Genomic DNA, 72,089 nt, shown 5'->3' with positions numbered 1-72,089 from the left:
ACTTATAGTAATTAATACGAGGTACTTAATTAATTAATTATTAATGCTAATCGATCTGACTAACTGAACTCCTTCCTACACAATGCATTTCTTGTAAGGACTTCAGCCTTTAGGCAGGCGGATGTTATGTTGCGAAGAGTACCATCAAACTTTAAAATGTGAAATGGATATGTCGTTTTAAGAGCACTTTTGCAGGTAAAAGGCGTGTTTTTACGATATATTTTTGACCAGAGAAGACGAAGATAACGGCAAGCAACACGATGTCAACTCAACACAGTAAGCAAGCAACGGGTTTTTCCGTCGGCTTGTGAAGATGATGAAAAAGTAGAAGACACCCGATCTTAAATTATAATATTTTGAAAAAAATGAAATGCAATGGCTCGGCGTACTCTTCTAAAGCGGTGTTTAATCTTAATAGAGCATAAGCACACAATTTTTTTGCAGAGGAGATTCTTGAGGAAATATTATATATAATATATGCATGTATTATGAACATTATTATTAATAATAACATTAATAACAAATGGAAATACACCTAATATCTATGATGTATATAATTACGCTTGGTTATTATTTATAGTCTTTATGATATAATTTGTGAAATAACAAACTAATTCAATTAAAAGAATATATTAACCTATGCGTCAACGAAAACGTTTACACGGAAAACGCATTTCAGACTATTGTACCAGCTACTACCTATAAACATCTATGGCTATAGGCAATATAATATTAGTATAAATATAACACCAGATGGTTTTTTATACGCAGATATGTGTTTTTATAATACGTATCTTATAGTAAAATTGTTGTTTTATCACAATGTATGTTATATATATCAGCTATAGGTATGTGCGCACGTAATTTAATGTAATTATTATTCACTAAACGGCGTCCGAACGAATATTACACGATCAAATGCAAAATTATCGGGTTTTAATCAATATGCAATAAATATCAAGAGTGTATTGTTTTTTCTTCAGGGGGGTGTTCAAAACTCTTCGAAATAATTTATTCATTTACAAGAAATTCAATAAAAATACAATAATATATTGAAAGGCAAAAGTGTTCACAATGAATAAAAATATTACTGCTAAAAAACATAATTTATTTTATTAGTTTTATTATTATTCTAACGATTTAAGCACCTGCTAACTTAAAGAAAACATTTTAGTCGGCATTATAAAGTGAATTCGACGATGTTCTTTGGGTCTTGAACAATCTAGTATACAAAAAAAAAAACTTGAATATAACAATTTATGTATGGCGTGCATACAAAAATATAATAAAAAAAAATCTAGCTGATGTTCGTTTAGGTTATAGGACACTTTAAGTATCTACCATTATTTATTATACGATGCGCATCCGTCAACAACAAATTAAAAACCATTTTCAGGTGCCGGTACGAAAAAAACAAATAAAAAAATAAAAAAATAATGTTTACCACATAATATCATGATCGTTGTTGTAAAATGTACACTCAAAGTGTGTACACATGTGATAAACAATATATTAGTATAAGAATACGCCATAGGTAGGTACGTATTTTGTGTGTTTAGCCATTCGAGATTTACATTCGGGGCCACTGCAGTGAGGTCTACACTCTGAGTGCTTTGTTATATAAATATGGGGCGATTCGCCAAGCATGCTTACTCCCAATTTATTTTAATTCTGATTTTTGAGATTTTTAATCATCTTAAAACTTAAAAGACCATATTATAAAGTTTTCAAAGATTGTTTGTATTATTTATTAGAAGTGACCTGTGGTACCTTGTGAATTGTGATACCTCTGTTTTTCAAACGAGAACCTCTTTTTTTACTGTATACTATTTAATTGATAGTTTTTTGAAAATGTTGATATACCAAATTAAAAATTTGAACAAAGTTTCTCAGTGGTTAAAATTTTTATACTAAGGATAAAAATCCTTAAAAATAGTTTTACTAAAGTATAAAATAGAATGTATAATATTGGATCTAGTTTTTATTATATTTGGAAAAATTAAAAATGTTAATAGATTAATATTAAATAATACAATTTCAAATTATATTGTCCAATATCATTATTATGAACCTATAATTATTTTTAGTATACAAAGCTAAATAATTCAAAAACTATTCGTTATAATTTTGATTTTTATAGGTTAATATTTTCAGAAAAATTATTTAAAAAAAAACTTGTAAAATACTTCAAAAATTTAAAAATGCGATCTTTAAGTAATAAGTACATATATTTAAAAATTCCAAAAATTGGATTACTCGAGGATTATTGAAGAAATAATTGTGATACGATCATGTTTGATAAAGTCACTCAATAGTTTAAACATATATCATCAATTTAACTTATGATTTTTTTTTCCATTGCAACTACTTACAAAAATAGTAAAAGTTATTATGACACAACTCTCTGTATTACATTATGTTATTCGTCCAACGGCTTAAACTTTTTAATCATCATAGACGATGGCGTATACATTTATGGTAGAAATCAATAATATTATACATTGTATAATAATATCGTTCATTAATTGAAAAGTTATTAACACTATAATTTATGGAATGCAGTGTGAATATTTTAGTATAGTTTTCTCGATGTAATAATATACAAACAATATTCTCCAAATGCCTCTTTAATAAACCACATGGCTTACAAAAAAATTAATATAACGTTCGGAATTTTTTTTAACTTTTTGAAAATATTTTAATAACTGTTAGGTACTAATAATCCGATTAATTAGCGCACTGCTTAATTCGACTACAGATGCGTTGTAGTCATTTTTTTCAAAATACACATAAAACATTGTTTTTCTTTATACTAAAAATGTTGAATTTTTTCTCATGTAGACAATTATTGCAATTATGCGATGTACTCTCGCTCGTGGTGAATAAATATTATAATATTGTGCGCAAAAGTTTTCAAAATCGATACATTTTCTTGACCACAGTGGTGGTCGTGTAGACTGTGTATCAGATTTTTGAGCGATAGGGATATTATTACTAAGGTAAACGATTAAAATGCAAAAAATAGTCGTTGACGGGTGCAAATGCGTGCGCGAAACACTGTATAATATACTATAATATACTATTATTTTATAATATGATATAGGTGTATGTGACTTTAGTATAGAATTGGGGTCAATAATCTGTTTGCAAATTATATTGTAATAGTATAATACATACATGTATACATGTATATTACGCTGCAGACGCACGTACATGTGACAAGCGTTGTCGAATTTTCGTTTTTTTTTTTCTATTCGTCATAATATAATCATCATTATTACTACACACTATTGTCACGCTGCGAGGGGTTTTTGGTTTTTAGGATAGACCGTGTGTGTGTGCGCTGTGAAGTTTTTAATACTCGATACAGTCACCATACAGTGGTTTTTCATTCGTATTCGATACACGGCACATGTTCGCTTGACAACAAATAGACGAACGATATTGGAAAACGCGTTCGTTGTTCATAGGTAATGTAAGACCCCTGATTACTATTGCACACCAAAGGCTTTACGATAGAGGAGCTCATCTGGTGGAATTATTTATCTTTTAGACGTTTATCTCTGAATAAATAATTTCATCACTGTATTGTATTTACACAAACCTTCTATATAGCGCAATTTTTTTCCTATAGATATAATATATTAAGATACTTACCTCAATTCATTGTTTTTAAAACTACATTATAATAATTAATGTATGCATAATTTGTAGTCATTACAAAGCTACATTTTTATCTGAAAAGTACAAATTGTTTATTTATTTGAAGGATTATAATGTAGATTTTCACAATAATTTTATTTGGAATATATTCCTGTCTAGTTATTAGAATTGTGTTCATATTTCATAATATTATAAAGGATTGTTCTACATACCTGCATAACATCACAGATGTACTATTAACTTGGGACTCAGAAACAATGAAAAAAAAAATTGAAATTTCATACTCATACCCTTTAAGAGAAATTTTGTATTTTTGTTTAATAACCAGTTATTCAATATTGATTTTTAAAATAGTTGCATATACATTTTATCCTAAATTATTTTACATGTAGGCAAAAATAAATATAATTATAAAAATAATCGACAAAAGTATATTAGTAATACAAATATTTTATACAATTCATAAAATGATTATGATTATTATTTATTATACATTTTTAACGGTTTCTCCAATATATGCATGTTCATTTATTTAATATTATACTATAAATTAATAATAATACCTATATAGTTTATATAGTATTATTATTTACTTTAAATTATTGATATTATTATATATTTATGTCAAAGAAAATATTTTTATACACCTAACAAGAATAATTAGATATAAAATATTATAGCTTTTATGATCTAATAATTATTTACATTGATGTTTATTAAATTCCATACATTTTACGCCTTAAACGATTATAAATTGTAACATAAAGCTAGAAAATTCCGTATAACATTTAACGATTGTTTTGTACAATTTCAAAATATTTAAATGATATTCATATGTTAATACAATTTTATAATGACCTACTTTGGGAAAACAGAATGGAAGAAACTGAATTTTATTAAGAGGGTTAAAGACACTGTCAGTCAGTATATAAACCAATCTTATTGTATCATTCCCGAAATAATTTCAAGTAAATATTAAATAATTAGTACTAGTTTGAAGTAAAGTATAGACAATTTGCACTGGTCAACGGTTAATACAGACTTAAAAAAAAATTGGGACGATATATTATTGTGATAGGAAAACAGTTAAAAATAAATTTGTTTTTAAAAATGTATAAATGAATTAATATTTGTTATTAATATTCACATATTATATTATATATGTACATTATTGTAAGTAACTAACTCAATGTTAATTTTTGAAAATGATTTTAAATGAGTAAAGTACCATAATATAGTCAAAATTGGATTTATTATTGGCTTACGTTCGTTTGGCCAATAGTTACTTTTTCTATGTGTTCGAAGGGTATAAAATATATTTTGAAGTTTTAAACTTCCGTTTCCCGTTGCTTCGTCTTTTTATTATTATTATTTTTTTTTTACAAATAACTAGTGTAATTTACAATTTTGCAGGTACTGCTCGAGTTCGATAAACAGGAAATGATAATGGGTTTTCATCGAATTTTTTCGTCTTCCTAAACTCAAAACGTTAATATACAAATTTGTTTATTTGTTACACAATTTTTTATTCAAGTTTGTATAAAGATAGTTTTATACTATTTTTAGTCATTAGTTTGAATATTAGTGTTACTTCACTAATCGATTTTATTTTCTATTTTAGTACATCATTATTTAATAGTTTATTTTGTTCATTAGTTGTCATTGTTGTCAATAGTCATAGAATGTGATACATATTAAAAATCATTGCTTATCTATCACAATTTTTAATGTAGAATCATATGTACTGTCATTTATTTCAGTTAAACCTGCTGTTTGATTTTGTGCGGTATCCGTTAAGTTCTCATATTTAACGAATTGTGTTGAAGACCTTGATTGAAAACAAAAATATTAAATAGGTATAAAATAATTGTTGATGTATAAAAATGTTGTTTTTGTACTCATTAACGTAAGTAAAGTAAACTATTAATAAAACAATATATTTCACTACATACAGTCTGGTTTAGTCTATAATATAATATATAAACAAAAATGCAATGTTATGGTAAATTATTTTGTTTTTCATACCATCTATAGGCATATTATTACATGGTTAACTATTACAATATTTAGTGTAGGTATTCTATTCATGATAATAGGAGAAAAAATAATATCTTGGTATATAATATTATGTTGTGCTTTAAATTAATTTTCTTTATAACGTATCTTTTTGTAAATACAAAAACGTATATGCCATTTGTTTTAATAATAAAATGATTATGCTTTTTATCATCTCACAATTACTGAAACACAAAAAATAGTATAAAACCATAATATTAAAAAAATAACTCAAAATAAGAAACACTTATGTACTTATCTTATCTCACAGTGAGTTTTGTTCACAGAGCTGACTAGCTATAAGCTATAAATTTACCAGTCATTACAGTGGCTTCTCATTAGTAAACGAGTAAGCTTAATAGTATAATAATAACATAATATATTATAGTATTACACGTTTTCATCGATCTTCTGCAGTGATGTGCAGATATCGAGTTATATTTAACTTATCGCGATTTGTAGAATGGCCATCAAGTATTATGTTGTTTTGTTCTTATTATATAAATAAGTGAATAAATTTCACGTTTTATCCTAAGCATATCAATATTTTTTCACAATAATTACATTTAAACGAATAATCGTTGTTTATAATGAGATGAGTTTTGATTTTTCAAACGTAAATTAATCATTTTAATTTTAGTCACAGTATCTGATTATTTTCTATATAAAAAAATAAATAAATATAAAAAAAATATATCTGAAATATACAGTATATGATTATTTTATACTTTTAGATAAAAAGCTATAAATATTCATGTGTATGTCACAAATTTATAACTGGTGAAGTATATATTTTCAACGAAAATACGTTTACTAACAAGATTCTTTAAAAGTTTTTACATGCACAGACATTTTTTTTTAATTCTTCAACTTTTTTGTTATCTTTAAAGTTTTGTAAAGATTGCCTATATGTAACCCCTCTAAAATCGTGATTGTTGTATACTTCTAGCGAATTGAACATTATATTTATTTTTATTTTTATGTCTTTTTTTTAATTTTAAAATGAATAAGTTAATAATGATTTATAAAAGTATTTGTTGTAACTTCTATCATAATTAATCAAAATTATTTTATTTTATTTTTTAGTTATCTACTTTATTTACTAATAATAAACAATATGTTATGGAATTAGAATGAATTATTATTTTACAAGAGTATTAGTCTACAATTAATTAAGTAAATGTTAATAGAAATTTTTCATTGGATGTCCTTAAGACATACTGAATTAAACTCAAGTATTTATTGTTATAATTAAAAAATAGTCTGTAATAGAAATTAAAATAGAGTTTAATACTTATCAGTTGTTTTAGTTTGTAAAATATAAAATTAAATTAGGTACATAATAATCAATCATAATACACGTATTTAAAAATATAGTTTTATGCACAATACTATAATATTGTTGGATATTATACATTTTTAAATTCAAAATTCAAAATATTGATATATTAGGTATAAAATAGCTTAAGATGTATACAACATTTTTTTCTTAAATTTTAACACTAAGTAGTATGGCATTTATTGTACACAGAGCCATAGAGATAGTAAAAATAATCGAAAACATTTATCTATAATATTTTTATAATTAGTATTTAGTATATTTTTATATTATTTTATCAAATATGTGTTGTTGTTTTTTTTTATAATACTTTATTAACAGTTATTTACCACACGCAAGTACGAGTATAGTATGAACGTTATACTTTGATAATTTGATCAATTTGGTAGCATGATGTATTTTTATAATAAATATTATTAAAGTTATTAAAAAATGTAAAAATTAGTTTGTTGTAGTAACGTTTAAAGTCTTGGTAAATTAGATTGAACACTAAAATTGATAAGTTATACCTATTATAAAAATATAGTTCATCGATTAGAATTTTTCATCTAGAATCTAGGTATTTTAACGTTTTGTAAATTATTACATGATAACTAATAATTCATTTATTTTTCAGATTCAATAACAAGAGCATCAGAATTATTTGACAATTATATTGAATACATACCGGCTACTAAATAAATAATTATTTTTGGTGATATTAATTTGTTATCTATTTAATAATTTTATTAGAATATTATTTGCAAATTATATTTATTTATTTACATTATGTTATACAGTTCTTTCATTTTTTAGTTTTTAAATTCAAGCAATAACTATAAAAAATATACAGACGTTCTAATTATCCGAATGTTATTGGTCATATTTGACACTGTCTCCATATTAGACCATTAATTAAAAATATCTTTCGATTCCTTTGAAACCAAGCTGCAAAAACAACAGAATTAAAAAAATTGAACATTTTGAAAAATTTCATAATTATATTATAATATTTTATCTTTTAGTTTAATATCTACTTATGATTTATGTGGTTAAATAAGAGTTTTGAAATTATTCAGAAATAATCTCAAAATGTAGATTAAAATGTGACGAAATATGCTAATTAAAAAAAAAAAAATATTGAAATAAATGTATTTAAAATTCAAGAACACACCATTTTCATTTAGATTTACTTATAATTTTTTTTTTATATTTGTTATATTTTTTTATAGTTAATGTAGGTACTAGGTATTTAAAAATTGCTAATTAATTTAGTGAAATGGAATGCACAGAGCAACCCGTAGGGGTGACCATTCGTTAAATGGTATTTGAAAATTTTTTTAAAAATATTTACTAAGCACTTTTTTTAATATATTATATTTTAATACATTTATCTACATAATTTGTATTTATTTAAATGTGTAATAATTAAATGTAGTATAGTTAAATGTATATTATGAAATCATTAAATGAATGTGTTCTGTGATATAATCGTTTGTAATTTATAGCTTATGCTATTAAAACTTGGAACACATTAGGTTGTTTGAAAAGATATTCCTGGACGGATATAGGGGGCATTGCCAATTTACGTAAAAAAAAATTAATTCGTTTTGTGTATACCCCTTTGCGCCAAAAATAAAAAAGACACATTTTTTATGGCCGCCTTTTTGCGTCAAATTTACCTGTGTTATACAATTATTTTCATGATGATAACAGTGATAACAGTGATAAGTAATACGAATTTAAATAAAAACACCAATAAATGTGAATTTTTTTAGAATCGCTTCAATATGTAATCCAAAAAATTCATAAATTGAAATATTTCAAAAAACTTTAATAGCAATTTTATTGATAATTATAAAAATAAAAATGAATGTGTTATAAATATATATAAATAGTTGTATTTAACTGTAGCAAATATTAGGTGGTTTTGAAAACAAAATAAGTATGATTAATAATTATTACATGTTTAAAATTAAAATGCGTACTAATAATTGATTATTATTTCAAAAATTTATATCGTTGAATATTATTTAAAATTAATAGGTATATATTATTATTAATTATTATATTATTTGAAAAACAAAATGTGTTTGACAAAAAATAAACTTATTAATTTATTGTAATTTCTAAAAAATGTATGCTATTAACAGTATTAACTATTATAATAGTTTTTTATTTGAAAAAAAAAATTGTACAATTGATTATTTAAAAAAATAAATATGTATTATTAACAGTTATTTGTAAAAAAAAAATGCATTATAACTAATAATATTAGAATTTATTTTATATTTATAATTAATTAATTATTTTTATTATCATGCAAAACAATATTGGTAAATTTGACACGACTAGGCGGTTGGAACGAACGTATCTTTTTTATTTGGGGCTGATATATTTACCCATAACGAATTCATTTTATTTGGTGCAAATGGGTAATTCCCCAAATAAACTATGTCAAAGTTACTGTTAACTAAAAACAATTTCACAACAAATTCAATGTTTTTGAGATGTAGAATTACGAGATAATCTATAATACAACTATCGACTTTCTATTTGAAAATAATTTATTAAATTGGCGTTTCTTAGTATTATTGTTACAGTAGTTACATTTAATACATAAGTATAATAGTATAGTAAAATATCTTAATATAAGTATTGTTTATAAGTGATTTTCTACAATTTTTATTTTATTATAAGGATAATACGGGAAAAAATAAACTATAAAAATGTCAATTTTTTACTTTGTTAGCCTTTTAACCAGGGTTTAAATGTCAATTAATATCAATGGCACTCAATTATTACCGCAATGCATCTTTACACTTCTTTTTATGATAGTATTCTATTGTCGAATTTTTATTAAATTGAATCGTGATTCAATTATAAGTACCAACATATTCTTTTTATATTAATTAATTTTTAAGTAGAATTATTTTATTTTAAATGTACCTATACATAATATTTACATTAAGTATTACCAATAGATTTTATCGACGAGTAATAAGTAATGACAAATATTTTTATTTCATTATTTTTCAAAACATTAGTTTAAGTAAATGCCAATTGGAATTTGTTCAATTACTTATGCCAATATATTTTTCAATACCTAATTTCAACATTAGTAAACAATTTCATGCATTCGAAAAATTAGAAAAATATGTAAATTACTTAAATATATTGCGTGTTAAAAAGGAATTTTTCAATTTATAAGCATAATTTTAACTATTATATCATTATTTGATCTATGTAACTTTATCATGTACTCAGATTTAAAAGAAAAAATATCTTTTTTTCATAGGTAATTAGCTTGTTTAAAAAATGTTACTTAACTAGTGTATCTACTTAAAATAAATAACCATTTTTGTATAGTGGAGCAATGTTTACATGTTATTTATGGTATTAAGCAAATTAATGGAAATCACAGATTCTATTTGAATAGGTCAATGCGAAGGATTCTGTTGTGTGATGTTCTAATGGTGTTATAGTTCTCTGTTCGAATATTAATTTATGATATAGGTATTGGGTTTTGCCGATTTACAAATATTGATAACAATACAAATTTGCTTTTTAAAATATCATTATATAACTGCAAATGGATCTTGCAATCACGGTGTATCTCCACACTTAACTCGCACACTGACATTGTTGTTTGTTTTATTAGAAAGCGTTTGTAAAACTTTAACTTGTTACCTAGTTATTAGCTAATATAAACAAATGAGGATTGTCGGTTTAATTACAATTTTTTCCCGAAGTTTGAATTATTATGTTTAGGTATTTTTTTCTCTTCTATAGTTTATAATAATATATTTATAATCAAGTTTAAAATATAAATGAGTATATTTTAATTTTCTGAAGTAGAATTATCTGTTACATTTAAGCAGGTATTAAAAAAAAAACTTTTTCAATTTGAGATTTAAGAGTATACCGTTCATCTTGAGAAGAGCTGAAGTTTAGTAATAACTAAAATATTTCGAACATAAACTCAGAAAAAAATGTCATCTGGTTCCACTCGCTATCGATCTCTAAGTTTTAATAATATCAATTTAACGTTTTGCGTATTTACCTATCTATTACCATACCGTGAACACGAAAGGACGGTTGTACGCATATACCCAAAAACCGTGATAGATTGATATTGACAACTGATCATGGTGATCAATGGTTATATTTCTCGTAATTATATTATAATATAGATAGATTGTTAAGATTTCTGCAGGATTGTTTGATTTAGCTGAACAACCGTTACCCCGATTTATAGTAGAACATAAAACTATATGGTTCACTCGTATATAAACATGTTTAAGCATAATATTAATTATACGATTATAAATGATCTAACATTTTGTATTATTTTTTTTTATGCATGGTAAAATCATAATCGTAAATGTCGTTTATGAAAAATTGAAAAATTACGTGTGTGACGTTTACGCTTGAACTGTATCAAATGTGTTTTTGTAAGGGGTATGCTATATAAACTATTAAGTATATAATATATGTTGAAAAAACTGAAATGTACTGTTTTTAGTTGGTCAAGATATGATCATGGAATACACAATGAGAAACTTGTCTCTCCTCCACCAATTCAATAAAAATATTTATTTATTTATTTAAACACCCGTTTAAATAATACAGAATATAATATGTATTTTTAATAGAATGCAGTATATGGCATTATAAAGATGACTACATGTTCGATACTCATGAGTATAAATTACATAATAATTCAATATAAAAAGAAAATAACATAAATTAGACTTAATTCAGTATTACAGTTAATAATATGAATAATATGTATTATAGGTATTGTTTATTATATCACTATTTGCCTTAATAATACGAGGGGTATATATATAGTACGAGGATGTAGGCAGAAGCCTATTTACGATTTTGGAGCCCTAGGTGCAAAAATGTATTGGCACCATTTTTTCCCCTAAAAAAAATTGTCGGGGAGGGGGCTGATTAATTTTTACTCATCGGTGGCTTACCTAAAAAAAAAATAGTCATCAGATAAAATAAGCTTTGCTCAATAATATCTTATTTTTTCTTAATAATGTTTTTCTAGCACAGTGGCCCCTTACAATTTGGTGTACGGGAGCGATTGTTCCCCTTCGCGCCCACTTAAATACGCCCCTGGATGTAGGTATAAAGTATTATATTTTTATATAGGTAGATACGTACACTAGATGACTGTGTTTCGGCCTTGGCCCAGGACGAATCGAAATGCTGTTTCGTTTGCCGACGTGATCTGTCAATATTGATAGAAAAACGTATGTGTGGACTATGATGACGATGACTATGAGAAAATACGATGTTTGCTCATTTACGATCGGTGTATTACACGAATAACAAACAGCACGTCACACGATTTTAACGCACTCGAAATACGCCTGATAATAATATACATATAGGTATATTATTATTACATACAACGTAATAAACGATAAAGTATGTAGTGTGTGGTAGGTAACGCGTATGATTGTGTGTGAGGTCTGAAAACCAATGTGCTCAGTTGTAGGCATAGTTCATACTCGCAATAAAATTATGGTGTTGTGTCGGTAAGCGGATAGATGCGTATGCGATTAATGTATGTCGATTTTATACTGGCGTAAAGACCGCAGCCGTATCAAAAATAGTTTAATTATTCCGGCCTCTCCAAATGCGGAAACATAATTGTATCACAAGGGAACTGCATCCCGCGAGTCTCATGTCTTTTATACAAATTATATTTTTCATGTGAAAATTTAAAAAAGTTCCGAAAGTTGTGGTCAAACCGTTAATGTCTTATTCGTATATTAATATTATGCGCCTTAAAACATTATAATTCTCAAACTATTCGAATCCAAATGAAAACAAAAAATTCAATTTTCCACGTGGGAGCATTTGATGATACAGAGTAAAATATTCCGAAGACTATTGATATTAGCGTAAGATTGCGTTTTTATAACCATATTAAAAAAATATAAAAAATACAGTAAAAATATTAGGTCACCACTTTAAATTTTAATGTTTTTGTAATTTTTGATATTATGATATTATATTTTATCATAGTGGATACGATTTTGAACATAAGCAGTCAACGTATGTTTTAGACGCATAGTAAACTTAGTTTTAAATTGTAATTATATTATGTAATCGTATATTAGGTATAATTAATGAATCTTTTTAAACGGACATCGATTTTTTGGATTGTAACAAAATATTATACACTGCATTGACGAGAATATTTATGAACTTAACTTTATGCGTTGATAGACAATATCATACAAGTAAGGTACTCTATGATTTAATACATAATCAGTGGTAAGTGAAGGGTAGTATATACAGAGCTATATGGCGTTTACTAAATTCCCAAATTTATAATATTGTATTTAGGGTTAAAATAGAAGGGAATAGGAGGTAGACAATCGTACCATCCCTAGTTATATGGATAATCAACTATCTAGTTTGATAATCTAATTTATAAGTGACAACCCATAAATTCAATGAAAAATCCGAAAAGAAAATATAAATGTTTAATTTATCCCTTCTTTCTCCTGACTACTACACCTGAAAATTAATTACCAGTTTTAAAATGTTAGGTTTAAATAATGTATCATAGTACTTCAAAGTTTGATGTAAATAGTAAAATTTAATAAATAAATAACGAAAATAAGTATAAATACTACTCTGAATTTACATGAAAAGCTAGTTAGCAAATAATCACTGATCAGCTGATTATGCAAAATACAGCAGAGCTGAGTCAATTCCATAAAATCGAAAAGAAAAGAAACACAGTTTATGAAAAATACTGTAAAATATTATGTATTTATCGTTACATATTATATTGTTTTGGAAACAAAAACAAAAACTTTTTTATAAAAAAAAAGAAAAAATAATAAATTTCAAAACTTTTAACAAGATAATGGGATTTTAGTTGCTGTTTATTTTTAGTGGATTTGAATCGGTGATAGAAACTGGGGGACAAAGTCTCCATATCACATACAGTTAATAACTTAGCATATATTTACGACTACACCACTGTACAATGTGTAGACTGTATAGATACTAGATAGAATGTGTCCTATAAATATGTTTACCAAATTATCAAAATCATCAATGTTTTCAACTGAAGTTGAACTACGTGAATTATTGGCTCTAAATAATTATAAACACTTTGTATTCAACATCCATAAATAATAGTTTATGTATGAAAATTTATTACAATATACATTAATTAAATAATTGATCTGTTTTTAACAAGTGTAATTTGCACGATTTAAGATGTAATGTTTAGTAATTTACAAAATAAACATAATTACATATACAAAGATAAAGGAAGTCGTGACACCATCTCTTCTTTAACTTACGACGGAGTTTTCACGAAGTAGTTGAGGTGTGTAAATTTACATTTTTTTTTTTAAATGAATCTTGGTGGCTTTCAACTTGGATATTAAATCTGTTATATATATAAAAAAAAAAAAAGTTTTAGTGCTACTTTGTCAGTTGTTTTAATATGATGGAAACTAAAATATAGAAAATAAAAATAGGAGCATTAGCAATTTTGTAGAGTGAAATATTCAAATTGTAGGACATAATTGAATGTTCAAGTCTCAATCTTATGTTTTAAAATTTAGTTGTAGACCTTAAATTCAAATAGGGTTTTGAAATGATTTCTAAGTAATTATTTTTATTTTTAAGTTTGTACAATTTGTTAACAATATGTTTATTTATAGCACTTGTTAAAAATTAACTTATTATACATGCTGATTAATATAGTTTACAAATATCTTACCAATATAAGTTAATTAGTAATTTTTATGTACCTGTTTACCAATATTTAGAATTACCAGGGATCCACCGGTATAGTCAGTATGCTTGATGGGTCGTGATTGCAGTTCTGTTTTTATTGTAGTTGGCTCATAAAATTAACACGATAAAGCTGGCTGAACAAAAACAGCGGAACTGGCTCGAAAAGAAACAATTATAATGATGGGGGGAGGGGCTCTAATTCTGAATATTTATCTAAAAAATAAGAATTCTCACGATTTAAAGAAGATTTTATTTTAATTATTAAATTTGTATTTTCTATAGGTTAAATTGTTATTGTAAATAGAGTTTTTCTTTTTTAAAAATCCTTCACCTTATTTCTGAGCTTACATAAAAAATCGATATTTAAGGGTATTCAACTTTGGATAATTTGTACGTGATTTACCCAGTAAACTGGTTCTTAAATAATGAATTCCTCCAGTTTATATTTATATATTTATATGACGTACTAATGTACAATGTACGTGCGTATCAACACGTATACACGTTTGGTATATTTTTAGAGCCATCGTGTTGTTTATATTATTTCCAGTATAATTTACACACCAGTAATTAGTTGGTATAGGTAGAATTATGTTTTTTCTGCTATAATACTGTCCAATATGTTAATATAGTAATTATTATATAATTAAGTTTTTAATTTCAAAATGTTTGTTTATTTTAATTCAATAGTGATTTTATTAAGAAAAATTATTCGAAATAAGATAAAATAGAGAATATAATAAAAAAGATACAACTTATTTAAATCAATTTAAACTTGGGTATTAACTTAAATTTTAATATTACTAGTTCGTCATTACGTAGTATTATCAATTATGATGAATGGTTAACGCCATTTTAGATTTAAATAGCAAGATGATGACTATGTTAAAGAAAACATTAAATTTGCATTAATATAGGATACTTCTTAATTGATTTAAATAATCGTACGTTAAAGAAATTAAAAAATAAAATAAAATTAAAATTAAAATAAATGTATTATGAATGAAAAATGAGAGTAAGCTTGGAGTTCGGTGGAAAACTTAATGTAGGGAGAGAATCAACACACTTTGGAAATTTCAAGCAGCCTGGCATTATATTATAGTTAACATTTCTCGTAGCATAAATTCAAATTAAATAAAAATAAAATATTTTAATAATATAAAGTAAATATTCTTAAATTTTTTATCCAACATACTATACGTACTTACTAATCTCGTTGACATAATATAAAACTATAAACTTCATCTTTCAGTTTATACTTATTTGCATATACACGCTTAAGTTCAATTATTATATAATATGAGTTGATTAACGTTTTTAAAAATTACGAGTATATATATTATATGGTAATAACTAATAACTATAGACATAAATTATCCAAATACGAAGTTTATAGTTAATTGAAGATTGAACAATTATTTTTGATGTTCTACATCGATTTTTAATTAAAACTGAATTAATTAATGAAATATAGTTGACTTAAATTTCTTATACCTAATCATTTTAATAAATATTTTATCGATAAATATAGATCGAGTAAAAGTTTCACTTGTGTGATGACAATAATTATAGGCCTATACCATAGGGTTTATGCTATATTTTATGTTTATATGATTAATATTGATTTATTGTTTTTGATATCGATAGTCGACGACGTTTGATACACTGAAGTTTTGTTTTATGTACTGGCTGTATTTACTGTTAATTTTATAACCGGTTTTCCTCACGTAGTATAGACAGCATAGTAGTTAGGATTAAGGAATCCATTTGAAACATCGATGCGTGCTCTTCGGCACGTTAATACGATATTATATTTATAATATTTTTGTCATATATACACGAATAAAAAAGACCCCGCGGTGACGGGTTAGAATATGTTCTAATAATATTTAAATAATAATATTTTAATGTCAAAAAAACCAATATTGACGTTAAACTTTATCGGACTACGTAGGTAATTAATATTGAGTCATCAGTCGTGGTAAAAAAAAAAAAAATAAGAAAGAAAAACAGATCATCAAATTTTACCTAAACGCCGGAAATAAACAATTTCTCTTTGAAAAATTTAATACATCCATCGTTGCCTATATATGGTATTTAAGTGTTACCAAGTACCGTTATCAGTTTGAATATCGGTATTACATGATCTGAATTACAGAAGGATTTATTAAGAAACCATTACTGGAATTTATAAATTATAACCTTCTCTTGGAGCAACTTAAGTCTCAGGCTATTGTTGATGATAAACTGTCGTAGGCAATTGCATAAATACTTAAAAATTATATTTTTATTGAAGAGTTCACGCAAATAATGTGTGCCTGCAAATTCAAAGTTGACATCTTATTATTTTTTTTTTTTTTGTTTAATCGAAATTGCAGGTAAAATAATTCATGGTAATATTATATAAATTAATCATAAATAATATAATCAAATCGATATGATAACTTTTGTGAATATAATATTATAGTAACCTCAATTAGTTACCTTTATGGTCACGCCAATCCGACTATAAAGTTTAATGTTAAGCGCCTCGCAAATACCCGGGCAGGAATAGGTATTTAATACTTATTGCCTTTTCCGTTACAACACACATGGTATAAAAACATTGAGGGGGGCGGAAGTACTGTTAAGTGGTGATACATTTTAGATAAATAAATATTATATGTTATCTATAATTTTGAATTCGTTATATGAGTCTGGAAAAGAATATTGAGCTAATTTACTTTCAGCGTTCTATATTGTACATTAATGCGACAGTGCTTCTTAGTTCCTATATTCTTGTATAGTCGTATAGGAACTGTTCTGTGGAATGGGATCCTTATTGCTTACATAATGGGACAATACTTGTCCTACATACATTTTTATAATTCACTGAATTCACACTAAATATTTCTCTATCACTAGAGAATAATATTTTTGTATGTGAGAGGCTTATAGTTGATCGTTGACTGAGCGTAGATGTGTTTTAAGTGTTTAAATTATTTATTATCTAATAAAATGAAATAAACTACCTCACTATATCTTATTAATTTAAAAGTTCTCCAGTGTAATATCTATTTATAAGTTATTTTATACATTTTATATACTTAATGACACAAGACCATTTTTTATCTCTAGCAGTATTAAACATTGAAAAATATATTTATTTGAATGATATTTTAAATATATACTTCAAAAATAATATACATTTGTAATTATGGTTTTAAATAGACAAATCTCTTATTTTTCACTTAGATGATGGTAATTTTTTGGGGTACAGTCAATTAGTCGTGGTAAAATTGGTCATTTTAAAAATAATATGTAGGTATATGTATTTTATAAAAATTATATTTTATCGTAAATTTTCTTAAATGAACATGTAAAAATATGTATGAAAATATAAGTTATAAAAAATAATGTGTGTGAAAAGTATTATAAATTATGAGCTATCCTTAATATTAATGTACTATTATTAGATGATTTACATAATGTATTTATCCTCTCAACGATGTCATTATATTTCTTCCATTTTCTAGGGATTTCTGTTCCGGTACAATATTGGACCATTTTCAGATAGTTTAGCCTGACAGTTCAAGAGGTTAAATTTGTACACGCTGTTATTCAAATTATTATCGCAAAACGTATTATAATGATAATTGTCCATTTGTACCTATATATTATAACATTCTTAAACCAATATTCATGTTTTTTGACGAAAACATATTTCGACCAATTTTATACGACCAATTGACATAAACTCTAACTTTTTATTATATAATATACAGCGGGGCTTCAGTCCCCTCCAATATATTTGATTATTCTTTGCCCATGTCTACTAGAAAATATATTGAAGTTGAAAATTAAAGTATTTTTACTTTTCTAAAAGATAAAAGTAGATGAGTTATAACAGACATAAGAAAAATAGTTATTAAATCCTTACATAATTGTATAATTACTCCGCTCAGAATCTAAAAAGGCTAGATAAATGTTTGATAATAAAATTATCACTTACTATAATATAGACCCTTTTTTGTCATTTAACTTTTTAAATTATTATTATATAATGTTGTATATATTATAATTTGTTAATTTGAAGTCATAGTATAAATTTATTTTTCAAAAATCTATCATGCTCGTTTATATTGTTAAAATAAAATATATGTATTACTTAAACGTGTACAATTCACAATCATATATAGGTTATCCCATCAATGATAACTCGAATTACTCATGGTCACGTATTCACTAGGCAATACATCTATACTTATATTGCATATGATATATTAAATAGTTTGTATTTTAATAGTAATTTCGATAATTATCCAATAGCAGCAAGCATTATCATCAAAATGAAAAATAAAAACCTGTCAAGATTGACTTTTGGTAAATAAAAATGTTGTTATTAATAGCATACATTCTTTAGTTAGCCGATATTGTAATAAAAAAATATATTAACATCAAATTAATAACTTAAGTATTAATTTTTAAATTTATTTTTATTAGGTGATTATAATTAGTTTCATATATTTTACCACTAACACGGACAATGTTGTACAAAGTTGTATTTATAATTTCCATGTGATTATCTGTAAATATAAATGTGTGATAAAAAGTTAAAAATAGATAACATATTAAATTTAAAAAATGATGTATTCCATGTATTATTCTAACTAAATTTATTAAAGTGTAATAAAAATACGAAGAAAATAATTAGTCATCTTAATTCTGCATTTTTATTTCTATTTAGTTTTTTTTCTGCAACTGTTTAAATAGTCAGTTAATAACAAATCGGATACACTTTACATTGTACATTAATGTATATTTACTTTTTTACACCTAAGGTTGAATTTTAATCTTCAATATTATGTTCGCAGTTTAATGTCAACTATAAGTAACTATAATGAATAATATACAATATATTATATTGTAGACACGTTAATCGATTTGCCAAAACTTAACAGGAGAAAAAATACTGTTTGAATTAGAAAGTGTCTACAGTGTATGAGTGTTAATTTCTAGCTATTGAGTGTTAAAGCGTTAAGTTTCCTTAATATTACTTCCTTGAGTATAGAAGCTGGTAAAATATGAGAAGTATTTTATTTTTTTAAACGTTATAAACATTACTAAATTGTTTGTTTGTTTTTAATTTATCTTTGTTTTTGTTTTAAAATTTTAATGTTGAATTATTTTCTTAGTACATTGATATTTATGTTTAAAATATTGGATGAATAATTTATTTCGTATTCAAACGAAAGATGAATTATGTTACCTTCGAGGGTAAATGGAATTGAACTAAAGTGGTAATAATACGATAATGGTGGTCAATATTGATTTTATATTAGTAAAATATACTGTGATGGCAATGAAAAATTAAAAATAATTTGTTTACAACGTTATATATAATAACGTTATATTATATATATATGAACAATAACAATGAAATATAATTATTTATTAGAATTTTGAATTTTATAATTGTACCGATTTTTATTACTGTTAGCAGGCTGCTCAGGCTGCTGGATCGGAGTAATTGGTTACCTACTATTTATAGTTACGACAATGTCGTAGCTGCACGAAAGACTTATTCATGGACCTATAGAAATAGGTATCATATGGTACCAGATACCACCGATAAACCATATTGCTTATGAATGTATAGTTTATTGTTTTAATTATCAGAAAACAATTATTTTTGTATAAAAAAATGTAAATAGTTTTGTTCATAAGTAAAAAGCTTTTATATAGATATCAAATTAGTAAAACATATTAGTAAAATATTTATAGAGAGAAAGGAAGTAGATTTAAAAATAGCACATGAGCATATTATGTATTGTAAGTAACAGATGACCTCGCACTACCTTTATTTGTACCTTTTACTATTTAAAATTTTACATTAAAAATAATGTTATTATGTACATATTGATGGCTATTGAAGTGCAAACCAATTTAACTAGACCCATTCTTATAGTATTGTTTATTTAAGCATACTTTTCCAATATTTTTCTCTTCTTTACGTGGCTAAAATATATATACTTTTGAGATTTTGAAACTTTACAGTTTTTACACGCTGCAAAAATACCTTTTTTCTAAATAAATTAGGTAGTTTTTTTTTTGAGACTATTTTCACTGCTATTTAATTTTTTTTGTACATAATATTATATTGTTATTACATATAATTTTATCGTGAATTGAAAATAGCTGAAAAACATATAACACATCAAAAAAATAATAACTGCAATTTATCACAGTTATAATGATTTTTAATTTATGAAATAAACAAATGTATATATTACAAATGAATTAAAGAGGTAAATGATAAATATATTGGTATTTATAAGAACTTAAAGGGGTGGAATTACATTATAAAGTATAAATTCTTTTGCCTAAAGAAAAATAAGTATTGACAAATAATAAAACTTTTGCATTTCTATGAATTTGATTTTAGTTACTTATTTTGTTGTCATTTGGAAATAATACTTTAAATTAATAACACTTATTTTAACTAAGAACATATTATGCTGAAATTTTTAAATTTTTTTGTAGTTGATACATAATTTTGTTAAGGCGTAGTTGGCTTTTTGAACTTGTACAATTTGTATAATAAAATCTAAATATTTAATTTGATTTTTTTCCATTATATATTATTTTCATTTTCTAATTATATAAGTAATAAAATTGAAGTATCCTAAATTGTTGCTCGTAAATTAAATTTTTGCTTATAAACATTTTAAACCCACTTTAAAACCTTATAAACAGCAGCTAATTTATATTTGTTTTGGACTTGATGTTTTACTACAAGTTTGTTGTTATTCATTATAAGTAGTTAAATTTAAAATTTTTCTTAGGCGCACAACCATCGATAAAAAAAAAATAAAAAAACATATACCTACATAATTTATTCTTTAAATTGAGATTGTACTATAATAACTTTCAGTATTATTATATAATAAATTATTTGAATTGAAATTTTACCGAGTTATAACTGTTACATTGTTATATGTTTAGCTATATAACTAACTTTGTATTCGTATATAAATTATATCTGATAATTTGATGAAATATTATACTTGTAGTATTTTTTTTAAATATTTTTATACAACAAATTATTATACAAAATGTAATTGAAAAGTTACGAATTTATAATTATACAGAAATAGGGTTTGTGATTTTTACGATAGCTTATTTTAATTATTAGCATAAGTTAAGTTTACTTAAGTTATGCATTTATTGAAATTATTATTTAAAATCTAATCACCTACTTTTGAGTTATTGTTATTAACGTATTATACATCAAACATAAAATAGTGGAAACTATTCAAATATTGTTTTACGTATAACCATTAATACATAATAATATGTTCTAAACACATACATATTTATAATATTTTATTCAAATATTGAATGGAATATTATTCTTATAATGATAAAGAATAAATTAGAAACTTTTGATTTAAAATTTGATGTTATTATATCAATATTTAAAAAAATTATTAAATGCTTGATAATTGTGGAAAGTAGGAAGTTATTCTATTGAAAATAAGTTTATATTTCCATAGCTTTTTAATTGTCATTAAAATCTTAGAATTTGAAAATATGCATATTTTAGTAACTATAACTATTGAACATACTTGAAAATTCCATAAATCAATATTTGAATAAATGCATAATTTAAGGATCAAATTGGGATGAACATAATTAAATAAATAGTTATAAACTTTATAATATTAACAAATATTATACATAAATGGAAAAAAGAAGGGAATGTGGATATCGCTCTGCTGTATGGTAGGTGTTGAATGCGTCACTACAATGTATGTGTTAAATTTGAATTCAATGATATATCATTGCGTATATGAAGAATAATTCTGAGCGGAGACTATCTACTAGCCTATATCTCTAAGTATAAACGTTCATATTTTTTTCAATTTCTATTAATAGCAACTCATAAGAAATTTTGTTCTCAATTTTCAAATATTTTAATTTACTGAATTTTTTTTAGTGACAATTAGAAAAAAACACTAAAAAAACGTTGACAATTTCAATCACCAATAAAAAGCTAAAAAAAATAGTAGAATATTATAAATAGATTTAATAATAATAAATATTATTATAAATGGAATAATTGGATGTCTATTAAAAATTAATTTTTAGTTTTACCGTTATCATAGCGATGGTTGTAAATTTGTGACTGGTTGGAGTTAGATGAATGAGAGCTTAATTCGTTACCAAAATTTAATTGAAGTCATGGTTTTTATATGATTCTATAAGCGATGTATTCAGTTAGTCAGCACAGATTCTAAAGGCCATCCGTTTCATGTGGTGATCGATCAGTCTGTATAGAAAATAAAAACTCACTTAATTAAGAATATAATACTTTGTATGAGTATAATAATTCTACTTGAAATATTCTCGGTAAAATAACATCATTTTAGAATTGAAATGTATTTTATGACAATTAGAAAAAAAATCTCGAGGTTTAGGTACCTAAAAACCATATATTATATTGTGAGTATTTGAACAATTGCTCTCGAAAACGTCAAGGTCATTTTTCATTGTACCTACTGTTTGAAGTTAGACTTTCCGATGGAAGGTAATATAGTACAGACGAATCTATAATAATATAATTTAAAATATAACTATACAATATTATTTCAAGAACTTTTATTATTCTTGATTCAAAAGTATACGGAACCAGTTTGATGGATTCTGCTAACAATAAACTAATGCATGTTCACATTACATGTTTAGTAAATACCCAATAAAAAATCCGTATGCCATTAAAATGCTTTAAGTATAGTTTTATGACCATTTACGTAAACGACTTATTGGTTGAATTGAGTATTCGATCAACATTTTAATATGCATTGAAGTTACATTTTTAAAGTGCAAAATAAAACGAGAATTTTTACTTGTGCCGAAATTAAAAAAAATATTAATCATAAACTTGATATTTGTTGCCGTTACATGTATTATTATTATTAATTGGATAAATTTCATTAAATAGTAAACGCTTATACTTAAATAAGTATTTATAATTAGTTAAAAGTTTAAATAAGCAGATAAATGGACCAATATTTTGTTGGGTACCTTGTACTACTTCACTTCAATTATCAAAACATTAAATAAATATAACCAATCAATTTGGTACTCATTTGAAATTCAATTTTTGTACATAAAAATTCTTAGAACATATTTTATTTTAGAATAAATTATTAAAAATGTAATAAATTGTTAAGTTATTATAACTTAAAAATATAATGGTAAAAAATATGTTTTATTTGAAAAAAGTTACTTTATAATGATTTAAAATTATTATAAAAATAACATTTCTAAAAACGTTTTACTTTTCGAGATATGAGTATTTACTTTTAGAAAAATCATCCAATATAATATTTAAATTATTTTAAAAATATTTAGACTAATTTTAATTTATTTAACGAATTTATTCACATTAATTTACAATACGTTGAATCAAGATATATAATAGATAATAGATGATAATAGATTATATTATCTTAGATCGTAGTATTGATTTATAAGTCTAAATTTATATACACAATACACATGCATATTCTTCCACAATTCATCTAGAATAATTTTGATTATAAGTTTCAATGTTACCTTATATGTAGATTCTATAATTCATTTTTTTTGCATATTTAAATAAAAATGCATATTAATTGCATATTTCTGAATAGCTGCATAAATGTGGCATTTTTTACAATTATTATTCTATTTTTATTCATTAAAATAGCCATTTTTTACGTCTGTACAAATATCTAATAAAGTTTATCTTCACAACCAATATTAACTGGTTGGGGTACGTGGCTTTAAGCAGCGATTTACTATGAGAAATATTTAAATAGATAAAATGTGTTGATAAGGTTTTTGACTAAAACGAAGGAAAGTGTATTGAAAACTCACGTACCTATTTTATTTCATAATAAAGAGTTAAAAAATGATCTCTTTTTATTACAAAACACTTTCAGTGTTAAATAGACACAATAACAAAACTAGAGAAATTCGTATGTTACTTTAAGAGATAATTATATTGCTCATACAAAATATTAAAAATAAGTTCAAAAAAAAAAGGGTCATGGATAGATTTTGTTAGATCTGAATTATTTACAGATTTTTGTCAACAATTTTTAATAAAATTGGTTATTTTAATTTAAAATTATTGATGCTCATAATATTGACCGTCAGACCGTATGATAATATTATTAATTATAATAGATTCTATAACAAAGTTTAAAGTCCGTCATCATTAATGCCCTATTATTACAAGTAATTTTAACGTTATAAAATTCTAAATAGTTCCATAAATCTTATACTATAAACTATTAGTTCTCTACTCTGAATCTTTTTTTTTTATGCAGTAGTTTTTATTTTATGCAAATATGTGATAATTAATAATATTGCAAAATTGTACTGGGTTGATCCTTATAATATTTAATTTGGTTTCATGGATTTAATATAATTATTATTCAATTTTTGTATTTGCTCTCTTAGTCCCTTACAATTTTACGTTGAATAACTTTTTATTCTTCTATAATTGAATTAAATCTTTTGTAAGTACATTAATTACATTTTTGTAATTTTATTCAAAATTTTCTAAGTATATTTTTTGGAAATCTATGCTTCTTATTTTAGAATACATTTATTATTATTTTATTTTTTTTACTATAATTTATTTTACAGTTAGGAATACTACTTTCGTTGTATGGAGATAAATCCTTAAATCGTCATTGTTTATTAAATTTAAGCTTACATTACGGTCAGGCGTCGTCTAGTTAAGTTGTTGAATCATATTTTTTTTTGTTTAAGTGTTGTATGTAAATAATTTATTTTAATTTAAACCCTATAAACTTAATCGAGAGTGCAAACCATCATTATCATTGAATCTTTTAACGTATTGTAAAATAACAAGGATTATTATTAATGTATACACTGATTTTTTTTAAATATATTAAAAATAATATTCAAATTATTAATTGTTATAAACTATCTCGTCATTTAAATTTTTTATCACTTATTTATAGAAAATAAATAATAAATATAATTATTTAATATTAAACATTTAAACTTAAAATTTAATCAATTTATATCATTTTATTTTTTAAAAGTGTAACTTAAATATTTTCTTTCAATCCCATTAATAATTTTATCAGAAGCTATTTTAATGACCATGTAAATATTTATTATTGATAGACTATTAAGTTTGATTAGTTCGTTTGTAATCCTTAAATAGGTTTTAGATCGTAACACTAAAAATTAACGCTCTTCTGTGCCTGTAATGAAAAGTTATGGAAACTTAAAGTTTTTTAGAAGTGACCGGACACATTTCTATAATATTACATTAAAAAAAAAAAATCTGTTAGAGTTTTTATATAATATGCTATAGGAGAATATGTATAATCTATTTTTTCAGTCATAAATATTTTAAATATTTAATTGTAAACTTGCCTAGATTATTTTTTATGATATAGTTTTTATATCATCATAACCGTTAAAAGTTAATATATTTAGAGTGTAGATACTGACAAAACAAATCGTAACAGTACATTATTTGGGTAAAGATTAAATGACCACAAATTAGTATATATATATATATATCTTAAAATTGTAATTGACAACGTTTATTACTCTACTAATTACCATCATTATATTGTTTCTTACAAAAATATTTCCAATAATTTGAAATGATAAAAATATATTAATATTTTTACAACTGGAATGTAACATTTAATAACTACAACTTTATTATACCATTGTTACAAATTTAGATTATTTTATAACAATTACGATTTACTGGTTTTCGTTAAATTTTGTTAACAGGTAGGTAAACATAATAATTAATTATGATATCAACATTCTTATCATTCAACCAATTTTACTCAGATCGTCGATTTTAAACATTAAAAGCTATACAAGTAATTGCTATATTCCCTGTACATATATTATATAACTTTCGAAATAATAATAATTTATGTAGTAATAATATATGACTGTATAAGTGTTTTGAATTGTCTGTTTACATTTAGAATTAGGTCCTAGGTATTTGCTTGTTAAATAGCATTTCTTCTTCATCGAATATGACGTATTGTAGTGGGGCTGTGTTAACCACAACCAGCTAGCTCGCCGAAAATTAAATGAAAAACCACGTAGTTGCTGCAGGAGTCACCGACGAAGAGACTACGGTGATAGTCTACACACGTCATATTATATTTAATATTATTATCTTTTCAGCAATTTTTGCTTAGGTAAGTAACAAACACAAATATTGTTGAATTGTATATTATTACATATTAAAATATAATCTATTTATAATGCAATCATATTACTAAAATAATTTATATTTTTTTATTACAATTACTTTACGTTTGTGTCAATTGCAATTAATAATCAAAACGTGGGTTTTTAACACTTTAAACATATTCAAAATAAATTAGGCTTTATAATTTTTTATTTTATTGGAGAACGTTTTTGAGTTTTTACTCGCCAAATAGTCCATTTTGCTGTAATTCGTATATTTGTATATTCATATTTTTTTATACGCAACGTAAAGTTTTATTTATCAACAAAATGTTATTAGTAATTATTTTTTATTATTAATTTGAACATACATATTTTATTTAACATTAACTATTTTCATCCACGTCCATCGTTGGACAATTTAAAAAATAATAAATATTTGTTTGATGGTATATTTAGCATAAATAATTCTACAAGTACTAAAAAATACATTATTTTTAAAATTTTAGAACTATCTAATTTGATAAACAAATGTTTTTAAAAAGAATAAAATATAATAAGAAGGATGTATTAAATATATAGGGTTAATATGCATTAATATGCTTTTGTATCTTGTCTTTTACAAAATTAGTTACTTACGTTTAATAATTGGAAACGAAAAATGTATCTTTATAGTAAATTTAGAAGTAAGTAATATGATATCAATTCTATACTTTAGTAATTTTGACTTAGGCAAAAAAAAATTTTAAATCTATTAAAACTGTTATAAATTTATTTGAGAGTAATAATTCTGAGAATGATTTAACATCTTATCTACATTGAAAGTAATAGATTTTTTCACTCATTTTATTTTAAAACTAAAATATTGCTTTATTTTGACTTAATGAATATTGTTTTGGAAATTATTAGTGATTTAATTAAAAATGGTAATTGTATTGTACATTTAAATATATATTTACTATTTTATATTGTATGTTATAATATAAATCTTAGCACTAGTGCAGATTAAATAATCGTTTTCGTATAAAAAAAGAATACTTAATGAGTTTGATTTTTTTTGTTTTAGAATAAAATTCATCGCCAAAAACCTCCCTATACCTATTTGATTTATGGAAAATTTTCTACAAATAAATTAATTATTTATCACATTCAACTAGTTTTTTTTATAGTGTTAAATGACAGTCACTAATTGTTCTTATATCCAGTTTATTGGTGATATTTATATTAAACTGTGTATGAGCAAGTTACCGGTGTATGTAATATCATTCATTATACCATTTTAGATATTAATAATAATTTAAAATCCGTTTAAAAATATCTCGTCTACTTTAACTGATTAATAAATATAGGAATTTTGTCTCGTACGTGAAAATACCTTAGTATGAACGAGTAACTTGTAATATTATTGTTTTTTAGTACGCGTTTGCTCTGCTTAATGAATCAATCATATGCCAGAAACAATAAGTTTTAACCAGCAATATATTAAATGCTTATAAATGCTTATAATTTGTTTAATTATTGTCAGTGATAAAATTTGTATTAAAATATTAAAATAGGCGTGTACACAAAAAAAAATCTTGGTTTTAATGTTAATATTTTTTAAATTATAAAGAATATTTCAGATTAAAAAGGAATTTTAGATTTCTGATTATAGAACTCTGGTAATATTACCGCGAGATAAAAAAATAAAAAATAGTTTAATATTTCAGTGCAATATTTGTGTCATGTTGCAGTGTAATATTCAGTCAATAATAATCAACAGCAATCTAATTGAATAATGAATCATTTTTTTTTCTGTTTTCCTTGTCGAGCCGTTTACACAGGATCTTAGCAATTATTTTGCTGAGGTAGTAAGGAATTTATGTTAAAAAAAAAATTGCATTATTATTATTTATTTTTTCGGCTAACACACAATGTTGCGCAACAGATATAAAATTTAAATGTATTGAAACATTAAAAATCGTCTCGAGTATTGGCCAAGTACCCAAGTTGTTCGGTACCCGCAATATATAAGTAAATAATTATTGTTATTTAAAAAAAACTAAACAAACGCAACGATACGATTATAATATTATTATGACAGAAGGAAAAATTCAAAATTCCTTAAACGATACCACACATGCGCATATACTATATAGCTGATGATGAACGATGAACCTTTAAAATATTAACTTATGCGCGTCAATTCTAGTCCCGAGAAAGGACGGCGGTCGGATAGATCGGGCGTCGTATTTACAAACAAAAACTCGAAAAAAGCAAAAGTCAATAAAATTCGCAAAAACGATGAATTGTGCATTATACTCGTAAAATTATTATTGTTGCGAAATCCTAAATACCACCATTATAGCGCGTTACATTCGAATCCATATAAAAATAATATACATATAGACGTATGCGTTACGCTCAGCGTTCCCATTTGGTTTTCACGAAACGTACGCCGCTGTCGCTTTCACGTCTCGTGTCGGTCCATTCAGAAGAATTAATTTCACAAGCGTTAACAATTTGATTTTAACCGTCAGAAAAACTGAGTGATAAAAAAAAAAAAAATCAGTGTTCGAGTTTCGTCGTGTATAGTATATTATATGGTTATGTCAATATAATATAATATATTACTTCTATTATTATATATATATAATTTTATTACATAAGTATTGTACTGTATCGTATTGTGGAACAACCGTTATAATATTATAATTATATCGTAGTCTATGACGTCGCGCGTTAAAGAAAAGTGTTTCATAATGAATGAATATTGTTACATTATTTATTGCGTACTGTGTGTCCATTTTGTATTTCTCTTTTGAAGTGGCACTTTTTTTCGCATAATTTTTCTATTATGTAGAGGCATGCGCACGTAGTATGATGAAATAGCGAAAAACGAGAAAATACATATACGTCACAAGCAATATAATAAAATAATAAAAAATATGTTATATTTATTTTTTATTGTATCGTGCAATGGTCGAATTAAATATTATTTTTATTTTGTGTAGGGGAGTTTTTCACCATGGTCCAGATGGGCGCAGAGACGACGACTATAACCGAATACGATATATTACAAGAGGAAATAGACCAGTTGAAAAACGTCCAAAAGGAACAGAAGACGACCAGTTACGACGAAGAACAGTCACAGGTTCCTGTCAGTAAACAGGAAATCATATGGACAAACGTCGTGTTTATTACTTTGTTACACGTTGCGGCCGTCTATTGTTTTTTTAACTACTTATTTACAACGAAATATCAAACTTATTTCTGGGGTGAGTACGACCTATAGCTTAATATAATCGCATAAAATTAAATTGTGTAAAAAAAAAGTGTCGAACGGGAGACAACGAGTGAGAATGTCTGTACACTCGTTTCGCTTCACACTCGTTGTTATGATATTGAATTTGACAGCTGTGTGTCTTAGAAAGCCAATTCCGATCCGAGCTTGGTTAAAACTGAATTTTCCCGGGAAGGTTTTGATTTCTTCTACGTACACTTCTTTGAATGGATTTTTTCAAGCGTATATACCTTATAAGTTCATTCCCAAGAAAAATTTACTATATCCAGAATATTAATTAGATTGAATTTCCAATTTAAAGATAGAGTTAATAAAAACTTTTGTAGCATAAAAAAAAAGTGTTAATAGAAAATAATGTGTAAAAGATACATTTTCGGTTTACACCATATATTATATATCGTCTAAAATTAAGGTTGGGATATAAGAAAACTAGTGTTATTCAAAATTATAATTTTGTTCACGCGATTTAATAAAGAAGCGGTTTTAATGTTTTTATATCAGACACCTTCGGTAGTATAATAAATTCCTGTGGCATTGTTCAGTTTACCAATGGAAATATTTTGCTTACAGTTGCATTCATTCTATATAAAAACCATAATTCATAAACATGTATTTATTTGAAATTTACTTATATAAAAATATTACAGCATTAGCAATATAATTATGTATTTACAATATACATATATATTTACACACGGTTTCAATTAATCTAACGATTCTGAATTTAACGATGAAGTTTTCACGAAGACAATGAAATAAATTTGAATTATTTGTTTTTAATGACCCATTAGATGTATTATATTATATTTGTCATAAATCGTGTATTTACATTGCAAATCAATAGACAGGGTACCGTAGGTTTAAAAGAACTACACATACACTTCATATCAGAAGTGTATATAATATAATATATTACTATCTATATTATTTTACTATTTACATTAAAATTTTTTCTTATATTTATATCCAGGAAATCAAAATGAGATATAATTAAGTTTTTAGAAATTATTTTATAAATTGAAATGAGGTAAAGAAACAGGTGTTTTATCCAGACAACTTATCTAAATACTGCTTACTGTATGTTTCAGACATACCGTATGCAAAATAATAATTGTCACGTGCAGTGAGCTGCGTAAGCATTGTATTTTAAGGACGTGTTAAAATAGAAATAATATAATTATAATGTTCATATATTAACGATGTAACCTAACCAAATCTATAACGATGTAGTTATGTAAACAAGTAAACATTAAACAGAAAAAATAATTCTAATCATATAGATTGTAATATAAGAGTACTAAAATTAAATAACTAAATCTTAAGAAAATTTTAAATAATTTTGATAATGATTATTCATTTTAAAATTGAATTCAAACTAAAAATTATAATGATTAATTATTCGTGTAAAATTCATTATCTTTTAGAGTTTAGATATTAATTACGGCTTCACAAAGTTTAATTGAATTTTAAATAATGATTTAGTAAAATATTTGATTAATCAAAATTGAACAACTGTGTATAGTTAGTTTGAAATATTTGTATATTTTATGTAACTGTAGTAATACATTTTAAATTGTTAAGATTAGATATATGAACTTAAGAATGTTTTATTTTACGTATTTACCTTCATATTTTTAAAATTTTAAATCGTAAATAGCTTATACCTTTACTTAATTAAAATTTGAAATAAATATGATATATACATATTTTAAAATTTTTTATCAATAATAAAAAAAATTTATTTTGAAATATCTATTGAAAAGAATTAAAATTAATATTTTTAAATAATATAAATGTTTCCATGTAATTTCAGTTTTCGCTGAATTGCTTGTTTTTATCTAACGTTTGTGTTTGTATCTGAATTTAATACATTAAATTTAATAACTTAGCTAACTGGTGAATGAATTCAGGTTTATTTTTTAATAAACATGACTGTCAATACGGAATATACTTGGTTTTAATAATATGAGTAGTAGAACGTTCTTATTCGTGACAAAAACTGAGATGTTTTGTTTGTTCTCATATTGCATTAGCGACAAAGAGTGAGGTCTAATCTGATCGTAACTATATATAAAAATGAGATAAAGTATAAAAGTAATTTTAAAAGAAAATATTAATGATGTTAAAAATTGAAGAAATGAAATCCAATAAAAGTGTATCAATAAAGTTGTATTTAAATTTTAACTAAAATGAAATAAATTATTTCTATTAAGCATGGTTTATTTAAAAAGTCACTTTTTAAAAGATTGCTATAGGTAATTTTAATGAAATTCGAAAAAAAATTTAAATAATTTAATTTATACTGATTAATGTACAACTTACAAGTTATTCAAATTTTAAGCCTTTGAAAATAACATATTTTAGAAGAAAAATTATTATTTTGTACAAAATAAATATTGCATATAATCAAATATATTTAATTTTTATGGTGTAAATTTGGTTTTTTTAATTAGAACGTAATTCTTGCCTCAAGAAATATTTTTGAACAAACAATTTTTGAGTATCCACATTAGTTATTTAGTGAATATTTCTGTGACATTTACATAAGATTACATTTTATTAGATTAAATGTCAGCTGGTTTGACATAATATCTCATAATATATGTTTTATATTATGCCCGAACAAATGGGGAATCAATTTTTCTAAGTGATGATATTTTTAAATTTTCATTGTTTAATTCTTATTTATGGCACAGCTTTTATAGTTGGAGGTATCGGTGGATTTGGAGTTACCGGCGGTGCACATCGATATTTCACTCATAGATCGTTCAAAGCCAAATTACCATTACAAATTATACTCCTATTGTGTTACACAGTATCAGGACAGGTATGCTTCATTGACATTAATCTTATATATTAGTTGCCATTGAAATTGTCAAGTGTTTAATGATTTTTTATTCGTCTTTACATATTTGCCTGCTATAGTTTATACAAATTAAATGTTTTATTCAATATTGAAATAATGTATTTAGTAACTCAGAACCAACTCCAATTCACAATGAAAATTATTAAATATATTCAACCTAAATCGACTAATAGAAATAGGTTTTTAGAACTAAACGGCTTAAACTCAAATCATCCATAAAAAATTTCGTTTTATAATATAATATTATTATGGTTTTCTCTGATGAAAATAATTTCTTATAATTGATTTTTGTTTGATGTTTCTAATTCCTATGTATATAGTGATTTTTCCATCGTATAACATTGCGCAAATTAGATTTAAAGTATAATAATAACAGTGATGAATACCTAATATGATTTTGTTAGTGAGAAGCTGGTAGAAAACTCGCAATGTTCGTTTTCTTGCTCCATTGTAACACTATTGTTAACTAATATTGATGAACCAACTATTATAAGGCCACAATGAGTTAAATTATGTTACATGTAACATGTGATCCATCATGATTCAATGTTCAATACTACAATAAATTTGGGTACATCTATATAAATATTCTTGAATTTAATACAATTTTCTTTGCCCGTAGAACGACATACCGGACTGGGTTCGCGATCACCGCGTGCATCACAAGTTTAGCGAGACGGACGCCGATCCACACAATGCAAACAGGGGTTTTTTCTTTTCACATGTAGGCTGGCTGATGCAACGTAAACACCCCGAAGTCTACAAACGAGGCAGGACCATCGACATGTCCGACATCAAAAACGATCCACTGGTGCAGTTTCACACCAAGTGCGTACTTTATATATAAATTAAGAGACAAGAGTAAGATACAGTGTTTCTTAAACACGTTTTACGCAGACAGCAGATACAATAGATACACTATTCGGGGAAACTACATTATTTCTTTAATCTTTAGTCATTACATTAATTATTTTTTAATACGTTGGTAAATTATTATAAAATTAATAGTTGCCGGTAGTGGGTATCCATGTACGTCTTTTGAAATTCGACTGTCGCCCGTCATTCACAATGACAGTAATAATATTAATAATAATAATTATTATTATTATTAATATTGTTTTTTTAAGTGAGCAAGACAATAAAACGTCCAATAATAATCTACAACCCACAAGTCGATGTGGTTCATGGCTCAGTGTAGAATTAGAATAGCAATAATTTGTTATATCTCTAGATAAAACTGAATGTCTTCAATCAATACCCAAGTTCTAAAAATTGTCCTTTTTTTTTTTTAAATTCTTAACAAATAATTATATGTTTGTTCAAGAACGCATTTTAAACAATACATTTGTCGTAACACGCATTTTGAATGTTTGTGCGGTTGCTGCAGCCTAATACTGTAATATTAAATTACCTAAGGCCTTTCTAAACAATTCTCTTTATTGAGGTTCAAATGTTTTTGTTTTCGTTAATGTGGGCTCGGATTTCCATTTAAATTGTTTTCTAACTATTTTTTTTTTTTGTTATTAAAAGATATAACAATGTATACGTATTCTAAATCTTTTTATATTTTTTTGTGATTCGTTAAACTCCTATTTACAGTATTATTTAAGTTCTTTCTATAATTATTTAATCGAATTTTTATATTTTTTATATTTTTTGAGAGAATTTAGCCATAGTAAGATTTCTGAAAATGATCCAAATATTGTTTAAATTCACCAAATTCACAAGTCGAATTTTAAAACTGCTACCTAGTTATTTATAAAATAACAGTAAGAACTTTATACAGTTTTAATTTAAAACTCCTATTTTCAAATAAACATATTTATTCAAATTTTATAAATCAATAATTTTTGGTTTTATGTATTATTTACATTTTTTGATTACCTAGCGAAAACAGTGCTAACGACACAATATTATTAAAATAATTACAATCAATACAATTACAAGAACACGATGGTCCCAATAATTTATTTATGATATTATTATCGTTTCAGATACTTTTTACTGTTCAAGTTGTTGTTCTGTTTCATCATACCCGTTTTGGTGCCGGTTTACGCGTGGAATGAAAACTGGACGGAAGCCATCAGTTCACTGGCTATTGTCCGCTATGTGTTGAACTTGAACTTCACGTGGTCTGTCAACAGCGTGGCTCATATCTGGGGAAAAAAGCCGTATGACAAGTAAATTAAACGAAACCATTAGTTAACCAGCGTGTTCTCTTTATACAATAATGTGTAGTAAAATATAGATATGCATCCACTTCTGGGGGTGTATTTTAGTGAAGAAATAAGAAAGTAAAGACTAAATCCGCTCTCGAGTATGACTTCTTGCGAAAGTTGTCGACGAATTATTATTTATTTATCGATATTTATGCTTTAAAAAACGTTACTTCAAGTTAAACGCGAAAACGTATTTATTTTAATTAAAAACAACAATTTACCGTGATACATGATATCGCGTCACGTTTAAAATAAATCACCGATTAAGACTGAACGTTACCCGAGTTTTTGACAAGCTTAACTGTTTCGCTAAGCGTATACTAAACGCTCGCAGTGATAATGTTGTGTTTAAGTTATATTAGGAATTTCATAAGCTCAACTACTCCCTAGTCTTCTCCACATCCTCTCCCACCAAAATAAAAAAAACATCACTCTATGGAAAAATACGCTACGAAACTTTACAATATAATATGCAAGTTCAATTCAAAACTCTTAACCATCTTGGTTTTTAACTGTTTTGCAGGCGAATTCAACCGGCTCAGAACGTGATTGTGTCCATTGTGGCGATGGGCGAGGGCTGGCACAACTATCATCACGCGTTCCCATGGGACTACAGGGCTGCCGAGCTCGGTGGGTACCTGTTGAACACAACCACCATGTGGCTAGACCTGTTCAACAGAATTGGATGGGCGTACGATCTCAGGACGCCGTCTAAGTGGCTCGTTCAGAGTGTGGCTCTCAACCACGGCGACGGAAGCTGGAGAGGGTTACCGGAAACAGCGCACGCGCAGAATTATAAGACTTCATGAACACTAATTTATTACTTTACATCATTACGTTACAAACGTTTCGGTTATAATTATTTTTATTATTATTTAATGCGCGTGTTGTGTGTACGTGTATGTGTGTGTGTATTTGTTAAATGTCGAATTTAACGTATTGTACATTTACGACGTATAATATATGATATTATATCATTTTATTAATATAAGCACCTGTTTGATATAATGTGTATACGTGTACAATGTTACGAAATAATATAATACCTATGATATTTCTAGAATACCATCATTATAATTGTTGTTGTTTTAGATTATATTCAACGGGTATCGCACTACCGTTGTTTTGTATGCTTTTCGTAGTCTCGCGGGAGACCAAGTAGTAGACTGAACATAAACGGCTACGATGGTCCCCAAAAACCGTCGTGTACTTACAGTAGATTAATATGCTACAATATAATTCGTGTATTTCGACTGCGGTATACATTCAAATACACGGTAGAACAAACGTTCCAGTCTGGCCCACCTGGACTTAATATCTTTAGGTCTTAGGTTCCCAAACTTTTGGTTTAGGTTGTACAAATTACCGGCTACAAAAATAATAGCTGTAATATAATGTTATGTAGTGTAGGCACGCGACAGTCACATATACGAGTCGTACGAATACAATGAGAACGCTTTCGTTAGTTTACTTTATTGTTTGTTATTGTAATATTATATTGTAATATTATTATACTACGGTTTTGTGTATTGCATTGCAGCTAATGTGCGTGTACGGCACAAGCCGGAGAATGTTTAAAAAATAACCATTTTTATTGTGTTAACAATTTGTTTTATAAGTAAAAATTCAAAATTAAAGTTATTATTTATTAATAATAAGTTCTAAGTTATGATTGAGGCACTGTAGATATATAATTTATGCCTGAAATTATTTTGCCTAATGAATTTGTAACTTTTTGTTTATATAAATTTATGTTTAGGTATCTTTATTTTTTCTAACGATTCTTGTATGTCTGTCTATTATATAATTTATGTACTTATTATTATATAAGTAAAAAAAAAAACCTTGATCGATTATTTAAAACATAGTTAAAATAATGTTTAATTTTGTTGTCGTATTATACATGAAATTGAATCAAAACAAGACAATTGAATGTAAAGGTATTGTATTTTTTTTTTCGAGAAAATTTATTACGGAAATCTACAAATTCTTTCATATGATAACTCTCATTTTATGTAGTGATTTCAATATTTTTTCATACATTATATTGAAAAAATAAAATATTATATTCCATCCAATATTACTGAATAGTAATTTGGTTATACTTATATTAAATAGTTACCTACCTACCTACTACAATCGTGTTTTCTTTTCAATAACTATTAATGCACATATTATTGTGTAGAAAGATTAATATTTAAGATGATATTGAAATGAAAATAGTAGTTTGGTTTGGCCATTCACAATTTCCTTGTAAAATATACAGATGTGCGTGTTACATTTCTCATCTTAGATGTTGAAATTAAATAAAAATTTTTTTTATATTAGTAGAACAACTAGTGTAAAAAAATGTTTGATAAAAAGTAACATAATAATTTATAATCAAGGTCGGTATTTGATACAGTTCAATTATTGGTTTATATTTTATTTTCAAGTTTTGCTTCAAACAGGTACCCGAAAGTTGATTAGTGTCAATCAATAACCTACAACTATTATATTTGCAACCTACATTATTTTCTAATCATATGTAATTTTTTACATCATACCTACTTTAGACTGAGCGGTCTTATTTGCCATTCTAAAAAAATAAAAAAAAATGTTCAATATAAAAAACTTATTGCAATACATGAATCGTTTAATATTATGTAAGCATTTGAAACGGAATCACTTAATTACTATAAGACAGTGTTTTTTTTTTTTTATATATATTTCGATTCCATAATAATAGTGATGCGCATTTTTTTTTTTTGTGTCGAGGTGAGCTTAGCTATATGTCACGAAGAAAAAAAGTATAATATATCTAAGAGCCACGGAAAAACAAGATGCCATTTAGGTTTTAAAATAATTCTATCTCACACTGTCGGTTGTTGAATTTATATTTTGAAAGTTATTAATACATATTTACATACTTGCAATATGTATTTTTATAATGTAATATGTTGAACAGAATTTCTTATTGACTTCGATTTATGTACTATATTATCATTTGCACAGTAATTAAATATATGATTTATCGTGTCAAATAAATAGAAAAATAGCATCATAGTACGTGTAATAAGTGTAGGTATAGGTATGCACTTAAATTCGGATAAAGCGTGTGTATGTTGTCGAGTATAATATGTAAGTCGAACAAATGAAACGTTGAGATGTTATAGATTGCCGTCATGAAAACGTCAAGAAAAAATGTATGTGTAGATACTACTTGTACATGTAGTACATATAATACGGTTACTATGTAAGGTGAAAAACCTGCGCTCCAACGAAATGGACTGAGAAGAAATTCGAGTTATTTAACGCTTATTAGAATTTAGAGCCGAAATAAAATGCCAAGTCTAGCGCTAAAACTAAACCAGTCGATATATTTATAGGTACGTAGTGTGCGTTAATTAATTGGCATGTTCACTTATAGAGCACGGATGCCAATAATCGGAGACAATAATAATAATAATAATAATTATGATAACATAAAGAACTACAATGTAATCAGTAAATTACACCAATCTCGGTCGTGTGAGAAGTATTTGCAGTAAGCGAATAAAATAAAAACTATGAGTTTTATCAAAAAAATATATGTGAGTGTATAATACTATCAGTGTATTATAGTTGTACACTAAACATCATCGACAGCTGACGATGGACATAGTCATATAATTATTACACGTCATTTCAGTACACAGCCTCCACATCGATCGAACCGCAATATTATTTGCTATTGATGTGGGTTAAATGAACCCGGTTAGGTTTACTGTATTATAGATTCGATGGGTAGAGTACATCAGGATCGTGTAAATGTTATATATTGTAAGAATTTAGACTATTACTATAAAATATAAGATTATAAATGTCTGTAGATAAAATTAAACAGTAGGTGCCTAAACTGGGTGTTATAATATGTCGCCTGATGATATAAACGCCATAACATGATGAAAAAAAAAAATGAATACTTATCATAAATTGCAAAATTCTTTGCAGTTTTATTTCGAGATTATGAAAATAGAAATACCTACAAATTTTTTTATTTGTAATTTTATATATCCTATATACATTTGTGATAATCATTATTATTATTAAAATTATGTAGACTTTTTTATGGTTAACCTATATAAATAGAGAAGTGTTTTTTCCACAGTATAGAATATATAGGTATACATTTTATCATCGAATGTAATTGCAATTATTATTATCATTTCAGTATTGGTATGTATAATCGGTATTTATACTGATGTGAATATTTATTTAAAATACTTTTGTTGTTCAATACCATATTTTATAAGTTTAAAAATAAAAGTAATTGTTTAAATTAAGTGAGATTAAAGCGATTATGGTCGGTGAACTGAACCATCGTTATCGCCAGTCTACGTTTTGCAGTTTGTTGTAAAACTAATGCCGGACAACAACGTCCAGCTATTTTAAATTTCAAATGTATTAAATTAAACTGTTTAATAAAAAATAAAAATAAAATTGATTAATAAAATGTACTTAGTGTTTGAGTTATTGTAAAAAAAAAAAAACAAATACGAATAATATTATCATTAAGTACCGATTCATTTGTACTATTAAAGTTTTTTAAGTTGATATTGTTTTACTTTTTACTATTTTCAAAAAAACACAAGTTTCATTTGTTATAGTAAGATAATGATGCAAAATATATTGAAAACACTAACCATAGTTACACACATGATTGATACGGTATTCGTTTTGATCATACACCTAAGTGCCTAGCTATTTGGTATAGAAATAACATTTAACTTTACTATTGTTTTACTTTGAATTAATTTTGATTCCATAAAATAATAACGGTTAATAGTGATGTGAAAATACTTATTATTGGCATCTTTTTCACAGTTCGTCAATATTATGAATGTTTAATTGACAATACTTGATTGAAAAAATACGTTTACAAGACGAGCGAACGGAATTTATATATGCTTGGTTTAGGTAAGGTATAGTACCTAATGCAAAATGTTTAATCATAATTCATCACAATTGATATTATACATACAACATAAATAAATTGTGTGGTTTTATGTTAAAATATAAATATTACATCATTCAATTATTTTAAATTTATACATAAAAAATAATGTACATATAAAATAAATTAATAAAAATAAAAAAACAAACTTTATTATAGAGAATTTTTAAAATCTCTGTAAAATAAAAACCAATAATAATAATACCAATACAATAATGCTAGTTTATATGATGTATATACGTTTAGTGCATAAACAAAAAATAAAGAAGATTAAATTAAACCGTAATAATTAGGAGGACGTTGTATCGAAGAGTATAATTAGTACGATACACCAACATGTAAATAGTATATAATAATATATCGATAGGGTGTGCACATGATTTCGGAGGAATATGTACGTACATATACAACTAAAAATATAAAAATAAGTCTCGTTGACAGGAAGTCTGCTGTGGTTAGCCGATCACTTGCATGACACGTTTGTCGTCTTCGGCCATGTCTTCGTCGCCCCATCCCCAAACGCCACCTTCCACGTGGTGGTGATTGTGGTTTTGGTGATGGTGTTGCTTGGTACCATCGCCCGTCCTGCGCGACCGTTTCTCCACCAGACTGGCGTTGGCTGTTTTAAGATTGTACGCTAGACCAAGTCGGGCGCACACGTCGATGAACGCCGTGCTGAAGTTTAGCCGGTAATTGCCTAGCTCGGCCGCTTTGTAGTCCCACGGGAACGCGTGATGGTAATTGTGCCATCCTTCACCGTACGCCAAAAATGCCACAGTAGGGTTCTCGGTGGGTGTGATGTTCCTAAAAACAAACAGATGATTTTCAGGGCCGTGAGTATAAACGTATAATGAATACCTATATACACCGTGATTACTGCTCGATAGAGACCCACTCGACATATGTACCCATACATTTAATTAAATAATCATTTTTTAATATTTTGTTGAGATTTTTGTTATTTATTTTATTCGTTATTAGAATTTGATCAATGATTATTGAATTTTACCATGTACTATACTTTCAATTTTCAATATTAAATACGTATTAATATTATCCGGGAGGTAAAAAGCAGATGAAGTGTTTAACGAAAAATTTTGTGCGCAATTACCGATTGCATCTAAGCATAACAATGAAGAAAATAATAATAATAATAATAATAATAATAAAAAAAAAACTATCAAAACTGTATTATAATATCTCATAAAAAAATCAGGATAAGACCACTTATAGGTTTATAAACGTAGTATGTTTGTTGTCGTCGAAACTTGTGCACGTAGTAAACGATTAAAACCGTTATATTTACTTATAGAAGTATATCCAGTACATTAATAAAAATATTTAAACATTAAATAATAATATAATATGCATTAGTCTATAATTATTGATATCGTTTGATCGTGTCACAAGTCACAAACGACACAACACTGGTCCCGCAGGCCGTGTGTTCTCTGATGTATGTTAAGCATATACAGTAGGTAGATACATAATCTATTTATACATGATGATTTTGATTTTCGCTGCGGGAATTATACACTAATATTCATTGAAAATTAGACTAATTGTTTAGGATATCTCGCGAGGACGTACAAAATGAAAGCGATTCGGTGTAAACGTGCATATCTCTTTGAGTCACTGTTTTAAACGATTAGTGATGAATTGTGCTAGACTGTATTGATATCTAATAATAGATTTTCTATTGTATATAACCATCACGGCGTAATGAATATGATGATCCCCGGTGAATCACTATACCGATTGTACGCACTTAGAGCTTTCCCGGTTTCGACAATAAAACTTTGAGAATAAAACCATGCGTCACCGAACGAAATTTACAATATATTCGTTATTTTATTGGATTTGAGTGACTCAACATTTTATAAATGGCTAGTACTGGTAACCATCGTTAATTTAGGTCGTTTTAAATACCAAATTAGAAGTTATTACATAGAATGTATGATTTTTGTAGAATAGTTTTTTGATACATTATTATAGTTTCAGTTTTTTTCAAATGTATGTCTTTAATGAATAAAATAATCAAGAACGTCAGTCAGTGCAGAGAGAGAAACCAAAACAATACTCGTAAATAAGTGTGTAATTGTCTATTAAAAAATTGTATACTACCTACCTAAACGTTGAGTCTATAATTCTTCATAAATTATCAAATTGACAATAATTAAATGAATTATATATGCATGGCGTGACTAATTAAAGGATTGCACATCATATATTATCTATTCCCCTCATAGCCGTCATTAATTAATGACGAGCGATTGGTAAGAAAGTATTTATGTTGTAATCGAAAACTCGAATTAGGGCTTTAGTTCGGTATAATACAAGGAACCGTATATGGACGTTGTTATCTGTTGTTAAAATGACCTTACAGGTGTCGCCAGATTTGATCACGTACGCTGTATTAACCGAAAAACATGTTCTCTAAATTTCTCTCTGAAAATGGACCAGTTCAAACGACAATATTGTCAATATTTCAAGACTATGAAATTATAAAGTATATACACGCAGATAGGAAATCGCCTAACCCTGTCGTGTTTCGAATAAAACTCAGGTTATTTAGGCTTGGTAAACGTACAATTTAAAACCTTCATAACATACGTCTTGGAAAGTTGCGTCGAAAAATAATTTTCACAATTTTATATGACAATTGTACCAACAATAATAATATGTAGAGCATATTGAAAGCGAAACGGTGTTCGAGACCGCGAAAATGTTATAGTATTACATTTCTCAATATTAATAACTAATCCAAATATTGTCGTATACGCTAAAACGTGTTTAACCGCATTGAAGATTACGACAATCGACCATCGGAAGGGCACAATATTTAAGTATTAAATCATCGGCTAGTGGGAGGAATCAAAAAAAAAAAAAAATTTGTTAGCTTTCACAACATCATTAAAAATTAAAGGAGAGAGATGTTCACCTTGTAGAATATCTAAGGTTGGTATAACTATTATGACGTATTGATTTGAAGAGAGTTATTATTGTTTTTTGTTCATGTTCTTTTGCATTCGTTACGTAAGACAGTGGCTAGACCAAAAACGGGCTCTTTATGTCAAACATTTATGCGTTTATTGTTATTAGTGAGTTAGTTTTTTAGTTGTCTGTACGGGTATAATTAATCATTTTTCCATTCCAGTATTATATAGGTAGTTTTATTAATGTTTGGATGGTGTACCAACTATTTATTTCTAATTTTTAACTTACAAATAAAATGTATAAAATATCTATAAATTACTACCAACATTAACGGGATAGTAATTGGTGCCAATATTTTATTGAATTAATAATTAATCATACTAACTTATCGTACGGCTTTAGGCCCCATATATGAGCGGCGCTGTTAACTAGCCACGTGCAATGTAACGATACCACGTAACGTGTGACACCGACTACAATGAACGAATACCAAAAACGCTCTTGCCAAAACCAGTATGGGATTAAAGATGGTATCAGGAACGTTATCACGAGAACTAGCCATAAATAATGCCTGAAAAAAACAACAATCAAGTCAATAATAAAAAATTATAAAACCAACAATAATTATAATATTAATAAATAATGCATATCGTTTGTAAATTCTCCGTAGCTATTAATTGTAAACATTGTTCGATTAGGTTAGGTCAAAACGACAACGTTGTTTTTGCTTTTAAACGATCTCGTGTAGACTAATTTTTACACGATGCGTAATGTGGTAAATTGCAATAAATACATAGTACATAGACGAGAGTTATGAATATCGCATTTGATTTTGTGTGCTGCGGTGTGTATAGAACTATAGCATATTCGAATGAACAGTTTAATTATGACACGACGTCCAATCGACTTAGTAGCTATAATATTTTAATACGTATTATGTAAAACGAATTTTTATACGTGGTAATAAAAAAAAATTGTATAATGAATTACTTGCGTTTCATTCAATAAAATGAAAATCGTAACGTTGAACAATATTCAAATATATTCGAATTTATTCATTTTAATTATTATAAAAGTATTTATAAATTTATTTTTTTCCAAACAATTTAAAATTATAACGCAATGTTTTCAGCTATAACAATATTTTAAAATGTAAGTTATCAATAATATTGTGAGTATAATAATATTATTGTCTCGAAGATTCTATTTATGGATTTGCTTTCGTTATGATTTAGCACTAATATTGTGATGATGCGCAAAATAAAAATAAAATCTCATTCAAATATTTAAAAAATAAAGTATTCTATTATTATTTATTTCGGTTAAAAAAAGATTCCAAATTTCATATTTTTAATTTCAAATTGTACACTGACACAGGTTTATACTGTACCTATACATGAATATCATAACAGCTTCATCACATTTGCAGTCATAAAAATTATACATTTGTACCAAAATAATTTTCTAAATTGTTTAAATATTAATATATACATATATGTATATATTTAACACAAAATGATTAGTTTAAAAAATATCTTTAATGAAATAATGTTTTTATAACTATTGAAAAAATTGTTGTTAGTGAATTAAATTTATTGATTTGAGATAACAACCATTGTAAAATTACAAAGTCCACTAAAATGCACATAACATTTAATTATTTGGGATGAAAATGTATGTCCGTAGGGAGCATAATATAATATCAATACCACTTTATACTATATAGTATAAATCCTTTCAGTTTAAGAGTTTATTATGAACTTAATTTAAGTTTTGAGAATATAGTTGATGAGTTAGTATGATGAAGAATATTTAGTTAAATAAGAACTAAATACATAAACTAATTGAAACATAATATATTTTCTTAATATTAATGTGACAAATATCTTACAAGGGTTTGGTTTGTAATACATTAAGGTTGTTTAGATTTATATTAGCTAGATAATCTACTCATTATGCATTTTTAACATAATTTAGAATGATACCTTTTGGTCATTAGCATAATGTTTAATTATACATATTATTTTCAAAAATTTGAATTTTTAGACTTACGAGTACTTCATAGTTACGTGTAACGTACGTAGACACAGATGCATAACTGTGAAATAGGCTTTAGACATTATAAATTAAAAATATTTCTTAGTACATCATAGTTAATTATACAACCGATAGTTAACATAGTTAACATGTCATATTCAAGAACTTTTAAAAGAGAAATTGTAATCTCGGCAGTCGGCATGAATTTATTATGTGTTAACAGTTTTAATAGTATTTTAAATTTTCTGCATAATAAGTGAAATATTCTCTGATAATATGGTAGGTATATGACCGCCAGAATTATGGTTCCTAATATTATATGTTATTTTCGGACGAAGGCCAATTGTAATAACAATGACAATATTATTAGCTCATGCGCCATGATTTCTGGTTTGATTTACAACGATCCACTATAAGTGTAACTAGACTAAAATATCAGTCGACATTGTTGATAACACTGTGATTTTTTTGGATTTTGGATCAAGGTGAACTGTAGATTAAAAATTTAGAACTAAGATTGTATAATATAAAAAAAAAATCAAGGAATATTATATGGTATAGACATACCAATAGTAGAATCTAATTTTGAATCCGAGAGTGATGTTATAATAAGTGTTTTTATATAGTCAAGAATAAACTCACATATTATATTATATACAAGGGGCTATTATTACACATATGCAGGTATCTAACCTAACCTATACGCAAATATTGTTATGCGTTTATTATGCATTTATTTAGTGCCTTTTTACACTTAAATAAGTAATTGCACGGTGAACAGTAGAATTTTGTTCATATGCATTTAACACGCGTACGTGTGATTTAATGACATTTTAATGCATATAAATTATAATGCGTACGTAGGTAGACGCTATATGGAACCAGAACGTTGTTGCGTAAGTAACATGCACTGCAGTAATATGATAATATTATGGCGTATTGATTGAGTTTGGCAAGTCATCCGTAGTAAATACAATTATTGAAATAAGTACATTGTATGAATATTGCGGAACAAAAAATATTGTTGCATTTTTATATATATTATTGGGTTCACGGAAACAGTATGACATGCATATTAAACCGACGCGAGTATCGTGCACACTAAAACATATTACTCAACAGACTAGACACACACAAGTAAGTTGGAACCCATAGATAACATTTTGAGAGAATGGGAGGCAAAATAAAAAATTTATCAAATATTTATAATGCATAGTTGGTAATATTTATTAAATTATAAATTTATTTTATTTTTCTACGGGAGCATGTGTCTTGTATTTCCCCTTCCCCAACGTGTGCTTATTGATATTTAATTTAACCTGTGGTGTAAACCCCCATTTCACAAGATTTCGGTGGGCGATAGTACTTACAATATAATTATTATTTTAATATTGGGTCTTGATAATATACGTACTGTGTTAAGTTTTCACTACAGTGAAAACATATTGTAACGTGTGAATAATTAACGCTATAATAGATATATGTTATTTGATAGGTAATATGTCATGAATATATACATACTCATATGTTTTTGCGTAATTATTTACAATAACCGAAAGCGTCTTAGTGCATTAATATTGTACATTAAACAGTTCTGCGTTTACCTAATGAGAAAATCCATTCAAAATCCATTTCTGATGTTCAATGTTCTGTGATGTGTCATCAAATTTAATGTTATTTTGACAATAAATTATATAATTGATTTTGAACAGAAAAAATCGAGGCCAGTTTAAAATAATATTTGAAATATCAAAAAATTTGTAAATGAAAATATCAATTACACAATATAATAAATAATTAATAATATATTAATACGTTGATCGTTGGTCGGGTAAGGCGACTTAACCATACTTTTAGTTATAGCCGTTATAAGTACGCCGAAGTTAGCCTAAGGGATTTTTTATAAATTTTATAAAATGATTACGTCAGAGTACAGAGCGATTATTATAGTAAAGTAAAATAATATAATCATGTGTTAAGTACAGCCTTCGATGTCATTTTGACTTGACTGAAAAAACATTTTGCTGTCATCGTATAATATACATTAAATATTATTCTCGGAAAAAAAATATAAGTTTTTAATTCAATTTGTTGCATATAATAAATTGGAATAATAGATAGTAAATCATATACAATTCGTATTTGTTCACATACTTTTTGCGTTAAAAATATAATAATAATAAAAAATGTGTTAACATAGACACACGAAATACTGTGGAAAATACATATGTTTTAATTATTAATTGTGTAGTGGTATTATAAATTGACAGTATAAATCATTGCGGCGGAGAAAATCAAAGCCTTATAGTCAAGCGCCAAATATATATTTGACTTAAGATTTGGGAAATTCATCGACTGACTCTATATGAAGTAGTGACAAAAATAATGAAAACAAGATTATTGAAGAAATCCGAAATAAAAGCTAGGCTCAGAATAAAAAAAAAATGCACTGTAGTAAGTCTACTGTTAACGTGTGGTATCATTGAAAAACGATACTTAAGATAATAATAGTATAATATTTGTGATTCGATAAAATGTTGTTAACTTTACTTTTTCTGCCACATGACCACCGGGTCGGCTTCCAAGTCTTTCATATCGATTGTACAACCCTTAGCAGTTACGTCCGGGTGTTTGCGGACCATCAACCAGCCCATGTGCGAGAAGAAAAATCCCCGAATCGAGTTGTGTGGGTCGGCATCCGTGTCGGTGAATTTGTGGTGAGCCCGATGATCTCGGACCCATTCATATATATGGTTCTGGAACGCCAGCGTCTGGAACACAGCCAGCAACACTCGCATCGGCAGACGTGCATTGTAACACCGGTGGGCCCATAGGCGGTGGGCTCCAACAGTTATGCCCAAAGCGCCACATGATCCCACAAAAAAAACTGAAACCACACCACAAGAATAAGTGGGTAATATAATAATGATAATAATATTGAGATATCTCTTTGATATTATCAAAGTAACATTTATCGTGATAACGTAAATTATCCGCAACTGTATTTTGGTCCTCGTCGAAGACGTCTCAAGTCTCCACGGTTTTATATCGACGCGTGAGATATTTTGATGTTTTACTCTATGGCAATAAGAAATTTATTTAGATTTTAGAAAGATTTTGGTGATTTTTTTTTAGTGAAACTAATCGACCTATGACCTCCTCCTATTAATACCACACACATTATGGCCACACCCGGATTGCATGTCAAGAATAAATAGTACGATTTCCATGTCATCTCTGGGACAGGTCAAACTGATAAATTGTAAGTATTGCGTTTTGACTTTTTTAAATAGTTATTATTTCGTGCCCCCATAATAAATAAATCAAAAAATGTTAAAATAGATTTGTTAGTTTTATAGAAAGAAAATCAATATGAATATTTAAAAAAAAAAATTTTAGTTTCACTAATTTTTAAACCTATTACTCAAAAGTATTTTTTTTTATATTTGAACACCTGTAATAATTTTTTAGGGAAGTTCGTAATTTGTACCACCGTAGGTATTAAAAAATAATAAATGTAATTTGCACCAAAACCAAAATCGATTATTATAAGATAGGTAGGTACTATTAAAAGAATAATCGTGCAAGTTTCAGTATTTGAGTACATTTTTAACTTCATTAAAGTTTTCAATGATTTTCAAACCGATACGTACATAAAACTATCGAGCTTACATATACTTATTCGGATGACTTCTAAAACAAGTGAACAGACAAATCAAATTCAAGTTAATTTGGACTAGTGTAATATTTAATTGATTTCAATATCTTCATTCATTGAATTAGTTCCAAGCAAATACAAAAAACTTGTAAGTATCAAAACATAAATTGTAATTTAATTGATTTTGCTATCAATACAACATCAGTTTTTTATTATTTTTAAATTCATATTTTTACTTTTTTTTAAATTAATTTTTTTATAGTATTTTTTTTAACTGACTATTTTTTTTTAAAATTATAATAAGACTTTTAATTTGTAACACAAAAGTAGATACTAAATTATATTTAGCCTAAAATAACATAATAATTATAATATTATATAATATGTTTAATATGTATTATTATTATTATTATTATTATTTATAAGGTATCTATAGATTTTAAGACAATACTGACGTAAAACAGTGTAAATACTTAATAGGCCATTCAATATCTATAAATTAAATATTCATTATGTCTATTTTTAGCTATTCATATCTCAATATATTGCACTCAAATATCGAAACTTGCACAATAATTCTTTCGATAGTACCTATCTTATAATAATCGATTTTGATTTTGATGCGAATTACATTTCACATTTCTTAATAAGTGAGATGGTGCAAATTACACATGTTACAAATATTTAGGGTCATTTTTGGTACAAATTGACTATATATCCTTTTTAGACTTAATGCTGACAGTAGCAACTCAACTCAATTCATTAAACTATATTTTTTCAAATTTAATTATAGTACACAAAATTAATACAATATTATGAAAAAAAAAACGTAATATATGAAAACAATAGACCATGTGGTTAGCAGTACACAATTTGAACACTTATTATATTTATTTTGGTGTGCAAAATCCATATAATATATGCACCGGTATACATGACTGTAGCATGCGCCATTACACTATTTACTCATCAACCATTGAGAATAACTTTGAGTGATTTCCAGTATTACTGACTAGTAGCTAATACATATCGTATGGTTATTATTATGGTTAATTCCAATCGTTGCGGTGTGGGCTTATATTATTATGAATACTTACAGAATAGCATGGTTTTTATTTTGATGTGTCCCGAGAATATTAGGTAAAATCCAGTGAAGGCAATCAAGTGCAATATGATAAAGCTGATTACGTTGCGCCACACGATTTCCAATTTGTACCCCTTATGCTGTGAATAAATCTTTGACTTTGACGGCCGACGGACTATCGGCGTGGGCGGCGAATGGAGTGTGTCAGCCGTCCGCTTGCTCTCGTCGTAATCGACTTGCACACCCGACCATATTTGCGCAAACGATGACGATGTGGCCATCGGGTACGGATCGGTCGCAGTATAATATATTAAATAATATTATAAAAGTGGAAGCTGAAAAACGAGACAGTCTCAAAGGTAAAGAACAGCAGCAGGCGTCGTGCATGTATATTATAAGTTACTGGTTGGGTTAGGTTTTCGAATAAATAATATTCGACAACACCAATAAATGTTATTTTAAATTACGTTTGCGCGTCTACCCAAACAACGAGTATGATTTATCTACATGATATTACCTTGGCATGTGATAAAATGACAAGCGAGAAAGAACAAATAGATCACTACACATATTATTTATGCAGTTCGCGTAATAATACATCTATTTTAATAACCGTTTGCAGCTATATTTTACAGCTTCTACAATTCTCAATTAAATTTAAGTTGACATTTCATAAACATTTTTATTTAAAGAACGAAATTGAAATGGACGTTTTTCCAGAAAATATAATTGTGGCAAACGAGTTGATACTCGATTAACGTTATTTTAATTTAGTCTCGATGTATGATAAAAAAAATAACGGTCTGTTTAAAGGTAATACATGTCTTATTATAAAATTTAATGTTAAAATTAACCAACAAGAATAAATGAACTATGATTTTTTTAATATTAATGAATCGGTTATATTTTTTATTAAATAAAGATGAACGGGTTTAAGAGTCGCCGGTGTTAGTAACGCTTGTATATTCATATTTAAGTTTGTAGTTAAGCTTAATTTAATTTCAAATTAAATTGAAACGCCAAAAAAACGTTTGCAATCTTCGTCTGTGTACGCGTATAATAGTTTATTTATAAATCACTGTATGTACATAACTGTGGCGTTATGATTCTTTTCTATAATTAACAATAATTAGGTATATAAGTAAAAGCTAAGAAAAACCCCTAATATGTATTATACATATTTTCCGATTTTTCTATTAACCATTATTGACATTTGTATTTTGATAATTAAAAGACACTAAAATAATGTTGTTTAAATCGCCTATTATATTTTTAACTATTATCATAGTTTACAAAAATTGACTGTATAAAGTTTCGAATTTCGATGACGTAGTCTGTTTGTTTTATACTTATTACATTATGTATTTATTATTATTATTATTATTATTCATTTATAGTCTATTTAGTGTTAATTCAAACGATCTATGACGAACTGATATGGAAATATAATAACAATGTGTACTTTACATAGAATAATATTATATTAACTACAATTATTAATTCCAGTCCCTAGAAATTTAATATTATCGATGCGTTTGCTCGAGTACGAAGTTATTGAACTCATTTTTGTTTTTTAAATGCGCTGAAGAAAACATTTTATATTATCTCATCTGTGAGGTGAAAACAGGAGTTTCGAGTTTTAATTTATTCCTAAATATTAATTTGAACGATTAAGCTTTTCAGGTATTAAAATTTCTGCACCTACTCTTTAATAAACATAATGAACAAATGTGTACTCTTAAAAAAAATAAACGATACAACAACGATACGATTGAAAGGATTCGATCGACAGATAATAGTTAAGTTAGCATCATACTATAGTAAGTATAATATAATTAAAATTTGTACAAATATTTGACAAATTATTGTAAATGACTTTATAGTATATTATACAAAAATTACAGTGATTTGTAATTAGTAAAATTAATTTATTAAGTGATCAGTATAATTTGAAGAGCTAACCAAAATTGTAAAATCTTAACTTAAAATTACTAATTTAATTTTGAAATCTTAAAAGTGATTTCTTATTGATTTGTTAAGTTTTGCCATTAGTTCCAAAATAGTTTTGATAAAAAGTTAGGAGAATGAGAAGTTTCGTAAATTAATCTACTTCTCCTAAACGTAAAAATTAATGTTTTGTTGTTTTGTATATGATTTTAAAATTCAAAAATAATTAACAGTTATTTACGATTAATTCACAGTGTATTATTTGCACTTATACTTTAGATCGCTTTTATTAAGGTAAGAAGAGGGGCTAATTTCGTATATTAAAATATTGTTATAGACTAGTGACACCGTAAGTCTTCTAAAATCTAAATCGTACGAATACGTATGTGTAACCGAGTTAAGAATACATTTGTTACAAGTGGCGGATTACATAGTTATTATAGTAAATTTCCATAGTAAATTATCTAGATAGTTATTATGTAGGTGTATATATTTTATACGTATTATGTAGGTGTAAGCAGTTTTTTATGAAAAATTTGCTGGTGTATGATTTGAAAAAGCCGTAATATAAATTAAAATACAAAAATCTATAGTAATGTAATGTTTGATGGAGATATTATTTTGTTTGCAATTACAACAAAAACGATGAAGTATCGTCCTCAGGCATAGTTAAGTGACATCATCATCACGATAAAATCGGGCTTGTAACGTATTTAACTATAATGCGTTCAGGATGTACAATGACATTAATTGTTCAAAAAAAGCTAAACTATTGTTATTACATATTGAAATAACTGTTAAGTGTATACTTTCTTTCATTTAAAATTTAAATTATTTTTGAAGTGTTAACATTATACTCCATTCTATTAGATTATTAAAATTATTTTTATTTTGTTTATCTAAATTTATCGTAAAATTACTTATTGAATACATAAAACCTTATATAAATGTAAATATTAAGTATTGCCTATTTAAATAAAATTCTAATTTAATTTTAAGAACTTTCTTTTGAATGTAATATAAAATATATATTATCACAATATTATATATATTTTTAGAAAAATTTAAAAGTCATGCGATACAAACTATAAGCATGTAATAAATGATGTTATTGTAGTTTATTTATTTGATTAAATAGTTTAATACTTTTACGAGTATGTCATTTATTCATACCTATAATATATAAATATTCGATAATTTATGATAAGTAGTTAAAATAAATGTATAAATTGTAAGAAATTAAAAATATTATGTAACTATTAAAATTTTATTTTAGTTTACTTTAATTAAATTATAATACTTTTAAATCATTGAATTATAAATCTGATTTTGTTATTTTGAATTGTGAAATTTAATATTTTTGTTGACATGATATATAATATAATATTGAAGTCTACTTTTACAATACTATCTTAAATGTATTAAACGATGAGTGGGTTATAGATACCTATAATTAGTTACAACACCTAAAACATTAATATATCAATCAACTATAGCTGTGTCAACAGTGTTAAACATTACGTAATATACTTCTAAAAATATTAAAAACGTTCAAGTATATTTATGTATTTAATTTAATTTATAAGCAATACGTTACGTACTAAGATAGAGACAAAATGTCTGTATAGTTTCAATATTTTAAGGTTAAAAATTAGTATAGTCGTAAACAAATTAGTTTATACAAGTTTCATCGACGTTATCATACCCAATTCTTGTAGATAACCGTAAAATTATAAATTCAATGAGAAAGAAACATCCCTAAAGATACACATCGAATTTCTATGATAACCTAAAAACCAGTGTTATATTAACATGTCAAGTGCACGACTTTATTATATTAGTATATTGGGAAAATAGTTCATTAAGATTATTTGAGCCGACCGCACACTTACCGGTTCACTGAGATTTTATCAATACCAATGACTGGCCCAACTTACGCGGTAATCAAAAACGTCTGTCGTATATTATATTGTGATATATAACACACTCCACGTATTGATAAAAGTAAAAACCTGATTTAAAATTGTTAAACAATTACCATTCAAGACAAGGATTGAAAAAGGGTCAATGTCGCACATCTTTGATTTGATTAATATCGCATTGAGACATATAGTATAAACTGATGAACATGGTGTGTACCTATCGGTTATGTTATGAATCGATCTATTTATATCTATGGCTATTAAAACATTTTTATTATTTCACGAAAATCTTGAACTTTTATCACAGTATTTGACATTAAATTAAAAAAAAAAAAGTTTTCCATTTATCTGTGCATTCGTTTTAAATTAAATGACTTGTATTTTATAGTGTTTTTATTCATTAAATTATCTAACAATACACACAGATATTATAGTTGAAAACAAATTGTAAAAGGTATTGTTGTAGATAATTGAATAAACAGTCACCGTAGAATTTGTATAATCATTATTTCTTTCGAACCAAAATAAAAATTTTCAATATAAAATTATAATTATATATTATAATATACATGATACACTTTGATTTAATTATTTGATACAGTTACGTTTTAAATATAGTCATTTTAAAATGTCGAGATTATATAATTAAAAAAATTAGTTGTTTGATAAGAATATACTATGTAAGCAATGTATACTTTATATAATATGCTAATAATAAATTTAAATAATAACGCAGAGATGGTAAATAATTGTATTGATACAGATCTATAAAATTAATTATGAAATATTCAGTGACTATCATCATATTAGTAAATATTATAATTGTAATTTAAAAAAGATTTTATTATTATTTTAGTGCGAATGATAATTTTTTTTTATAAATAATTGTCTGATTAAAAATAAAATAAAATGTTTTTGCTGAGAAAAATTCTAAATATATTAAAAGTAATATTTATAATAGTTTTTATAAAGAAATATAATTTGAAATTTTGAACATGTTGAATTTGTTTTGTCTTACATTAATTTTATCGCACTGTTAATAAATAATTGATTTTAAAATTTATTAATAGGTGTGTAGAGTAAAATATTAGGTATGATTACTCAAAAAGTTAAATTTTTATTAGTTATATAACTTTTCAAGGTATATAGTGATTTAGGGATATATTTTACTGTATTTTAAAAAGATTTTTTCTTTCGTTTTTAAAGCTAATTTTTTTTTTGAAAATCTTATAATTTTAAACTAAGCACCTAAAATCAGTTTAAATAGCAATTCAAATGAAAAAAAAAATGGGGATATAATATATTATATATCTATGTATTTTAATTCACGGTATAAAAATTTAAGTTGATTCTGTCGGAAGAGAAAAACTCCATAATAAGTAACAAAATATGTGGTTCAGTTTTATTGTGTTCCAATTTCATAACACCTAAATGTAATGAAAAATAAAATAATGATTTGATATGGCTGATACACGTTTTTGTTTAGCTTTTGCCTTTGCTACAAAAAAAAAGGGGGGAATAAAATACTTAATGTTAAATATGCGATTTTTGTGATTAATTTTGTTTGATATTTAGTCATAAAATTAACTTAATTAATGACCAAAATAATAACGATAAAATAGCAATCTACAAAGTGATTTTATTCTAATTCATTATACTGAGCAAAATAATTTTAACTAAATAATTATTGTTTAACCATTGAACCGAAAATTGTGTATTCAAAGACTTTATAGGCTCGTAATAAGAATTTAGCAATTAAGTATCAAATAACTTAAACAACTACAACGATATAGCTTTTTTAAAACTATATACTTATTGAGTTGGTTGAAATATTCTGTAAGTTTCAAAACGACCTCTTTAAGATAATTAAAAAAAAACACTCTTGTGGTACCTATTGGTACTTTCTAGTCATTTTATTATATTCTTGTTGGTTTTATGAGAAAAGGATGACATTTTGGACTTACGATAAATTCAAAGACGGGTTGATTAGAAATAATGTTATCGATTTTAAAAAAACGCATGGAAGTGTTGGTATACAAAATTGTTAGTAGAATATTTAAAAATCAAGAAAATTGTAAAAAAATTGAGAAAAGTTAAGAATAATGTTTACATTGCCGATTAATTTTTACATATCTTATTGTTTTAAGTTAAATATAATAAGACAGAATGAGAGAAACGAGTTTTTGTAAATATATAGTAGCTAACTTGTTCAATATTCATTTTCGATAATACACTTATTTAATATTTATCTTGTTGGCCCTTTTATTCCGCTAGGAAATTTATTGATTCCGTAGTGTTTAGATTAGAAATAAAATGTAATTCTGTACTTATATGAATTATAAAGATATATTTTATTTTTTAGCTATCAAATAAAATGAAAAAATAAAAAAAATGGAAATATAATGTCATATTAAACCATTACATGTGGTTTCAATAACTATGGATGTGGGATTTTATAAGCCATCGAACTGTCAAAAGTCATTACTACTAGATGAGTGGAGTAAGTATCATAAAATATATTAATATTATGTAAACCAAAAGTAAAATAGTTGATCCATTAAACGTTGACGAAATCTTGGTAAACACACACACACACATTATATTAGATCACAAATTATATAGAATTTCAATGGGTATTATTTTAAACGTATACATACTAAGATGTGAGCGAATTTTGAAACTATTGCAAAAAAAAAAGAAAGTAGTAATTAATTATTAATTATAATATATTATTATAAATTATGATTTGGTAAACATAACATAGTACACAAACGTGTGTGTAATAATTACCTATATATAGTACTGCTCAAAATATATACTATAATCGTATCTATGATTGTAAATAATTAAGTAACAATTTTGAAAAGTATTATATTTATGACGTTAATTTGATTGAAAACGAATAAAGTAGTGGTAACGTATTTAAACCGTAGTGTATCCATTGCATACGACTTTCAATACACTAAAATAATAAATGAAATAAAATACCAATATTTTTCAATGTGTTTGAATATTTTACGATTTTCAATTTTACTATAATTTTGTGACTAATTAGAAATGTATATGAATTTTTTAACAAAAAAAAAAAAAAAAAAAAACGATAATATTATGTCGCAAGTTCAAAATAAAATAAAAATTGTATTAAAAATTTGCACGTGATATTTAAAAATTATATTGTCTCGTGTCATGATTGAGTTATTATTGTGTATAATGTATAATTTCATTACATTGTACACCGACTAATTTTCTGTTGTAATTCTATAGTTTAATAATTATAAAATTTTAATAAAGAAATATACCGGTACCTATCAATGAAATAGTTTTGTTTAATATTAAACGATTCGCTATGTTAGCGAATTTCAGTTTACCCCATCGATATAAAGACGCGTTTATCGTTTTTATTTTTTACTTCTCGTTTTGCGTTTATCCAAAGAATATAATATATTTATTTTTTTTTATTAATAGATAGTCTGTTTGAAGATATCTATTTACAATAAATTCACGTTGTTTACACTCAATGAAAACTGTAGTAATTCAAATAGTAAAAACATATTTTCCAGATTCATATTTTATAATAATTTTTTTACATCACTACTAACCATTTATTTATAATAATAATAATGTATAATAAAATAACCGATCGATTATAAATACTGGTACAACAAGATTGCCTTTTACCTTTTTACCTGAAAAAAAACATAATGTGATTGCACACCTTTTACCTAATTATCTTTACTTGCCATAAGTTCTTGCCTCTGTTGAAGGTTCAGCTTTAGTTGCCTATGAAATTGGCGGAAAAGCGGCATCAGATTATTTATAATTATTGAGTATATAATCAATGAATTCGAAATTATTAGAAGGGCTATATTCTATTAAATAAGCAAAAGCATCCTCTACATCTCCCGAGGGTAAACATCTAAGCAAAAAAAATTGTTTTGACCAAACACTTAGTTCATATTTTGAATTATAATTTTGTAGACTATAATCATTTAATTCAACAATATAAAATTAAATTAATTTTGTGCACAATTGTGTAGTATTCTTTCAAATATAAAAAAGTAAAAAGTGTGTAATCGTGTTACGCCCACAAATACAATGATTGGAGTAGGTAGTTGAAAGTAAAAAAGAAATTAATTATCCTTTAACAATTATCCTTCGACAATTTAAACTATAATTATAGTTGCGTTTTTGAGATGTTTATTAGGATCGTGATCTCAAAAACTGTTTCGTATTAATTATCGTTGTTAAATTTTTATTCTTACGCGAGTTATTATGGAAAATTTGACTTTTTTCGCAAATATCATTAACGGCCAGTAACATTATAAATTATTTCCTATTGAACTGTTTTATAACAATGTAACAGACAGTATAAATATTAAATGTCGATACGGTTTGACAACCGTTAGATTAGATTTTTCGTTAGTATTCAACGACAGTAACTGTAAATATTTTAAACGCTATATAATGATATTATATTTAAAATGATGCTATTCATTTATTATCTACTTACACCTCATTTGTAAAGTCAATTATCGAAAAATATTATATTATTTCTTATAGCGAAACAGTGTCATTCTACAAAAGAAACCCTCATCAACAAATCGTGTAGGTTAGGTTATGAATTTATGATATATTATAATTCAAATACCTATTCGAATATTTTCAGTTTAAACTATTGTATGAAGGTACCTACTAAGTACTAATATGTTTTCGATATTATGTAATACGATTTATTTTCTTTTTCGTGTGTCATTTAACTATAATTATTGAGACATTAATACTTAACAGGTTTTATAATGATAATAAAGAGCCTTAAACGTTTTTAAATGTTTAATTGATAATACTACAGCATATTTATCCTGGCCGGATTAAAAAAAAAAAATAATATTTTAAAAGTTTTTATTTTGTTGTTTAGTCGTGTAGTTAGGTTAGGAAACGCCAGATACAATGAGTAAACATGGTTTACTACAGTCGTAACATTTTTTAATATTTCTTGACATTAGTAAATAATAATTTATTTGTACGTTTTTTCCGTGATATATACATTGAAATATAATATTTTAATTATATACACAATAAAAATGATTAAATCCAAAATAAAATTTACAATTTAAAGTATTCGTTGAATTGTTATCTTAGATAATACCTACGTCACTACGTATCAAATACGTTGCATTTTTATCATTTTAATAGATCGTACTTGAATTTTTTAATAGGTACCTGTACTTAATGAATGATACATTTTATATTTAAATTATGATAATACTAGAATATGTGTGAGGTATGTATAAATATTAATATTATTATATGTTTTGTATACCAAAATATGTAAATGTTGTATTATTGGTTAATGTCTTTTGTTTATATTCAAAATTGACCTAATATAATAATATAATTTATGAACAAACTTAGTAAATTCAAATGGTATGTGTTATACAATACAATTAATGCATACACATTAAAAACACAGTAAATAATAGCATGACGTATGTGGTTTAATTGATGCATATTTCCTGTAGAAGTTTTGTATTAGATAATTAAATTAATTGTTTAATAGTTACATAACTATTTTTTATTAAATTATAATTATATAACTCAATAGGTATTTAGTAAGACATTTTAAATATATTTTTACAAGAGTGAAGTCATGGGAAACTAGTGATTAGGAACATGAAATATTTATTTCTGGTTTTTTTTTTTTTTTACGACAATAATTGAAAATATTAATATTTTTTTGCTGTTCATAATAATAGTGTTTCTACTTTCAATCATTTAAATTTAACAAGTGAAACTTTATAATATAATATTATACTTTAATAATATTTATTTAGGTTATAGTAAATAACGAATGGAAAAATAATTAAATATGATTTTATCATTATAATAAGAACTATAGGTTATATTATATTATTATATTAAAATAATTTTTAATTTTTTTTTATTTTGGCGTTTTTAATATAAAATTAATTTAAATTAATTATGTATACTAATAATGTGTATATTATGATGGTTTAACAAAAAAAATAAAAAATAAATTTGCTCTGTATTATATCATATATTTGAAATATTGAATAATTATTCTAATGATTTATTAACTTTTTTTATATGATATACAACTATAGTTCCATATATATTTATATTACCTTAGTATTATTTTTAAAATTACTTTAAACAATGTTAACATAGTATCAAAAAATAATAAAATTAAAATTATTGTATTAATATAATGGCACGACGATTAAATGTTTAAAAGTAATTGAAAAATAAATAGATAAAATACTTACAAAAAAGAAATTCTGACTAAATGGATTTTTTTAATCCAATATCATAATGCCTATGAAATGCGTATTTTAACATTTTGACAGTAAATGCATGCAGTGTATTAAAAATTGACGATTTTAGAATTACATTTTTAAAACGATAATGTTTTAAAAATTAAATTATTAGTTTAAATAATAATAGCGTATTTGTATGGGATTTGTAATAGTACAACAAATAAAATGTTATGTGTAACAGTATAACACTTCAAATAATAACGTCTTATAAACGACAATATTATCGATGGATACGTTTTTTTTCGAAATTGTTTTATCGATGTTATACAATTGGGAAAATCTAACAAAATTATGTTGGAAGTGATCGATGCGATTCGACAAAATATGCGTTTATTAGTTAAAAAAAAAAAAAAAAATTATTAAAAACCAAAGTGTTAATAATAATAAAAGTTATTCATGGCTATTAAAAAATTATAATAATATTATATTACTATTATTACCTGGTTATATGATATTATATGAAGAGCTGATAATAATATGATATATTCGAAGAGTGTCACGGATAGTATTATGATAGACTTCGGAAAACCACTGCTGGCGCATTATTTAGCGCATACTGTATTATTATATATTATACCTTGTATAGTATGATAGATACAGAATTATTGTGTGGTCATCGTCACTCGTTGGATGGACCTTTCTTCATGAAGTATAACCCAATAGCGTACGGTACAGAGAAAAGTCTTGAAAACGCGACTCGGAGGGAGAGTACTCAGGGTCGACTTAAAAGAAAGGGAACGTACAATGTTCCACATTGAAATTTCCGATATTTATTTTACACGAATGTTCTAATATAATAATTTATTACTATTTCCAAGTATAATAATTTTTACCGTCATTGTCGCCGCCGTACAGGTGACCGACCGATCGGCGGCGCTGTTTAGTGTTTATACCTCTCATACATTTTATTATTCTGTATTTCATTTAGTAGATAATTTACAATACCTGTTCATGTTGTAAAAAAATCAGAATTCGTTATAAAAACACAATTTTTGCGGGCAATATTCAAAAGAAAAACGATGACACAAGTGGTATATCTATAATATTATAATAAACAATAATGGGAACTTCAGGGACATTATTAGTAATAATTATTTAATATATTCGCGCCAAACTCTAATCAAACCAAACCTAGTGCATGAACTTTGTACGACTCCGAGTGATATACATAATACCTCGCTTAAGAAAGACACGCAAAAACGTATAGCGAGAACTACTTGTAAGGGTGACATAAGCATATACGATTGCGCATATTGTAGGTACAAGTAATTTTTAAACGGTACGCTAATTAATAACGAATCGTGGAAAACGATTCTTATTACAATTTTGACGAATAAGATTTTCGTCGGCAATCGTAGCTGCATATTTTGTTACGATAGGTAAAATATAATAACGCGTAACAACAAAATATTCATCATGACGATTATCATTTCTTTCATCACTAACCATTTTCTTGATAAATTTATTTGCTTATAAAACCATTTTATTTTTTACATAATTTACAATGTTTTATTTTTTTAAATGACAAAATATTATAATGTATTTCGATCCGACAGTAAAAATTAGCTATAAGCACTTAGCGCAAATGAACGGAGTGGCGTGGTACAGTCTTAGGTATCGCAAAAATAATTTTGGTCGCACTCCTGGACACATAAAGCTTTAGTTATTTTTTTTTAAATACATACAAACTAAAAAATGACAACGATAAAATTAATATAATAAAAAATTATATTTATTTTTCAAAAGACGCGTAAATTTACCAAGAAAATATTAACCGATGATTAATAAAAGTATCGCTTCGTTCACTTTGGTTATAATATAAAATAATATTATAGATACTTACAAAAACAACAGCAGCAGTCCACGCGTAGGTGACGAACGGTTAAGTGATATGAGCACTGTACGGCATGGATTAAAAGCGCCGAGTAAAAGTATTCGTGACTACGTGCATACAGTGCAGTGAAAAACATTTGTCAATACTATAGGTATTCTCCTTCTCATGCCCTCCCTAAAAATTCGTTGCACTCGAATGCGTGCCTAAGTTTCTGCGAAATTAAAACACACACCTTGTGTGCACTTGTTACATAATATAGTAGGTATATAATATACCGGATACCTAAAATAACCTTAAAACAACCGTTGTGTAGACGTCATTCTCCCTAGACCGTGAAACGTAAATCAACTGCATGATATGTTTTTATTTTATTATACTTGGTAAACATCATAAATTAGTTTCAAAAATAATATATTTTTGATAAAAACAAAGTATTACGTATTAATTGATTAAATCATAGAAAAGATTAAATTTTAAAAACCAACATGGTAGAAAACAAATAACTATGGATAAAATAATAACGATATATTGTGAATTTTCAAAGGAATGCATAGACTGTGAATTAACTGGGATGTTAAAAGATATAATCAAAGCAAGTAAACTTTTGTGTGAGCAACATAATATTGTGTATGTATAAATGAAGAGCATCTATTTGCTCTGTGATGAGGAGATTCGCATTTTTTATTTTTATTTTTTATTTATTGCACGAATCGTTATAATGTTTAATCAACAGATAGGTAATAATAAATAATAATTTTTTTATTATCATTATGGAAAAATTGTATAATCGCGAGGTTTTTCAAAATTTTGAACATACGTACATACCTATATGAATTAATTTGTTATTAAAATGATAATAATAATGGAATTTCATTGACAATAGATAAATAAATTATGTATAATATTATACTTGTGGGCTGTACGCTATAAATTAAGTACACATATTATAATATCTAACAATAATATGAATAAATCATATTTAAATGATTAATGCATATTTATTAATATTTTACTGTATATTGTTAAATTAGATTATATTTTCGTTACATGTAATAATTATGTAATTTCCTGAAAATATTGAAGTTTAAAGAAAAGCTTATATTAAAACGCTCAACGCAATATTTTGTACTCGACGTGAAATATAATTACGCGCGAATGTAATGGCATTGAAATGAAAGTGAGTATACATTTCTGATATATTTTATTGATGATAGTAATAGGTTATACAGATATACTTCTCAATCTCAATTAACCAAACCGTTTAAAATGCTATATTTTGTAATTTTATTCTTGAATGTTATGTACAGGTTTTTTGCGTTTGGATTTTTTTGTGTTGTGCCATGATGATTATAGATGTACTCATCTTATCATTAATATCAAAATAAAGTTTTTATAAGAAATTAATGAAACTCTTAACATGAATGGTTTAGAGTACGCTTAAAGTGAAAAAACATCACAGTTCGCATGTTATAGTTATATATTCGTGTATTTTTATGATATTGACAGTAGTATCACTGCAGTGATAAACAGTGTCTAAGATACGTTTTTTAGATAAATTTGTATCTTGAATACTGAATCTTTTGAAATGTGTTATTACTTATTAGTATCTAGTACATAGAATCTTATTTTCTGTGTAAAGATACTAGATTCAAATGGCGATTCATTAATTAATTAATTTTTTTTTTTTTTTATTGAAATTAACTATAAAATAATAACTATTTCATAGGTTATAGGTATACATTTTTAGATATCCAATGTATTATATAAATCATTTATTAAATTAAAATAAAAAAATTCATATCATTAAACGCAGAGAACGATGAATGTATATGTGTAGTGTAATATATATATATATATATATTATATATTAATAGCTGATAATATAATTTTTGATATTTTTTTTCAATAATAATAATAAATAATTTTCCCAAATTTGTGTACTGAATATTTGATTTGATTAAAAATAAATTTAAAACTGATTTTAAAATCGATTATATTGGTTAAACATTTTTAATGTACAGTATATTGTTATGGTATTAAGTTAATTATATTTCCGATTAATAGTTAGATCAGTAATATATCACATAATGATTATTTTTTTTAAACATGTAGTACATCTCTCGTATAATCATTAATAGATAAAATGTATCTTTTATCATATACATAGAATTATATAACAATATTTAAACGTAAAAAAAAAAAATATCTAGAAGTAAAAAATTATGTATTTAGAAATGTATTTTGTATTTAGATACCTATTTCATCAAATGTCTTGCTCATTCCTGACTAACAATCTTAAGTAAACGAATATTACATGTTTATGTAATTTATTGTCGTAGGAAATATTATTTTATTAAGTTATAAATATTACGTTTTCTTATGTGTAAAATAATAGCAAGTTCACATTATTGGTACAATCATTATTATATAATATGATACGAGCACCTACACACATATTTTCACAAAATTACATATAAATTTATAATTTTAATGTTTTAACTATTTTTTTTTTTTTATTTCATGTTAATTTGTATTAAACTGTGATAGCTATTTTAACTATTTTGCATGTTTAATTTTATTAAAAAAAATTTAATTTATTCAAAAATAAATTTAAATATAAATGTTTGTATTTCGTTAATTAATTATTTAATTGGATATCAACTATCGAATTTCAAACTAAAGAATTTATATTTATAAATATTTTAAATTTCCACAAACAGAATGGAGTGTAGCGAGGTGATGTCCCTCAAAATTTATTGTCGTACTATAATTTACTCGTTTATAATTTGAATACTTACAAATATCTACATATAGTTATATTGCTTAGTTTATGAGTAATGACTAACTGATATGATATTCGATGTTTGTACTTTGACATAATATTATCGAAATAATGCGTGTGTGTTGCGTTAAAAAAATATCACTTTGTACACGAAATTGGCGTATGTGAATATGTACATCAGGCCAACCACTGCGTAATTATTAGGTACGACGAAATCATTTTTTTTTTCTTAAAACCTGATGGACCACGGAAGAAATAACGCAACAGCAGCGTAATAGTTATACCAATTTCGTTGTGTGTACGTGTAACATGTGGTACGACCAAGTTATGTTGTAGCGATGTGAAAGTTTACGATTTTCAAAATGGTTTTTTATTTCGCAATGATTGCCGTGTAGCTTATAGATTATAGAGAAACGAGACGGTCGTTTAACCTTGGCAAAAGACGCACGACGTGAACAAAAAAGTCATCTTGTTTAAGCCCGAGTACCTGCACTGTAAAGTATACCTATACGTATTATGTATAATATGAATGCGAAAAAGGTCGAACCGCACTCAAGTAAAAACAATGGTTGCACGAAAAACGCGTCGGGGGCGTGGCCAGACGGCGCTACCGTTAAATATATTATATAGCGATCTTATAAAGAGACGATTTGCACGCGAATCGACCAAACAAAGGATGCCCCGTTCTAAATTATGACAATATACAATATTATTATCGTCGCCGTTGTTATAACGGTTGAAAGAATACGACGATACGGTTAAATAGATTGGACCGTCGAATGATTGGTGAACGCTCTAACCATCGTCCAGATATGATGCGTCGATCCTCTGATCTTTTCGCAAAAAGTATTGAAAATCCAATATACGCGACGTTAACTATATTTGACACTTGGACCACATGTATGTTGTATGTACCTATGTTACGGGCAAAGTAGACTATCGGGCAATGTTTTATATTGCCCGGTGTTTTTAGGCAATATCTTAAAAATACTATTTATGCCATGTAAGGTTGTACTTCGACCGGTCTAAGTTACTTTGCCCGAACTAAATCGGGCATTGTAACTTAAGCTATAAACAAAACTTTCCATTTGAATACATTTTTTTTTTTTATAATGTGTTGAACGATTAAGAAAGAGTAGATATAGTGAGGAGGTATTATGTTACAGTCAATTTAGTACGTATTATATTTTTGGAACTATATACGTACTTTAATATTTATATTTAATAAAGTAATTGGTATGATAATATAGAAACAATGTTTGAATGTAGAGTAAAAATTGGATTAAACGATGATTTTACATCATGATTGTACATCTAATTTCAATAATTATTAATAAATTAAAAATTGAAGATGATTTAGAAGTGGCTATAATATCTATGGATACTGGAAATTATTGTAAAGTTGATGAAACATTGGTTGAAGGAAAAATAGATAATAGAATAAATAAAATAACTGTTGTAAGAACAGAGTCAGTTGTAAATTTAATATTTCAAACAAATTGATTTACATTTCCCAACTTAGACTGGACAATTCTATAAAGCCCGGACAAAGTATAATTTTACCTACATTGCCCATCATAATATGTGAACATTGCCCGATAGTCTACTTTACTCGTAACATGTATATGTGATTAATATATTATATTATGTTGTACAAGTGCACGCTATAGGAATAAAAGTGGAATTCCATAAATTTGTCCGGAACCGCTTCTAGAGAGGAGCATGTATAAGTGTAATGTGTACGTATCCTGAAGTGTGTACCCGTAATTATGCACTTTCGGGAAACCGTATAGCTAAGTATTATAAAAGTATTTAGCTAAAGTTTACATGATATCGCGAAGTTTCATTGTTTGATCATTCACTTTTCAATGGACAAACAACAGAATATTCACACATAAATATTGGAGTTTTCTTCTGCCTTTGTTTTTGGTGTAACGGAACAGTATACACTTATGTACTGTATTATAATATATTTATACATAAGTTGATCGCATGAAATATATTATTACCAGCTATCAGTGAACACAACACAATAATTACATAATTAATTGCAAAAAATTCAACACGACTGATTTATTGAGCCATGGTCCGTGAGTTAGTTATTAGTCTAATATTTTTTTGCTGTTTATTCTTCTAAAAACTTGCGATTTTGACTAAAAATATTTTTTCCATTATATTAAATATTATGATATTATAATAGACAGTTATGAATAATGTAAAAATAAGTATAAGTAATTATAAGCTGCGCGTTCGCGTTTGTACCTATAAATGAACTTATTACTTTTTAGACACCTTTATGAGTATTGAAATGTAACATTATATGCCCTAATTAAACTGTGTAAGCCATATTTTGATTAAATTATTGAAATATTTTGTTTAAAAAAAAATTAGTTGAAAAATTACTGTTATGGGTAATATAACTGATATTACAAACTATATACTAATATATAAAATACTTTGAATAAATAATATTGATATTATAATTTTAGATTTAAGCTTCATTTAAAATATGTAGAGATTGATTTATTTTATATACTTACTAGTAGGTTTATACATTGTTTGCGAATAATTATCTTACACAGAATTTGACAGTCGGAAATATATAGAGCATGCATTAGAGATATATTTATAATTTGATTCCATGTGTTTCAAAATATTGACAAATTTAAATTCAATGTTAGTCGAATTTGCCAATATTAAATTTACGTATTGCACATATTGACATATTGTGTATATGAGAAACTTTGACGAATATTATATGAGTAGTTAATTCAGAACTGAAAAACTAGGTCGAACCACTTATTTAGAAAACTCACAGAACTTTAAAAAATGTTGCTTGCATATAGTTAAAAAGTTTAATGTGTATATAATAATTGGTACGGCAATAAATTTAAAAAAAATAAATGTTTTGTTCAATGAAATGTATAATAGCTAAGGCATTTTTTCCAGATGTTATTTATTTTTAGAAAAATCAAAAACTTAGGAGAAAAAAATTAAAGCAACTCTTATAATGTTGTTTTTCTAATAAATATTATATACTTTATTATAATTTATATTTATTGTTTTAAAATTGTTTTCACATTAAAAATATTGGTTTGTTTAATTTCTATGCCAAAAATAAAATTGAAACAAAACTTCAAAATATGATAACTCGTTGCTAAAATCATAAGCGAGGATTTAATGTCAATATACATGTTATTTATCGCATAATTAGACTCTTCGTATGAATATATAAAGCTATTGTATATTTATAAGTTATGTATTGTAAAGCTTGAGTATACTAATTGTATTAGACAGAATTAGAATTACAGATGATGGATTCGTTATGCTTCAATCATCCTAGGCAAAAGAGGCAGTATTTTATATTTGTGGATAACTAATTTAGATTTTCGATAAAAAAAAAAATATATACATTCTGGACAAACTCATCATCATAAACCATGTTTGTTGATATTTTTATTTTTAAATGTTCGATGATCATCAGTTATTTCTGCAATATTATATTATAATATCATACATTATTCTAATGGAACTACAATAAAATTATTGTTGGATATTGTAATAATACGTATAATGTTTATGGAATTATCGGTATGAATCACTAATAGTTGCTATATACTATAATAGTGTAGTTTATTTATATTTCTCATATTTTAATACAAAACGCCTTACTTTACTCGAGATAACCATTACATATTTTATTGTAGAGTGTCCTGATAATTTAATGCAATCATAATGTAACGTTAACTATAGAGTATACTTACATTTGTTTGTTGTTATATTATAAGTTAGAATAGCAATAAAAGTTTTCGAAACTGTAAATTGTACGAGTTATTATCACGAATTTGTTTCGGACGTATGACGAATAGGTAGATTACTGTAGGTACCTATAGAATATTTAGGACACTCACTTATTTTCTATTGTATATGACATGTATATTATACAAATGGGTTTTTAATAAACACATAGATAACACCACGGTGTGTTAAGAATCTTTTAGTTATATACACATTATTTAGACTTATTCAATACCCATGCATGTTGCATGAGTATATCTATGATGTTATAAATATAATTATGGTAACTTACAACGTCTATAAAATAGAAACACGAAACTAAATAATAATATAAATAAGCTAGAAAGTCACGAAAGTCTTATTCTAAAAAGAAATATGGCAAAACGTTATAATAATGTTATTTTGTTATAAACTATTGGTTTTGATGTCCCCATTTTAAAAAAAAAATAATTTTCGGTCGGATGCACCACCGAAGTTATCCATAATATTTTTTTCATGTTTAATTAATGATGTACTCATATCTCCGAGTAAAATATTAGATGATGAAAATTAACACAAATTTGATATACTATTTTATTTTATAAAAACCAATTGCATATATACTTTTATATGATATTATTTCAATAAATAGTTACAACATAAAATTACGCTTAACATCATATATACATCTACAGTTTAATAAAATGCCCTTCAAACATAAATTTCATCAATTACGCAAAACATGTTCTGAACTGCAAAGTTGAAGTATATTGAAGGTTAAATACTGGGCATAATATATTTTATCTAGATCGTAGTAAAATAAATCATGTCCATTACAAAATATCAAAATTTAGGAATAACTCTTAAAGTTAATATTAAATTAAATTTTTCTAATTACTTTCTTTAGTATTAATATTTTTATGAAGGATATTTTGAAAAAAAGGAGTGTAAAATAATAATAATAATAAAGTCCATACTTGCTAAAATATACATATGCACATTTTTGTTAGTATAAATTAATTTTATGTTATTTAATAGTTTTAAACTTGGTTTAATAGAATATGTATAAATAAAATACCAATTAATGTTAATTAATATCAAATTTTAAATTCCGAGTGAGATGAGAGAGATATTGGTTTTAAAATTATATAACTAATATGATTTTATATTTAGAAAAGGCTATTCAAACGGTAAAAATAAATATTAATTGTAGATAAAGTATCAAGCTAAATTTGTGGTAATTGCAGAAGTTATTGCACGCGAATTGCGAAAAACTGCAAAAGTTTCAGAAAATTAATTTAAAATAACGTTTATCTTTTGAGTTTAAAAACATTTTAAAGTGATATATGTGTAATAATGTTTCATTGCTAAATATAGTCATTTAACTTATTGGATTTTCAAGTTTTACTAAAGGATTAGGATATAACAGGTCATACAAGGTGCGAATATGTAAAGTAAATTATTTAAATTATCATAATATCATCAGCACATAATATTATATTATATTACAAATAAAATCGAGCTAGTTTTGTGCTTATCATTGTATTATTTTATCGGCAATGTTAGAATTGCAAAATTTTAGTTTTTGTGCGAATTTTATAGTGTTTTGTAGTTAACGATCTAAGTATAATACAACGATAGTAATAATTATTATATGTTTTTGACCGATATAAATGTAAAACCGGACTAGACTGGTAGCAGATATATTCTAGCAATTACTACTTGAATTAAAATTGCAATCCACCTTAACTAAAATACACATACTCTCTCTCACACGCATACATACAGTTGTTAAACTGTAATTTAAATAAATTATTAATCATTAATAACCTTTTGCTACTGATGATTAATTATAACTGTTTCAAATCGATATATTGATATCTAAATAATTTCGAGACTGGAAATTTGACATAATTATACGAACTTCTCATAAATTTATTAACTGTTGATGTTAAATTATATTAAATTATTAGAATACTATAAATTATCTATAGTCCTATGTACGTTTTACTGTATAAGTTATGCAAGCAAGCTTTATGAGTATGGCCAATAATTGCAAGTACCAACGTCCTACGCCTATTATTATTTAACAGAAAAAATACATTTAAATTTTCAAATGCTCAATAAATATTTTTAAAAATTATAATGTATATTATGTGAATAATTTATTGGTTTTAATTTATAGGTATAAACATGGTAGTTAATAAAGAATATTGATGTACAATTGAATAATTCCATTAAATTCGTGTAATTTTGAAAAATAAAATAACAACAGTAGATATTAAAATAAAATAAAATAAATTAAAATGGAGTACGTAAGGTAATATTTAATAACGTATGATGGAATATAGTCAGAATATAGTCAATTAGTTTGAAGATTAAACCGAAGTCACTTGCATGATGTTCCCAATCGTAGCTTTTTGTACGCGGACTTATACCGCATTCGATAAAACTGCATAAAATAAAAACTAATAAATTACATAAAGTGTACCTTCAAATGTTAATTGTTATATATTTTTTGATATAAATAACATAAAATATATTTAATTTTATTGTTATCTTACATAAATTAAAACAATTAACTAAAAATAAAAAACAAATGCGAATTAAAATAGGAATATTAGGAATATTATGTTGTCTTATTATTCTGAAGAACTGTATTATAAAATATCGTCCTCAGTATATGATTGGAAGTGTCTACCAAAATGTTCACCAAAAATAAATATTTTACATGAGTGGTATTGATAGGCATTAGGCAGTTTTTTTTTCTATCACAAATGTTGCATTTATTTAATGATATTTCTTGAGCTTTAATTGGTGTTTTTTCATTATTTGTTTTTATTTTTGATTTATTTATGAAGTGAATAATATGCCCTTTTACTTCTCTAATAATTTTAAGTGCGTAAAATATAGTGAGAAGCCAGCGATGATTTTTTCTAGAAAAATTGTATGATGCAAATTTTTCATCAAGATTGATTGTCATTTTATAAAATGTTTTAATACCCGGTTCATTTTCAGGAACAGAATTTTCTATATTATCAGAATCATACGTAGTAGCCAGTAGACAGTAAACCTAGCAAGAACTATTTTTAAAATTTTTTTTTTTTTGTATACGAAACTGATGTTCTTACTTCACTTTATTTATAAATAGAACTCTCTATATGGCTGTTTTTTTGCTGTCACAAATACTGAAGATAACATTTTTACATTTTTTCTCAAAATGTTAGTGACTGTTAATTTGTATTTTATTAATAAATGTTAAGCTAAAGAAATAGACATAAGCCGAATAAAACAAAAAACATTTTTATATGTTCCACGAAATGGAGTAATAAGCCTTTCAACGACATCGTCAAGTGAATTTGAAACCTTATATTG

General features: G+C 25.7%; 2 protein-coding genes across 2 annotated transcripts; one reads left to right on the top strand and one right to left on the bottom strand.

Moving 5' to 3' along the window:
* The first annotated feature begins 26,982 nt into the window (after positions 1 to 26,982).
* LOC112600834 (acyl-CoA Delta(11) desaturase-like) lies at positions 26,983 to 37,138 on the top strand. Its single transcript, XM_025348147.1, has 6 exons — positions 26,983 to 27,066; positions 30,052 to 30,315; positions 33,038 to 33,168; positions 33,830 to 34,035; positions 35,202 to 35,387; positions 35,950 to 37,138. Exons 2-6 carry the CDS (start codon positions 30,066 to 30,068, stop codon positions 36,233 to 36,235), a joined length of 1,059 nt encoding a protein of 352 aa, XP_025203932.1. The 5' UTR covers positions 26,983 to 27,066; positions 30,052 to 30,065; the 3' UTR covers positions 36,236 to 37,138.
* Positions 37,139 to 40,608: 3,470 nt separating this feature from the next.
* On the bottom strand, positions 40,609 to 62,271 carry LOC112600824 (acyl-CoA Delta(11) desaturase-like). Its single transcript, XM_025348137.1, has 5 exons — positions 62,165 to 62,271; positions 50,131 to 50,452; positions 47,926 to 48,262; positions 43,724 to 43,909; positions 40,609 to 41,205 (listed from the first exon to the last, which is right to left on the bottom strand). The coding sequence occupies exons 2-5, from the start codon at positions 50,396 to 50,398 to the stop codon at positions 40,857 to 40,859; spliced, it is 1,140 nt and encodes a 379-aa protein (XP_025203922.1). The 5' UTR covers positions 50,399 to 50,452; positions 62,165 to 62,271; the 3' UTR covers positions 40,609 to 40,856.
* Between the last annotated feature and the right edge of the window lie 9,818 nt (positions 62,272 to 72,089).

This window comes from Melanaphis sacchari, unplaced genomic scaffold (assembly GCF_002803265.2).
Source record: "Melanaphis sacchari strain LSU unplaced genomic scaffold, SCAv2.0 Contig72_pilon_pilon, whole genome shotgun sequence".
NCBI lineage: Eukaryota > Metazoa > Arthropoda > Insecta > Hemiptera > Aphididae > Melanaphis > Melanaphis sacchari.
This window is presented reverse-complemented; position numbering and strand designations above follow the sequence as displayed.

Excerpts from the sequence above, each read along its gene's own strand:
- LOC112600834 (XM_025348147.1), top strand. The coding sequence starts at position 30,066 with ATGGTCCAGATGGGCGCAGAGACGACGACTATAACCGAATACGATATA. Across the intron at positions 30,316-33,037 it reads ATATCAAACTTATTTCTGGG|CTTTTATAGTTGGAGGTATC; the intron begins GTGAGTACGACC and ends TTTATGGCACAG. Across the intron at positions 33,169-33,829 it reads GTTACACAGTATCAGGACAG|AACGACATACCGGACTGGGT; the intron begins GTATGCTTCATT and ends CTTTGCCCGTAG.
- LOC112600824 (XM_025348137.1), bottom strand. The coding sequence starts at position 50,398 with ATGGCCACATCGTCATCGTTTGCGCAAATATGGTCGGGTGTGCAAGTC. Across the intron at positions 43,910-47,925 it reads GTGGTCATGTGGCAGAAAAA|GCATTATTTATGGCTAGTTC; the intron begins GTAAAGTTAACA and ends TGTTTTTTTCAG. Across the intron at positions 41,206-43,723 it reads GGCCTAAAGCCGTACGATAA|GAACATCACACCCACCGAGA; the intron begins GTTAGTATGATT and ends GTTTGTTTTTAG.